This window comes from Mobula birostris, chromosome 5 (genome assembly GCF_030028105.1).
Source record: "Mobula birostris isolate sMobBir1 chromosome 5, sMobBir1.hap1, whole genome shotgun sequence".
In the NCBI taxonomy this organism is placed as follows: Eukaryota; Metazoa; Chordata; class Chondrichthyes; order Myliobatiformes; family Myliobatidae; genus Mobula; species Mobula birostris.
In genome coordinates, this window is record NC_092374.1 from 197,472,465 (window position 1) to 197,544,553 (window position 72,089).

At 44.2% G+C, this 72,089-nt stretch overlaps 5 non-coding genes and 5 pseudogenes across 5 annotated transcripts; 5 read left to right on the forward strand and 5 right to left on the reverse strand.

Annotated features, from left to right (window-relative positions):
- Positions 1 to 4,464: 4,464 nt before the first annotated feature.
- On the forward strand, positions 4,465 to 4,628 carry LOC140198545 (U1 spliceosomal RNA). The gene has a single exon (XR_011886198.1). It is a non-coding gene; the product is annotated as a U1 spliceosomal RNA (small nuclear RNA).
- Positions 4,629 to 6,560: 1,932 nt separating this feature from the next.
- Positions 6,561 to 7,959, reverse strand: LOC140197435 (heat shock 70 kDa protein 1-like; annotated as a pseudogene).
- A 12,852-nt stretch (positions 7,960 to 20,811) lies between these two features.
- LOC140198500 (U1 spliceosomal RNA) lies at positions 20,812 to 20,975 on the forward strand. Its single transcript, XR_011886168.1, has one exon. It is a non-coding gene; the product is annotated as a U1 spliceosomal RNA (small nuclear RNA).
- A 1,933-nt stretch (positions 20,976 to 22,908) lies between these two features.
- LOC140197436 (heat shock 70 kDa protein 1B-like) lies at positions 22,909 to 24,644 on the reverse strand (annotated as a pseudogene).
- A 12,514-nt stretch (positions 24,645 to 37,158) lies between these two features.
- On the forward strand, positions 37,159 to 37,322 carry LOC140198501 (U1 spliceosomal RNA). Its single transcript, XR_011886169.1, has one exon. It is a non-coding gene; the product is annotated as a U1 spliceosomal RNA (small nuclear RNA).
- Positions 37,323 to 39,255: 1,933 nt separating this feature from the next.
- LOC140197437 (heat shock 70 kDa protein 1B-like) lies at positions 39,256 to 40,991 on the reverse strand (annotated as a pseudogene).
- A 12,516-nt stretch (positions 40,992 to 53,507) lies between these two features.
- LOC140198502 (U1 spliceosomal RNA) lies at positions 53,508 to 53,671 on the forward strand. Its single transcript, XR_011886170.1, has one exon. It is a non-coding gene; the product is annotated as a U1 spliceosomal RNA (small nuclear RNA).
- Positions 53,672 to 55,615: 1,944 nt separating this feature from the next.
- Positions 55,616 to 57,347, reverse strand: LOC140197438 (heat shock 70 kDa protein 1B-like; annotated as a pseudogene).
- Positions 57,348 to 69,860: 12,513 nt separating this feature from the next.
- Positions 69,861 to 70,024, forward strand: LOC140198503 (U1 spliceosomal RNA). Its single transcript, XR_011886171.1, has one exon. It is a non-coding gene; the product is annotated as a U1 spliceosomal RNA (small nuclear RNA).
- Positions 70,025 to 71,968: 1,944 nt separating this feature from the next.
- The window catches only part of LOC140197439 (heat shock 70 kDa protein 1B-like), a 1,732-nt pseudogene continuing 1,611 nt past the window's right edge, over positions 71,969 to 72,089 (reverse strand).

Genomic DNA, 72,089 nt, shown 5'->3' on the forward strand with positions numbered 1-72,089 from the left:
GGGCCTCAGGCAGCTCCCTGCATTTCCTCAATGAAAACACTGACACCGTGCGGTCGGGTTCGACAACGACCAGTCACTGCAAAACCAATCGTGGCGCACATTTCCTATTTTAGCAAACATGCAGATTAAGGTCTGGGAATTCCCAGCAATAAGCTACAGCAGCTAATCAAATAATCTGCTAAGGAGCTATTTTATTGATGTCCTACGTGATGAGGCAAAACTCCCTGTAGACTTGCTTAAAGTTGTAATGGAATAAACATGATAACATAATATTAGTACATATATTAATATCACATTTCTGCATATACCCAACTTGGTTTACAGATTACACAAAATCACTAAACAAAGTATTACATACACCCTTGGAGGTCGACCGTGGGGGGGAGATATGGGGTTGCGGGGGGCGCAGGGGCGGCGCTAAAGTGATGCTAGCTGGGGCTATAGCCCCAGCAGAAATTGCAATAGCACCACCAAGAAATTAAAACTGCAGCTGCTTTGCTTTCTCTGTATAGTTTTGAATACAGCTTGTTTCTCCAGTTGATCTAGTGAAACAGTGCCCCCAATTACCATAGCAACCACACAGCAATGAAGTTATAAACTGTCAGATCCACTCTACACTTCTGCTTATTCGTTCGTTGTCAATGTCTTGCCGTTGCTGTCCTCAGATCAGTTAAGCTGATCTAAGATCACTTAAGGTGACGTCAGTGGCTCTCACTCACGCGAGAGATTGATAGTATACATCCAGGTGCAGATCTATGGTCTCACGAGACTAACGGATGCCCCCCACACACGCATTGTGCTTTTACAAGCGAGCATGGGCCTGGCACGTGCATTATTTTGGCTGGCGTGAAAAACAGATCGATTTTTAGTCAGAAAACGTCCTCATCCAGAGGAATCAGTGGTGTCTCAGCCTGAGCCTGTCTTAATTGAAAGTGACATGCAGAAAGAAGTAAGTGGGGATGAGGACGACAGCAGTTCATTGAAGGAGTGTGAGGGCGAAGTAGAGGAAGAAGAAATGGAGCGGGATTCGGAAGAGGACGTGGATGTAGCTGCTCTTAGTGCGAGTGGGAATACTGTTAGCGATGTTAGCCAACACCCTGAGGAAGGACCCTGTCGGCTAGCATTGAAAAAGTACCCTTCGCTGCATGCAACAGTTTGGCAATTAGCAGAGGAGTTTTCTTTGTGGCTGGTTTGACTGTACTCCTGGCTGGAATATTCAATCTCAAAAGATGCTACATTCTGCTTCGCATGCAGGCATTTCCTGTGTGGAGGACATGGGTTCCATTCTGAGTCTATCTTCACTGTCACCGGTTACAGCAATTGGCGGAAAGCTACAACAGCTTTCAAAACCCACCATGTAAGTGCAGCGCATAAGTTTGCTATGGAGGCATGGGCTGAATTCAGATTGAGAAACAAGACGGTTCAAGATTGGGAAATATGCTTGATAAAGGACATGCAAAGACTGTCCAAGAAAATTGTGAGTATATGAGAGCAGTGGTTGTGTCTCTACGCTATACTGCGTGCCAAGGCATTGCCCAGCGAGGACACCGGGAGAATGATGGATCTGGCAATAGGGGAAACTTTGTTGAGTTTCTCAGTGTAATTGAGAAGTTTGATAAGACTGTAGCTAAAAAAAATAGAGGACAATCCTGGAAATGCAAAATCCACCCATCACGATATCCAAAATGAAATTATGTGTATTATGGCAGATACGGTCAGATGTCAATAAGTGCAGAAATCAAGGAGGCTGGATATTTTGCCATCATGGTGGATGAAAGTAAAGACTTGAGCAAAAAGGAGCAAATATCAGTGGTGGTGCGGTATTTGAATAACGAAACAGTGCGTGAAGAATTCTTGCACTTCACCTCAGCAGAAAGGTTGGGTGCAGAGTCGCTTCTTAAAAGCATTGAACAGACACGCGCCCAGTGTGTTATTGATAAGAACACCTACATAGGTCAGTGTTATGACAGTGATGTCCGGGTGCAATAACGGGGTACAAGAGAGGTTCAGGAAAGAGGTCCCGCAGGCATTATATATACACTGCCATGCTCACAGACTTAACCTTGTTTTAGTGGATGTTGTGAGCAATGTACCACAAGCGGGTGAGTTTTTTGAAACTGTGCAGCTGCTTTACAACTTATTTTCAACTCTGTTGCCCATGATCTTTTCATGAAGAGACAGAGAGAACTGGAATCAACTGCACAGCCCGTGGAGTTGAAGAAATTGTCAGACAAACGCTGGGCATGGCAGTATACAGCTTTGTGGGCTATAAGGAAATCACTCCCTGCCATTCTAGCTACACTACAGGATATTACGGGTCAACCAAATTCACGAAGGAAAACGGAGGTCAGAGCTGTAAATGGACTGATTGACGAGCAGTTTGCTTTACTTCTCACTCTATTTGAGGATTTATTCCGAGTCACCAAGTTCATGTCAGCCCAGCTACGATCTCCCAGTTAGGAGCTTTCATCCGCTGTGGACTTGGCTCAGTCTATCATCGATGCACTCTCAGCAAAATGGGGAGAGGAATCATGGAGTGAAATTCAGGCAAGAGCTAGGGACCTGTGCGTCAAGGCCGGTATACAGAGCAGACCACATGAAAGGAGACAGGCCCAGCCACCTCGCCGCCTACATGATTTTTGTTGTTGAGGCCCAAACCGAACGCACACCTGTCACATCCTCTGATGACCTTCGCGAGCACTGTTTCTATCCTGTTATGGACAGACTTCTGACTGAAATGCAAAGACAGTTCTTAATTGTGACTGGTGGTGTTCTGACTGGAGTCTCAGCATTGAGTCCCAAACACAAGTTCTTCCTCGTGAAGAATTGTCTTTGGCCAATTGCCGAATACTATGCAGTGACTGAAGTGAACCTGACTGCAGAGCTACATCAGGTTCAGCGTCTGCTGGAAACAAAACAAAAGCAAAGGCAGACAGTGAATGACACAGTGGAATTTCTAGCTCTAATGAGACCCTACCGCGATGCTTTTATAGATTTATACAAACTGACCTGCATATCACTGACTCTTCCTGTTACATCTGCCTCATGCGAACGGAGTTTCTCTTGCCTCAGACGCGTCAAAAACTACTTAAGGAATAGCAGCGTTGATGCTGGGAACAGCAACTTGGCTCTATTGGCCATAAACAGCCGGAGGACCAAAGCACTTGACATCCAGAAAATCGTTGATGCTTTCGCCACCAATCACAACAACAGACAGATTGTACTTCTCTGAAAACATTAATGGTGAGTGCAGTTGATTTTTTAAAAATTTGGGCCAAGGTTAATTCCAATTATTATTATTATTTTCTACCCCATAGTCCTTATGTTTCCTGCAAATCCTAAAATACTACATTGACTGCTATTAAGCCTACTGGTTTTCCTTAGACTTCCAAGCGTGATTCTGTTGATTTTTGTTTTAAATTCAATAGCCGAATTAGTTGAGGTATTGCATGGTCAGAGTACGATTTGTCCAACTCCTGGTAAAGCCTTGCTTCTGTTATTTGCCTGTTTTCACTTTCATAACAGTGTATCTTTTGGCATTGCTGTCTATGTAATGCGAATATCAGTGGGTTCATTTTGTGTTTTTCAGTTGAAAAACACGCATTTGACGCTGATTGCGGGATTGGTGCGTGATTCACGTTGTCCGCTGTTGCTCGGATGCTCTGTTTGTTTTTTTTGTTTGTGCTCCGTGTAGCCCAGGTTGTCTCCGATGCCGTTGACACTGTAACAGTTCACTTCTATATTAGATCTATCAATTGCTGTTGCTTGTGAATATACAGAGGCATTTATAGTAGGCACATAATGCTTGAAACTGACTTTTTAACGCCACGCGTCTGGCCTTGCGAATACATATTACCATACAGTGCATCCCTCAGCACCATCACTGAATAAATCAGACTCTCCGTAGCACCAGCAAGCAAAAAGCTCTGGCGCCGCCACTGTGGGGCGGCGGAGGGGGTGAGCGTTTTTTGCAGGGTGGGATGTCTGTGCACAGGCATTTTGAGCCGAAAGATCCGTTCGTGTGCTGTCCTGTGTTCAGTCTCCCATCATAAGTGAAAAGCTGACCCCCCTGCGACATCCTGGCTAATCTCCCCTGCAGCCTTTCTAGAGCAATCCCGGTCTGCGGGGTCGTCTGTTCATTCACCCTGTGGGCCTCAGGCAGCTCCCTGCATTTCCTCAAGGAAAACACTGACACCGTGCGGTCAGGTTCGGCAACGACCAGTCGCTGCAAAGCCAATCGTGGCGCACATTTCCTTTTTTAGAAAACATGCAGATTAAGGTCTGGGATTTGTCACCAGTAAACTACAGCAGTTAATCAAATAATCTAGATTTGTGGCATTTATGCTAACAGTATTTTAGGAGGAGCACGTGGAATAGTAGGAAATAGATCTTTAGAACATTTGTTTGCCTGAATATTGAGGGGTGTGGGTTAAGCATGCACGTGGATGGCAGAGAAGAAAAAGCATACTTACCTGGCAGGGGAGAGACCGTGATCATTAAGGCGGTTCTCCCAGGACGAGGCTATCCCATTGCACTTCGGGTGTGCTGACGCCTGCGATGTCCCCAAATGCGGGATACTCGACTGCAAAATTTGTGGTAGTGGGGGACTGCGTTCGCGCTCTCCCCTGATTTCTAATCTAAAGACAGAGATTCCCCTGTTAAGAGTTTTCTGCAAGTTGTGTACAGTCTTCCCGTACTCAGTGCGTGTATTGACGACCGATGGTTCACTTCGTACGTCTCGCTGCTTCCAGACCCACTCCCTTGTAAGGTTACAAAAATACTGGGGGCCCTGCTGATGGGTCTCGGCGGCGACTTACCTTCTCCCATCCGTTTTCTCCAAACAAAATACACTTGAGAAAATTATTTACGACAAACCATTCAATAACTCTGAATTCATGACTATTTCATTCTGTACAGTTTTCAAATTTTACTCACTCACGTGGCACTCTGCTACTTCATCTTCTATAACACAACCGTAGTTGAGGGGTATATTCCGCGCCACCCAACCACTCCCACTCGCAGTGGAGAAGAACCCGAAAGAAACATTCATCGGATATTTTTTCCAACTTTCAGACCCAAGGCGATATTTCCTCCCTTAATATCCACATCCAGGAATCATAATCTCAAGATTACAACTCCTTCGGGACAGAGTTGAAAACTCCAGATCAAGGGTCTGTCTAATCCGAAACGTCGACTGTCCGTTTCCCTCTGCAGATGATGACTTCAGCCGGCACTTAACGTATGTTGGTGCCGATCATAGCATCTTTTGTCCCTTGGAGTATTTTTTCCACCCCGTATTCAATCCTCCATGTTCGATTGTAGAGGGCAGAGGAAGTTCACTATTTAAGGAAGATAGTTTTAAATGCCACAGGCGCCAATCAACACGGCGTTAATGCAGGAATGTCTCACTGTGGTAAAATAGTTTAACTTGGTCCTCGGGCCAAGAGATAAAGTCCATGAGCAGGATACTTGTTGCCAGTGGATTTGATGAGTTTCTGCTTACAGTCTGCTGTTGGTCCACTGTTCATTTCCCAACATAGATACTGCCTGACTTTCAAGGAGGAGGTACAGGAGCCAGAAGACACACACCCAACTTTTCAGGAACAACTTCTTCATCCCTGCCATCAGAATTCTGACCTCAAGCCTACTAACTCACAATATTTTGCCGCCATTCTGCAATAATTATTTCATTTATTTTATATGTATTTCTTATCGTATTTTATACAAAGTTTTAAAAATTATAATGTATTGCAATGTTCTGCTGCCACAAAACAAAAAATTCACAACATATATCGGTGGTATAAATAAAGTGTATCTAGAGTTGGTGGTATCACTCCAGTGCCTTGAAGACCTGCTGCAGGTTGTCCTTGGCTGATAAAGTTCCTTTACATCCTGACGTGATACAATGTTGGTGATGCACAGAAACGCCAACAATTGTGTGGAATGCAGCTGGGAAATGGCCCTTCCACCCAACTTGTCCAAGCCCCACACAGCATCCTCCCGGCTAGTCCCAGTTGCCCGCAACCTGTCAATCACCTCCCCTCCATGTACCTGTCCAAACCCACACCTCAAAACTCAGCCTGCTGCCAATACCAATCGTCATTCCCAGCATATGGGATTCTCTCCCAAGGCATCGAATTAAGCTGTTTTTGGGGACATTGCAGGAGCTACTGGCGAAGGGCAACATCACTAGATCTGTCAACTTTGGGGACTGGTCACCTTCTTGAAGAACCAAAAGCCTTCTGGGAAAGTAATGCCAAACTGCACCTGTGAGAGTGTGGAAGTGTTGACAAAAGAGATCCAGAAAGAAGGTGTGCTGGAAATTAGATATCCCTGGGAAAGGGAGGAAGAGGAGGGAACATTTATTGAGATACAGTGATACAACAAAATGGCAAGTTTTCTTTCTCTGATGATGAAATATAATTACACCCAATTTTTAAAAAATTTAAAGATTTATTAAAAACATGTTACAAGATAACTAAAACTGTACAAAGTTTACATTCCAAAACAGATGACATTAAAAAAAAATAAAGCAACCCAATACAGAAAACCAGATCAAAGGAATTGAATAGACCCAGTTACCAGTGTTTACAATTAGTACATCACAGCCAGATTCAGGACATTGACATGACCCCGTGGTGTTACAGTGAAGACTATTCCCAAGTGCCAACATCAGCATCAGACCCACTGAAGTGTCGAGAGAGCTCAAACCGTGCAAGCCCCAGACAGTCACATTTACAGTCTTTTAATCCACCTCCTCAATAGCTGGTCCGGCAGAACTGGCAGTCCCAGCCTGTGCCCTGCACGATTCCCCTGTGGCTGCTCCTTGGTACAGTTTAGCAATGATGGGATTGCTGAGTTCTTCCAGCTCTTTCTGCTTGTGCTCAAACTCCTCCTTCTCTGCCATCTGATTCTTCTCCAGCCAGGATATTGTCTGGTTCCACAGGACAATGACTTTTCTCTTGTCCTCAGCACTGATCTTTCCGGCCATCTTCTCATCCTCCACAGAGCCCTTCATGTTGAAGCCAGGAAGTTCTTGGCTGCAATCTTCTGCCGCTGCATTTCATCCTCATTCTTGTACTTCTCTGCATCTTGCACCATCCTGTCAATTTCCACCTTACTCAGCCTGCCCTTGTCGTTGGTGATGGTGATCTTGTTTGTTTTCCCGGTGCTCTTGTCAACAGCAGAGACACTGAGAATGCCATTGGCGTCAATATCGAAGGTCACCTCAATCTGGGGTACGCCACGAAGAGCGGGAGGGATGCCACTCAACTCAAACTTGCCCAGAAGGTTGTTGTCCTTGGTCATGGCTCTCTCGCCTTCAAACACCTGAATAAGGACACCAGGCTGGTTATCAGAGTAGGTGCTGAAGATCTGGGTCTGCTTGGTGAGGATGGTGGTGTTACGCTTGATAAGGGTGGTCATGACTCCACCTGCCGTCTCCAGCCCCAATGACAGAGCAGCAACATCTAGGAGTAGCAGATCCTGAACATTCTCCGACTTGTCGCCCATCAGAATGGCCGCCTGGACAGCTGCTCCATAGGCCACGGCCTCATCGGGGTTGATGCTCTTGTTTAGCTCCCTACCGTTGAAGAAATCTTGCAGCAGCTTCTGGATCTTGGGGATTCGGGTGGAGCCGCCGACCAGGACAATTTCATGGATCTGGGATTTGTCCGGCTTGGCATCTCTCAGGGCTTTCTCCACTGGCTCCAGAGTGCCCCTGAACAGGTCAGAGTTCAGCTCCTCAAAGCGAGCCCTTGTGATAGAGGTGTAGAAATCAACACCCTCAAACAGAGAGTCAATCTCAATACTGGCTTGGGTGCTGGAAGACAGCGTTCTCTTTGCTCTGTCACAGGCTGTCCGCAGCCTCCTCACCGCTCTCTTGTTCTGGCTGATGTCTTTCTTGTATTTCAGCTTGAACTCCTCACTGAAATGATTGACCATGCGGTTGTCAAAGTCTTCTCCTCCCAGGTGGGTATCACCAGCTGTTGATTTCACTTCAAAGATACCGTCATCGATGGAGAGAATGGACACATCGAAGGTGCCACCACCCAGGTCAAAGATGAGAACATTACGCTCCCCTTTGCCTTTCTTGTCCAGACCATAGGCAATGGCAGCTGCTGTTGGCTCATTGATGACACGCAGGACATTGAGACCAGCTATCACACCAGCATCTTTGGTTGCCTGGCGTTGGGAGTCATTGAAGTAAGCAGGAACAGTGATGACAGCATTGGTGACTCTGCTGCCAAGGTAAGCCTCAGCAATTTCCTTCATCTTGGTCAGCACCATGGAGGAGATTTCCTCTGGGTAAAAGGTTATCCGTAACGCAGCGATGTTAGTGTTGTCAGATTCTCCCAGACTCTGCACCAGATCTACCTCGCCACCTCCAGAATTTTCGCAAAGTCCCAGCGGCTTGCGGGCTCTCAGCGATACTCCCCGTGTAGTGTCGGTTATGAAACAAACATCAAGTGTGTATGTGGTGTGGGGATAATATTGTTTTTCAGATTTATGTAACGACAATTTACGATGGAAATCATTTATTTTATTTGTTAATGGGATTGAAATTAACCCGATGACTTTTTAGTGACTTTCTATCGAGGTTGACAGCGCTGAACTCCGCCTCACCTCTGACCGGGAGCCTTTCTCTTTCTTTAGCCGTGGATTGGCCAGAATACAGCATGATATTGTAAGATTGAGTGGCGATCTTAGATATTTGGCGACAGTGCGGAAAGTAATTAATTAAGGTAAAACCAGCATGAACATTTAAAAAATGGTGTAAAAGCCGGCTGAGATTAATCAGCCAGAGCATTAATTTTATTTTATAACAATTTCATGGCTGTGGTGTCGGAAAGCTTTACTGTTTAATTTGGCTCAATGCTGAGATGTAGTCCTGGAGGATACAGAAGACTTGTGGAGGTTGTGGATGATGTCTGTATTAGTGATATTGCCCTAATATGTTGACCCGCTGCTGGAGGTTCCCTTGGGCCAGAGGTGTAAGGTGCTAGGATCAGCTCCAGATCAGAATCGGGTTTGTCACAGACGGACACTCAGTGACCACTTTACTAGGTACAGCTGTGTGTCTGCTGGTTAATGCAAACAACTAAACAGCCAATCATGTGGCAGCAGCTCAGTGCATAATTGCATGCAGACATGGTCAAGTTGTTGTCCAGACCAAACATTGGATTGAGGAAGAAATGTGATTTTTACTGTGGAATGCCTGTTGGTGCCAGACAGGGTGGTTTGAGTATCTCAGAAACTAATGATCTCTGGGATGTTCGTTCACAATATTCGCTAAGGTTTACAGAGAATGGTGTGTAAAACAAAAACCATGCAGTGAGCAAAAATGCCTCGTTGTTGAGAGTGGTCGGAGGAGAACGGTCAGACTGGTTCTGGACGACAGGAAGGTGACAGTAACTCAAGTAACCATGTGGTACAACAGTGGTGTGCAGAAGAGCGTCTGAATGAACAGCATGGAGAACATTCAAATGGACCTGCTAGAGCACAGACGCACTCTAAGACAATACTTTATTACAGTAAGCATATATATATGCATATTAAACAGTTAAATTACGATAAGTACTACAGTATAAAAGCACAAATTTTAAAAAAAGCAGTGAGGTAGTGTTCATAGCTTGTTGATCAGGACTGTGGGAATGGTGGTGTTAAATATTGATGGTGACAACAAACAGCATCCTGTCCAGGTGGTCTAAGGCCGTGTGAAGAGCGGTTCATTTGAAGTGGAATGGCTTAATGAAACAATTGAAAAAGCTGCACTGAAAGCCTGAGAGTTTGGAACGTTCAGCTATGAGAAATATTTATGTAGAATGCAGAAAATGGTGTTACCTGTGTGGGTTGTCACAGATGCAAGAGTTGCTGGAGAATTTACAAGTGGAAAGAAGTGGAGTGATATTTGGAAACTTGTCTTTTTGAAACGTCATTTAGCAAGCAAATCACATATGGATGGTGTACAAAAGCTTCGGTAAGAAAATCCTTCATTACTCGCTACAGGCCCTACCTGTGTTTTGTGAGGGGGCAGATGAAGGAGAGCGAAAACGATCAAATCCAGAGGAGAGCAAGTTCTTATTGACAGCATTTTGTTGGCTATTGAAATGAATCCCTGCATACATTCAGTTCAACACACTGATGAACAAATGGAAAAGTGTGTCCAAACCCCGGACAGCTGGAGAAGCAAAAATTACGTGTTTGCATTTCTTGACGTTATCAAAGTTCAAAGTAAGATTTCTTCTCAGAGTACATACGTGTCACCACATACAACCCTGAGATTCTTATTCTGTGGGCATACTTAGCAAATCTATAGAACAGTAACTGTGAACTGTAAACATCCAGAACTGTAAACAGTAAACAAGCTGTGCAAATATAAATAAATAGCAATAAGTAACGAGCATGAAATAACATAAGAAATAGGAGCAGGAGAAGGCCATCCGGCCCATCGAGCCTTCCCCGCCATTCAATAAGATCATGGCTGATCTGTCTGTAAGCTCAGCTCCATCTGCTTGCCTTTCCCCATATCCCTTAATTCCCTTACTATGCAAAAACCTATCGAACTGTTTCCTAAAAATATTTAGTGAAGAAGCCTCAACTGCTTCCCTGGGCTGAGAATTCCACAGATTTACCACTCTCTGGGAAAAACAGTTTTTCCTCATCTCCGTCCTAAATCTTCTCCCCTGAATCTTGAGGCAATGTCCCCCAGTTCTAGTCTCACCTGCCGATGGAAACAAGTTTTCTACTTCTACCTTATCTATCCCTTTCAAACTTTTGTATGTTTCTATAAGATCCCCTCTCATTCTTCTGAACTCCAGAGAGTATAGTCCCAGGTGACTCAATCTGTCCTCACAGGTTAACCCCTTCATCCCTGGAATCAGCCTGGTGACTCTCTTCTGCACTGCCACCAAACCAGTATATCCTTCCTCAAGTATAGAGACCAGAACTTCACACAGTACTGCAGGTGTGGCCTCACCAGTACCCTGTATAATTGCAGCATGACTTCCCTGCTCTTGAATTCAATCCCTCTAGCAATGCAGGCCAATATTCCATTCGCCTTCTTACTAACCTACCGTACTTGCAAGCCAACTTTTTGCGATTCATGAACAAGCACTCCCAAGTCCCTCTGCACAACAGCATGCTGCAATCTTTCACCATTTAAATAATAATCTACTCTTCTATTATTCCTTCCAAAGTGGATGACCTTGCATTTACCAACATTGTATTCCATCTGCCAGACCTTGGCCCACTCACTTAACCTATCTATATCCCTCTGCAGACTCTCCATATCCTCTGTACAATTTGCTTTTCCACTCAGTTTAGTGTCATCAGCATATTTTGCTACACTACACTCAGTCCCCTCTTCCAAATTATCAATGTAAATGGTAAACAGTTGCGGGCCCTGTGACATCCCACTCACCACAGGCTGCTAACCGGGGAAGCACCCATTTATGCCGACTCTCTGCCTTCTATCGGTTAACCAATCCACTATCCATGCCAATACACTTCCTCTGACACCATGCATCCGACTTATTTATAAGTCTCTTCTGCAGCACCTTATCGAACGCCCTCTGGAAATCCAAGTATATGACATTCACCTGTTCCCCTCTATCCACTGCACTCATTGTGAAAATATAACAGAGTCCTTAAATGAGTGTAGATATCCCCTTCTGTTGAAGAACCTGATGGCTGGGGGGTAGTAACTGTTCATGAATCTGGTGGTGTGAATCCTGAGGCACTTTTACCTCCACCTGATGGCAGCAGCAAGAAAAGAGCATGGCCTGGGAGGTTTCTGGGTGTTTTCTCAATCTTCAACTAAAAGATGCACTTTTAAAGGAATTGCAAACACTTCTGGAAATGAAGCTGTTGCTTTCAGACCAGTGAATAAAGTGAGATGCTGTCTAGACACGTTACACTGCAGGCAATCATAAACATGTATGAGGCATTGATTGTATATTTTGAGGACGATATTTCAGAAGAAATATTGTCACAAAAAGTTGATAAGCAGTGAATAAAAATAGCTTTAGAGCTGTTAAATGATGTCTTTGAAGAAGAGGCTGCACTGTTGAAGACTCTGCAAAGGAGTGTCTTAAGGACAATTGATGCACTTCATTTTGCACGAGGCAAAATTAACAAGATAAGAAAGAAGTATCTGGGAGACAAAGAGTCTTGGAGTGAGGAAGTTAAATTTTTCTGAGCTACAGTTGTGACAGTAGCTACAAATTCTCTGTTGACCTTGATAAACTATCTCTGTGTTCATTTAGAAGAGAGGTTTCCTGAGGGCGAGGTACAAGAACGGGAGGCTTTTGATTTTTCTGTGCGTGCAGAATGTGACCTCCATTTTGGCAAAGTCCAGGTGAGTGCCGTGTGTGGAAAATATCCTGATTTCCTTGCTGAAAATGCTGTCACAGTTAAGCAGTACAATGACTTCGTATTATCTGTACAAGAAAAAATTAAATCCAAACCGATTACCAGCTCTTCTGAAATGGTGACATTTGCAACTCAAAATGAAGAGTTTTGTGAGCTTGCAAAGCTGACGGACATTGGCGGAACCTTTCTTACATCTAGCGCTGCTCGTGAAAGAGGTTTTACCGTCACGAATCAGATCAAAAACAAACTGAGGAACCGTTTAAGTGAGAGTCATTTGGATATGCCAATGAGAATTCTCTGCTGGAAGGCGGATTTATTCGTCTGGTCAAAGACTGGGTAGATGCCAAAGACAGCAGGGAGAAAACTGACGAAGCAACTTTGATACGTTCATTATCTTGTTCACGATTATGTCTCTTATGTAATTAAGCTACCAATTCAGTGCTGTATGCAATGATTTCCAAATAAAACACCAATCTGGATATTTTGTCAACCATTTTAGACAACTTTAATAACGTGGAACGATTGATACTGTTGCTTGCAGTCGTATTGTTCATGAGAATGAAGACTCATTTATGTTAATTTTTTTTCTTTTAAACAATGAACAACAAACTGCATACACTTATTATCCTTAGAATAACTTCAGCTTAACTTCCACCTTAAAATTCAGTGTGCACATGTTGTCGTTGTGCAGTACAAATTTTTTGCTCACACTGGTCATTACAAATTAGGGGGAACTTTGAGTTGAGGTGCTGAACGAAATGGTCCCCCAATTCAAATGTTAAATGTTGTGACAGTCCCTGTCTCCACGGTGTCAGAGGATCTGCCCTGGACCTTTCGTAAAACTCTCAGTGCAAAGGAAGCTTCTACTTCCTTCGGATTCTGCAGAGATTTGGCATGTCGTCAGAAACCTTTACAAACATCTATAGATGTGTAGTGGAAAGTTTATTGACTGGCTACATTAGCGCCTGATATGGGAACACCAATGCCTTTGAACAGAAAATCAGAATCAGGTTCATTATCACAGGTATGTATTGTGAAATTTGTTAATTTAGCAGCAGCAGTTCAATGCAATACATAATATGGAAAACAAATACATAAGTTGATCAATTACAGTAAGTCTATATATGTGCACTTAATAGATTAAAACCATTGCAAAACAGAAATATATATATATATATATATATATATATATATGAATGAGGTAGTGTTCATGGGTTCAATGACCAGTCAGAACTCAGATTGTAGTGGGGAAGAAGCTGTTCCTGAAATGCTGAGTGTGTATCTTTATGCCTCTCTACCTCCTTCCCAACAGTAACCATGAGAAGAGGGTATGCCCTGGGTGATGGGGGTCGTTAATAATGGACTTTACCTTTCTGAGGCACCACTCCTTGAAGATGTCTTGATGTCAGACAGTGATATAGCCTGTCAGAATGCTGTCCACGGTCCATCTATAGAAGTTTTTGACTGTTTTAGGTGACAAACCAAATCCCTTCAAACTTCTAGTCCTGAAAATATCATACAAAGGTATCTCACTTTAAGGACTCTTTATCTTGTTATTTCATGCTCTCATTATTTATTGCAAAAGATAAACAGATATATAGATTTGCATTTGCACAGTTTGCTGTCTTGTATGCTCCACTTGATCGTTCATTGATCCTGCTTACAGTTACTATTTTATAGATTTGCTGAGTATCTCGGGGGGTCTATGTGGTGACTTGTATGTACTCTGATAATAAATCTTACTTTGAACTTTCAAATGCACCACCCTCTCAGACAACAAGTTTCCAGATTCCAACCACCCCCTGTGGGATGAAGTTCACTCTCAGGCCCCACTAACCCTCGTTCCTAAACTCTGGTTTGAACTCGACTGTCCACTGGGTAAACAATGACCTTGTCCACGCTACCTGGGCCCCTCTCTCCCATTTATGATCACCATTACCCTCCCAAAGAAAACAGATCTAACCTGACCCGTCACTGGATTTCTCTCAGTTGTCGGGAAATGGAGGCAAAACCCAACATCTTGAAAATTGAAGAGAAACACTTATAGAAGACGTTAAGTGATTTCCTCCGAACAGAAATATCAAATATTTGCATTTTTATGATGAGAGAGTTAGTTTAAAGGAGATTTTCTTTCACACAGAGGCTGGTGGTTTTCCCCGGAACGAGCTGCTTCTCATGGTGGTGGAAGCAGATCCGGTGCAGTTTAAGAGCGTTTTAAATAAGAACATGACCGGGTATGAAGAGATAGGGATCGTGTGGAGGAGAAGGGATTTAATTTAATTTGGCATAACGTTTTGTACGCAGACATCCCACCTCTCCCGGAAGTTCCGGGAGTCTCCCGCATATTGATTGCGGCTCCCTGACGCCCAAAATTATATACAATATCCAGGAAATCGATTTTTTTGAGAGGGAGAGAGAGTGTTGCAAGGACGTGGCTGGGGGCGAACGCAAGTACAGGACACAGATGCTGAGGCAGAGTCGTTAGGCATAGCACCACTGCGAATGGGGAGCCGATATCCGGGAGACGATGCAAAGCTCAGAACTAACAGTTCTCAGGAATAGGAAACAAGGTCTACTCTCACAAGGGTTGACTAACGAACTGGTGGCTTCTTGCTGTGGTCACAGGGTTTTTATCTTGCCGTTTCTGATGGGAAGCAGGTGCGTGTAGTTAGTGGAACCTGGGAATGATTGGAATCTAAATGAGGTGATTGAGGCCCAATTCTTGAGGCAAATGGCAAGATAGGGGTTTGCCAGAAGGGACCATGACAGGCAGAGGGAGAGTGAGCATCCTGATTGGTCTCCTCGTGCTAAGAGTGGTCCCCAACCACCGAGGAAACGATATGATTTGGCGATATGAGTCAGCTGCACCTTCCCTCATTCCCTGTCACGCCCACTGTTGAACTTGAATGCATGCGAGGTCATTACCCACGCGTCATCCATGTCAGCGTGGGAAGAAGATCAACTCCTCGAGCTTGCAAATGATGGTGGGCTGAAAAGTTGCAATGATTTTATATGTTCATACGAGGAAAATATGCGCTGTGTGTTTAGTATCCAACCGTTACTTAAAATATTATGATGCTATTGACTTATAATTGACTTATCACTATATTCATGCGACAAAAATATGCGCTGTGTGTTTAATATTAAATTCATTAGATAAGCCCTTTCAGAAACAAAATTCAGAGTGGATTAGCCACTTATAGGTGACATATAGTTGACTTATCACTTATATTCCGGTCGTGATTAACACACACCTTCCCCAGCACCCCCGTCCGCAAGAATATTGTCAATATTAAACTGGTCCACGGTGCAAAAAAGGTTGGGGACCCCTGCTAAGTAGACCTATCAGTTTTCTCTGTGGGTGGGCTTTACAGTCGACCTCAAAAATAATGACAGTGTTGCTCGCTGCACTGTTTGCAACAGTGACTTTTCTATTGCCCAGGGTGGGTTAAAATGTAAAAGACAAGTTCAGGTGAGTTTAACAGGTGTCATTCGTTCATTAGCATAGCTAACATTCTTTAAACTAACTGGCTGGCTGCTAAGGAGCTACTCTATTGATGTCCTACGTGATGAGGCCAAGCTCCCTATAGACTTACTTAAAATTGTAATAGAATAAACATGATAACATAAGTACATATATCAATGTCACATTTCTGCATACACCCAACTTGTTTAACAGATTAGACAAAATCACTAAACAAAGTATTACATACACCCTTGGAGGTCACCGGAGAGCGGTGGGGGGGGGGGATATGGGGTTGCGGGGGGCGGGGTGCTTTTGCAGGGTGGGATGTCTGTGCACAGGCATTTTGAGCCGAAAGATCAGCTCCTGTGCTGTCCTGTGTTCAGTCTCCTTTCATAACTGAAAAGCTGACCCCCCCCCCAGCAACATCCTGGCTAATCTCCCCTTCACCCTTTCCAGCGCAATCCCGGTCTGCGGGGCCGGGGACGGGGCCGCCTGTTCATTCACCCTGTGGGCCTCAGGCAGCTCCCTGCATTTCCTCAATGAAAACACTGACACCGTGCGGTCGGGTTCGACAACGACCAGTCACTGCAAAACCAATCGTGGCGCACATTTCCTATTTTAGCAAACATGCAGATTAAGGTCTGGGAATTCCCAGCAATAAACTACAGCAGCTAATCAAATAATCTGCTAAGGAGCTATTTTATTGATGTCCTACGTGATGAGGCAAAACTCCCTGTAGACTTGCTTAAAGTTGTAATGGAATAAACATGATAACATAATATTAGTACATATATTAATGTCACATTTCTGCATATACCCAACTTGGTTTACAGATTACACAAAATCACTAAACAAAGTATTACATACACCCTTGGAGGTCGACCGTGGGGGGGAGATATGGGGTTGCGGGGGGCGCAGGGGCGGCGCTAAAGTGATGCTAGCTGGGGCTATAGCCCCAGCAGAAATTGCAATAGCACCACCAAGAAATTAAAACTGCAGCTGCTTTGCTTTCTCTGTATAGTTTTGAATACAGCTTGTTTCTCCAGTTGATCTAGTGAAACAGTGCCCCCAATTACCATAGCAACCACACAGCAATGAAGTTATAAACTGTCAGATCCACTCTACGCTTCTGCTTATTCGTTCGTTGTCAATGTCTTGCCGTTGCTGTCCTCAGATCAGTTAAGCTGATCTAAGATCACTTAAGGTGACGTCAGTGGCTCTCACTCACGCGAGAGATTGATAGTATACATCCAGGTGCAGATCTATGGTCTCACAAGACTAACGGATGCCCCCCACACACGCATTGTGCTTTTACAAGCGAGCATGGGCCTGGCACGTGCATTATTTTGGCTGGCGTGAAAAACAGATCGATTTTTAGTCAGAAAACGTCCTCATCCAGAGGAATCAGTGGTGTCTCAGCCTGAGCCTGTCTTAATTGAAAGTGACATGCAGAAAGAAGTAAGTGGGGATGAGGACGACAGCAGTTCATTGAAGGAGTGTGAGGGCGAAGTAGAGGAAGAAGAAATGGAGCGGGATTCGGAAGAGGACGTGGATGTAGCTGCTCTTAGTGCGAGTGGGAATACTGTTAGCGATGTTAGCCAACACCCTGAGGAAGGACCCTGTCGGCTAGCATTGAAAAAGTACCCTTCGCTGCATGCAACAGTTTGGCAATTAGCAGAGGAGTTTTCTTTGTGGCTGGTTTGACTGTACTCCTGGCTGGAATATTCAATCTCAAAAGATGCTACATTCTGCTTCGCATGCAGGCATTTCCTGTGTGGAGGACATGGGTTCCATTCTGAGTCTATCTTCACTGTCACCGGTTACAGCAACTGGCGGAAAGCTACAACAGCTTTCAAAACCCACCATGTAAGTGCAGCGCATAAGTTTGCTATGGAGGCATGGGCTGAATTCAGATTGAGAAACAAGACGGTTCAAGATTGGGAAATATGCTTGATAAAGGACATGCAAAGACTGTCCAAGAAAATTGTGAGTATATGAGAGCAGTGGTTGTGTCTCTACGCTATACTGCGTGCCAAGGCATTGCCCAGCGAGGACACCGGGAGAATGATGGATCTGGCAATAGGGGAAACTTTGTTGAGTTTCTCAGTGTAATTGAGAAGTTTGATAAGACTGTAGCTAAAAAAAATAGAGGACAATCCTGGAAATGCAAAATCCACCCATCACGATATCCAAAATGAAATTATGTGTATTATGGCAGATACGGTCAGATGTCAATAAGTGCAGAAATCAAGGAGGCTGGATATTTTGCCATCATGGTGGATGAAAGTAAAGACTTGAGCAAAAAGGAGCAAATATCAGTGGTGGTGCGGTATTTGAATAACGAAACAGTGCGTGAAGAATTCTTGCACTTCACCTCAGCAGAAAGGTTGGGTGCAGAGTCGCTTCTTAAAAGCATTGAACAGACACGCGCCCAGTGTGTTATTGATAAGAACACCTACATAGGTCAGTGCTATGACAGTGATGTCCGGGTGCAATAACGGGGTACAAGAGAGGTTCAGGAAAGAGGTCCCGCAGGCATTATATATACACTGCCATGCTCACAGACTTAACCTTGTTTTAGTGGATGTTGTGAGCAATGTACCACAAGCGGGTGAGTTTTTTGAAACTGTGCAGCTGCTTTACAACTTATTTTCAACTCTGTTGCCCATGATCTTTTCATGAAGAGACAGAGAGAACTGGAATCAACTGCACAGCCCGTGGAGTTGAAGAAATTGTCAGACAAACGCTGGGCATGGCAGTATACAGCTTTGTGGGCTATAAGGAAATCACTCCCTGCCATTCTAGCTACACTACAGGATATTACGGGTCAACCAAATTCACGAAGGAAAACGGAGGTCAGAGCTGTAAATGGACTGATTGACGAGCAGTTTGCTTTACTTCTCACTCTATTTGAGGATTTATTCCGAGTCACCAAGTTCATGTCAGCCCAGCTACGATCTCCCAGTTTGGAGCTTTCATCCGCTGTGGACTTGGCTCAGTCTATCATCGATGCACTCTCAGCAAAATGGGGAGAGGAATCATGGAGTGAAATTCAGGCAAGAGCTAGGGACCTGTGCGTCAAGGCCGGTATACAGAGCAGACCACATGAAAGGAGACAGGCCCAGCCACCTCGCCGCCTACATGATTTTTGTTGTTGAGGCCCAAACCGAACGCACACCTGTCACATCCTCTGATGACCTTCGCGAGCACTGTTTCTATCCTGTTATGGACAGACTTCTGACTGAAATGCAAAGACAGTTCTTAATTGTGACTGGTGGTGTTCTGACTGGAGTCTCAGCATTGAGTCCCAAACACAAGTTCTTCCTCGTGAAGAATTGTCTTTGGCCAATTGCCGAATACTATGCAGTGACTGAAGTGAACCTGACTGCAGAGCTACATCAGGTTCAGCGTCTGCTGGAAACAAAACAAAAGCAAAGGCAGACAGTGAATGACACAGTGGAATTTCTAGCTCTAATGAGACCCTACCGCGATGCTTTTATAGATTTATACAAACTGACCTGCATATCACTGACTCTTCCTGTTACATCTGCCTCATGCGAACGGAGTTTCTCTTGCCTCAGACGCGTCAAAAACTACTTAAGGAATAGCAGCGTTGATGCTGGGAACAGCAACTTGGCTCTATTGGCCATAAACAGCCGGAGGACCAAAGCACTTGACATCCAGAAAATCGTTGATGCTTTCGCCACCAATCACAACAACAGACAGATTGTACTTCTCTGAAAACATTAATGGTGAGTGCAGTTGATTTTTTAAAAATTTGGGCCAAGGTTAATTCCGATTATTATTATTATTTTCTACCCCATAGTCCTTATGTTTCCTGCAAATCCTAAAATACTACATTGACTGCTATTAAGCCTACTGGTTTTCCTTAGACTTCCAAGCGTGATTCTGTTGATTTTTGTTTTAAATTCAATAGCCGAATTAGTTGAGGTATTGCATGGTCAGAGTACGATTTGTCCAACTCCTGGTAAAGCCTTGCTTCTGTTGTTTGCCTGTTTTCACTTTCATAACAGTGTATCTTTTGGCATTGCTGTCTATGTAATGCGAATATCAGTGGGTTCATTTTGTGTTTTTCAGTTGAAAAACACGCATTTGACGCTGATTGCGGGATTGGTGCGTGATTCACGTTGTCCGCTGTTGCTCGGATGCTCTGTTTGTTTTTTTTGTTTGTGCTCCGTGTAGCCCAGGTTGTCTCCGATGCCGTTGACACTGTAACAGTTCACTTCTATATTAGATCTATCAATTGCTGTTGCTTGTGAATATACAGAGGCATTTATAGTAGGCACATAATGCTTGAAACTGACTTTTTAACGCCACGCGTCTGGCCTTGCGAATACATATTACCATACAGTGCATCCCTCAGCACCATCACTGAATAAATCAGACTCTCCGTAGCACCAGCAAGCAAAAAGCTCTGGCGCCGCCACTGTGGGGCGGCGGAGGGGGTGAGCGTTTTTTGCAGGGTGGGATGTCTGTGCACAGGCATTTTGAGCCGAAAGATCCGTTCGTGTGCTGTCCTGTGTTCAGTCTCCCATCATAAGTGAAAAGCTGACCCCCCTGCGACATCCTGGCTAATCTCCCCTGCAGCCTTTCTAGAGCAATCCCGGTCTGCGGGGTCGTCTGTTCATTCACCCTGTGGGCCTCAGGCAGCTCCCTGCATTTCCTCAAGGAAAACACTGACACCGTGCGGTCAGGTTCGGCAACGACCAGTCGCTGCAAAGCCAATCGTGGCGCACATTTCCTTTTTTAGAAAACATGCAGATTAAGGTCTGGGATTTGTCACCAGTAAACTACAGCAGTTAATCAAATAATCTAGATTTGTGGCATTTATGCTAACAGTATTTTAGGAGGAGCACGTGGAATAGTAGGAAATAGATCTTTAGAACATTTGTTTGCCTGAATATTGAGGGGTGTGGGTTAAGCATGCACGTGGATGGCAGAGAAGAAAAAGCATACTTACCTGGCAGGGGAGAGACCGTGATCATTAAGGCGGTTCTCCCAGGACGAGGCTATCCCATTGCACTTCGGGTGTGCTGACGCCTGCGATGTCCCCAAATGCGGGATACTCGACTGCAAAATTTGTGGTAGTGGGGGACTGCGTTCGCGCTCTCCCCTGATTTCTAATCTAAAGACAGAGATTCCCCTGTTAAGAGTTTTCTGCAAGTTGTGTACAGTCTTCCAGTACTCAGTGCGTGTATTGACGACCGATGGTTCACTTCGTACGTCTCGCTGCTTCCAGACCCACTCCCTTGTAAGGTTACAAAAATACTGGGGGCCCTGCTGATGGGTCTCGGCGGCGACTTACCTTCTCCCATCCGTTTTCTCCAAACAAAATACACTTGAGAAAATTATTTACGACAAACCATTCAATAACTCTGAATTCATGACTATTTCATTCTGTACAGTTTTCAAATTTTACTCACTCACGTGGCACTCTGCTACTTCATCTTCTATAACACAACTGTAGTTGAGGGGTATATTCCGCGCCACCCAACCACTCCCACTCGCAGCGGAGAAGAACCCGAAAGAAACATTCATCGGATATTTTTTCCAACTTTCAGACCCAAGGCGATATTTCCTCCCTTAATATCCACATCCAGGAATCATAATCTCAAGATTACAACTCCTTCGGGACAGAGTTGAAAACTCCAGATCAAGGGTCTGTCTAATCCGAAACGTCGACTGTCCGTTTCCCTCTGCAGATGATGACTTCAGCCGGCACTTAACGTATGTTGGTGCCGATCATAGCATCTTTTGTCCCTTGGAGTATTTTTTCCACCCCGTATTCAATCCTCCATGTTCGATTGTAGAGGGCAGAGGAAGTTCACTATTTAAGGAAGATAGTTTTAAATGCCACAGGCGCCAATCAACACGGCGTTAATGCAGGAATATCTCACTGTGGTAAAATAGTTTAACTTGGTCCTCGGGCCAAGAGATAAAGTCCATGAGCAGGGTACTTGTTGCCAGTGGATTTGATGAGTTTCTGCTTACAGTCTGCTGTTGGTCCACTGTTCATTTCCCAACATAGATACTGCCTGACTTTCAAGGAGGAGGTACAGGAGCCAGAAGACACACACCCAACTTTTCAGGAACAACTTCTTCATCCCTGCCATCAGAATTCTGACCTCAAGCCTACTAACTCACAATATTTTGCCGCCATTCTGCAATAATTATTTCATTTATTTTATATGTATTTCTTATCGTATTTTATACAAAGTTTTAAAAATTATAATGTATTGCAATGTTCTGCTGCCACAAAACAAAAAATTCACAACATATATCGGTGGTATAAATAAAGTGTATCTAGAGTTGGTGGTATCACTCCAGTGCCTTGAAGACCTGCTGCAGGTTGTCCTTGGCTGATAAAGTTCCTTTACATCCTGACGTGATACAATGTTGGTGATGCACAGAAACGCCAACAATTGTGTGGAATGCAGCTGGGAAATGGCCCTTCCACCCAACTTGTCCAAGCCCCACACAGCATCCTCCCGGCTAGTCCCAGTTGCCCGCAACCTGTCAATCACCTCCCCTCCATGTACCTGTCCAAACCCACACCTCAAAACTCAGCCTGCTGCCAATACCAATCGTCATTCCCAGCATATGGGATTCTCTCCCAAGGCATCGAATTAAGCTGTTTTTGGGGACATTGCAGGAGCTACTGGCGAAGGGCAACATCACTAGATCTGTCAACTTTGGGGACTGGTCACCTTCTTGAAGAACCAAAAGCCTTCTGGGAAAGTAATGCCAAACTGCACCTGTGAGAGTGTGGAAGTGTTGACAAAAGAGATCCAGAAAGAAGGTGTGCTGGAAATTAGATATCCCTGGGAAAGGGAGGAAGAGGAGGGAACATTTATTGAGATACAGTGATACAACAAAATGGCAAGTTTTCTTTCTCTGATGATGAAATATAATTACACCCAATTTTTAAAAAATTTAAAGATTTATTAAAAACATGTTACAAGATAACTAAAACTGTACAAAGTTTACATTCCAAAACAGATGACATTAAAAAAAAATAAAGCAACCCAATACAGAAAACCAGATCAAAGGAATTGAATAGACCCAGTTACCAGTGTTTACAATTAGTACATCACAGCCAGATTCAGGACATTGACATGACCCCGTGGTGTTACAGTGAAGACTATTCCCAAGTGCCAACATCAGCATCAGACCCACTGAAGTGTCGAGAGAGCTCAAACCGTGCAAGCCCCAGACAGTCACATTTACAGTCTTTTAATCCACCTCCTCAATAGCTGGTCCGGCAGAACTGGCAGTCCCAGCCTGTGCCCTGCACGATTCCCCTGTGGCTGCTCCTTGGTACAGTTTAGCAATGATGGGATTGCTGAGTTCTTCCAGCTCTTTCTGCTTGTGCTCAAACTCCTCCTTCTCTGCCATCTGATTCTTCTCCAGCCAGGATATTGTCTGGTTCCACAGGACAATGACTTTTCTCTTGTCCTCAGCACTGATCTTTCCGGCCATCTTCTCATCCTCCACAGAGCCCTTCATGTTGAAGCCAGGAAGTTCTTGGCTGCAATCTTCTGCCGCTGCATTTCATCCTCATTCTTGTACTTCTCTGCATCTTGCACCATCCTGTCAATTTCCACCTTACTCAGCCTGCCCTTGTCGTTGGTGATGGTGATCTTGTTTGTTTTCCCGGTGCTCTTGTCAACAGCAGAGACACTGAGAATGCCATTGGCGTCAATATCGAAGGTCACCTCAATCTGGGGTACGCCACGAAGAGCGGGAGGGATGCCACTCAACTCAAACTTGCCCAGAAGGTTGTTGTCCTTGGTCATGGCTCTCTCGCCTTCAAACACCTGAATAAAGACACCAGGCTGGTTATCAGAGTAGGTGCTGAAGATCTGGGTCTGCTTGGTGAGGATGGTGGTGTTACGCTTGATAAGGGTGGTCATGACTCCACCTGCCGTCTCCAGCCCCAATGACAGAGCAGCAACATCTAGGAGTAGCAGATCCTGAACATTCTCCGACTTGTCGCCCATCAGAATGGCCGCCTGGACAGCTGCTCCATAGGCCACGGCCTCATCGGGGTTGATGCTCTTGTTTAGCTCCCTACCGTTGAAGAAATCTTGCAGCAGCTTCTGGATCTTGGGGATTCGGGTGGAGCCGCCGACCAGGACAATTTCATGGATCTGGGATTTGTCCGGCTTGGCATCTCTCAGGGCTTTCTCCACTGGCTCCAGAGTGCCCCTGAACAGGTCAGAGTTCAGCTCCTCAAAGCGAGCCCTTGTGATAGAGGTGTAGAAATCAACACCCTCAAACAGAGAGTCAATCTCAATACTGGCTTGGGTGCTGGAAGACAGCGTTCTCTTTGCTCTGTCACAGGCTGTCCGCAGCCTCCTCACCGCTCTCTTGTTCTGGCTGATGTCTTTCTTGTATTTCAGCTTGAACTCCTCACTGAAATGATTGACCATGCGGTTGTCAAAGTCTTCTCCTCCCAGGTGGGTATCACCAGCTGTTGATTTCACTTCAAAGATACCGTCATCGATGGAGAGAATGGACACATCGAAGGTGCCACCACCCAGGTCAAAGATGAGAACATTACGCTCCCCTTTGCCTTTCTTGTCCAGACCATAGGCAATGGCAGCTGCTGTTGGCTCATTGATGACACGCAGGACATTGAGACCAGCTATCACACCAGCATCTTTGGTTGCCTGGCGTTGGGAGTCATTGAAGTAAGCAGGAACAGTGATGACAGCATTGGTGACTCTGCAGCCAAGGTAAGCCTCAGCAATTTCCTTCATCTTGGTCAGCACCATGGAGGAGATTTCCTCTGGGTAAAAGGTTATCCGTAACGCAGCGATGTTAGTGTTGTCAGATTCTCCCAGACTCTGCACCAGATCTACCTCGCCACCTCCAGAATTTTCGCAAAGTCCCAGCGGCTTGCGGGCTCTCAGCGATACTCCCCGTGTAGTGTCGGTTATGAAACAAACATCAAGTGTGTATGTGGTGTGGGGATAATATTGTTTTTCAGATTTATGTAACGACAATTTACGATGGAAATCATTTATTTTATTTGTTAATGGGATTGAAATTAACCCGATGACTTTTTAGTGACTTTCTATCGAGGTTGACAGCGCTGAACTCCGCCTCACCTCTGACCGGGAGCCTTTCTCTTTCTTTAGCCGTGGATTGGCCAGAATACAGCATGATATTGTAAGATTGAGTGGCGATCTTAGATATTTGGCGACAGTGCGGAAAGTAATTAATTAAGGTAAAACCAGCATGAACATTTAAAAAATGGTGTAAAAGCCGGCTGAGATTAATCAGCCAGAGCATTAATTTTATTTTATAACAATTTCATGGCTGTGGTGTCGGAAAGCTTTACTGTTTAATTTGGCTCAATGCTGAGATGTAGTCCTGGAGGATACAGAAGACTTGTGGAGGTTGTGGATGATGTCTGTATTAGTGATATTGCCCTAATATGTTGACCCGCTGCTGGAGGTTCCCTTGGGCCAGAGGTGTAAGGTGCTAGGATCAGCTCCAGATCAGAATCGGGTTTGTCACAGACGGACACTCAGTGACCACTTTACTAGGTACAGCTGTGTGTCTGCTGGTTAATGCAAACAACTAAACAGCCAATCATGTGGCAGCAGCTCAGTGCATAATTGCATGCAGACATGGTCAAGTTGTTGTCCAGACCAAACATTGGATTGAGGAAGAAATGTGATTTTTACTGTGGAATGCCTGTTGGTGCCAGACAGGGTGGTTTGAGTATCTCAGAAACTAATGATCTCTGGGATGTTCGTTCACAATATTCGCTAAGGTTTACAGAGAATGGTGTGTAAAACAAAAACCATGCAGTGAGCAAAAATGCCTCGTTGTTGAGAGTGGTCGGAGGAGAACGGTCAGACTGGTTCTGGACGACAGGAAGGTGACAGTAACTCAAGTAACCATGTGGTACAACAGTGGTGTGCAGAAGAGCGTCTGAATGAACAGCATGGAGAACATTCAAATGGACCTGCTAGAGCACAGACGCACTCTAAGACAATACTTTATTACAGTAAGCATATATATATGCATATTAAACAGTTAAATTACGATAAGTACTACAGTATAAAAGCACAAATTTTAAAAAAAGCAGTGAGGTAGTGTTCATAGCTTGTTGATCAGGACTGTGGGAATGGTGGTGTTAAATATTGATGGTGACAACAAACAGCATCCTGTCCAGGTGGTCTAAGGCCGTGTGAAGAGCGGGTTCATTTGAAGTGGAATGGCTTAATGAAACAATTGAAAAAGCTGCACTGAAAGCCTGAGAGTTTGGAACGTTCAGCTATGAGAAATATTTATGTAGAATGCAGAAAATGGTGTTACCTGTGTGGGTTGTCACAGATGCAAGAGTTGCTGGAGAATTTACAAGTGGAAAGAAGTGGAGTGATATTTGGAAACTTGTCTTTTTGAAACGTCATTTAGCAAGCAAATCACATATGGATGGTGTACAAAAGCTTCGGTAAGAAAATCCTTCATTACTCGCTACAGGCCCTACCTGTGTTTTGTGAGGGGGCAGATGAAGGAGAGCGAAAACGATCAAATCCAGAGGAGAGCAAGTTCTTATTGACAGCATTTTGTTGGCTATTGAAATGAATCCCTGCATACATTCAGTTCAACACACTGATGAACAAATGGAAAAGTGTGTCCAAACCCCGGACAGCTGGAGAAGCAAAAATTACGTGTTTGCATTTCTTGACGTTATCAAAGTTCAAAGTAAGATTTCTTCTCAGAGTACATACGTGTCACCACATACAACCCTGAGATTCTTATTCTGTGGGCATACTTAGCAAATCTATAGAACAGTAACTGTGAACTGTAAACATCCAGAACTGTAAACAGTAAACAAGCTGTGCAAATATAAATAAATAGCAATAAGTAACGAGCATGAAATAACATAAGAAATAGGAGCAGGAGAAGGCCATCCGGCCCATCGAGCCTTCCCCGCCATTCAATAAGATCATGGCTGATCTGTCTGTAAGCTCAGCTCCATCTGCTTGCCTTTCCCCATATCCCTTAATTCCCTTACTATGCAAAAACCTATCGAACTGTTTCCTAAAAATATTTAGTGAAGAAGCCTCAACTGCTTCCCTGGGCTGAGAATTCCACAGATTTACCACTCTCTGGGAAAAACAGTTTTTCCTCATCTCCGTCCTAAATCTTCTCCCCTGAATCTTGAGGCAATGTCCCCCAGTTCTAGTCTCACCTGCCGATGGAAACAAGTTTTCTACTTCTACCTTATCTATCCCTTTCAAACTTTTGTATGTTTCTATAAGATCCCCTCTCATTCTTCTGAACTCCAGAGAGTATAGTCCCAGGTGACTCAATCTGTCCTCACAGGTTAACCCCTTCATCCCTGGAATCAGCCTGGTGACTCTCTTCTGCACTGCCACCAAACCAGTATATCCTTCCTCAAGTATAGAGACCAGAACTTCACACAGTACTGCAGGTGTGGCCTCACCAGTACCCTGTATAATTGCAGCATGACTTCCCTGCTCTTGAATTCAATCCCTCTAGCAATGCAGGCCAATATTCCATTCGCCTTCTTACTAACCTACCGTACTTGCAAGCCAACTTTTTGCGATTCATGAACAAGCACTCCCAAGTCCCTCTGCACAACAGCATGCTGCAATCTTTCACCATTTAAATAATAATCTACTCTTCTATTATTCCTTCCAAAGTGGATGACCTTGCATTTACCAACATTGTATTCCATCTGCCAGACCTTGGCCCACTCACTTAACCTATCTATATCCCTCTGCAGACTCTCCATATCCTCTGTACAATTTGCTTTTCCACTCAGTTTAGTGTCATCAGCATATTTTGCTACACTACACTCAGTCCCCTCTTCCAAATTATCAATGTAAATGGTAAACAGTTGCGGGCCCTGTGACATCCCACTCACCACAGGCTGCTAACCGGGGAAGCACCCATTTATGCCGACTCTCTGCCTTCTATCGGTTAACCAATCCACTATCCATGCCAATACACTTCCTCTGACACCATGCATCCGACTTATTTATAAGTCTCTTCTGCAGCACCTTATCGAACGCCCTCTGGAAATCCAAGTATATGACATTCACCTGTTCCCCTCTATCCACTGCACTCATTGTGAAAATATAACAGAGTCCTTAAATGAGTGTAGATATCCCCTTCTGTTGAAGAACCTGATGGCTGGGGGGTAGTAACTGTTCATGAATCTGGTGGTGTGAATCCTGAGGCACTTTTACCTCCACCTGATGGCAGCAGCAAGAAAAGAGCATGGCCTGGGAGGTTTCTGGGTGTTTTCTCAATCTTCAACTAAAAGATGCACTTTTAAAGGAATTGCAAACACTTCTGGAAATGAAGCTGTTGCTTTCAGACCAGTGAATAAAGTGAGATGCTGTCTAGACACGTTACACTGCAGGCAATCATAAACATGTATGAGGCATTGATTGTATATTTTGAGGACGATATTTCAGAAGAAATATTGTCACAAAAAGTTGATAAGCAGTGAATAAAAATAGCTTTAGAGCTGTTAAATGATGTCTTTGAAGAAGAGGCTGCACTGTTGAAGACTCTGCAAAGGAGTGTCTTAAGGACAATTGATGCACTTCATTTTGCACGAGGCAAAATTAACAAGATAAGAAAGAAGTATCTGGGAGACAAAGAGTCTTGGAGTGAGGAAGTTAAATTTTTCTGAGCTACAGTTGTGACAGTAGCTACAAATTCTCTGTTGACCTTGATAAACTATCTCTGTGTTCATTTAGAAGAGAGGTTTCCTGAGGGCGAGGTACAAGAACGGGAGGCTTTTGATTTTTCTGTGCGTGCAGAATGTGACCTCCATTTTGGCAAAGTCCAGGTGAGTGCCGTGTGTGGAAAATATCCTGATTTCCTTGCTGAAAATGCTGTCACAGTTAAGCAGTACAATGACTTCGTATTATCTGTACAAGAAAAAATTAAATCCAAACCGATTACCAGCTCTTCTGAAATGGTGACATTTGCAACTCAAAATGAAGAGTTTTGTGAGCTTGCAAAGCTGACGGACATTGGCGGAACCTTTCTTACATCTAGCGCTGCTCGTGAAAGAGGTTTTACCGTCACGAATCAGATCAAAAACAAACTGAGGAACCGTTTAAGTGAGAGTCATTTGGATATGCCAATGAGAATTCTCTGCTGGAAGGCGGATTTATTCGTCTGGTCAAAGACTGGGTAGATGCCAAAGACAGCAGGGAGAAAACTGACGAAGCAACTTTGATACGTTCATTATCTTGTTCACGATTATGTCTCTTATGTAATTAAGCTACCAATTCAGTGCTGTATGCAATGATTTCCAAATAAAACACCAATCTGGATATTTTGTCAACCATTTTAGACAACTTTAATAACGTGGAACGATTGATACTGTTGCTTGCAGTCGTATTGTTCATGAGAATGAAGACTCATTTATGTTAATTTTTTTTCTTTTAAACAATGAACAACAAACTGCATACACTTATTATCCTTAGAATAACTTCAGCTTAACTTCCACCTTAAAATTCAGTGTGCACATGTTGTCGTTGTGCAGTACAAATTTTTTGCTCACACTGGTCATTACAAATTAGGGGGAACTTTGAGTTGAGGTGCTGAACGAAATGGTCCCCCAATTCAAATGTTAAATGTTGTGACAGTCCCTGTCTCCACGGTGTCAGAGGATCTGCCCTGGACCTTTCGTAAAACTCTCAGTGCAAAGGAAGCTTCTACTTCCTTCGGATTCTGCAGAGATTTGGCATGTCGTCAGAAACCTTTACAAACATCTATAGATGTGTAGTGGAAAGTTTATTGACTGGCTACATTAGCGCCTGATATGGGAACACCAATGCCTTTGAACAGAAAATCAGAATCAGGTTCATTATCACAGGTATGTATTGTGAAATTTGTTAATTTAGCAGCAGCAGTTCAATGCAATACATAATATGGAAAACAAATACATAAGTTGATCAATTACAGTAAGTCTATATATGTGCACTTAATAGATTAAAACCATTGCAAAACAGAAATATATATATATATATATATATATATATATGAATGAGGTAGTGTTCATGGGTTCAATGACCAGTCAGAACTCAGATTGTAGTGGGGAAGAAGCTGTTCCTGAAATGCTGAGTGTGTATCTTTATGCCTCTCTACCTCCTTCCCAACAGTAACCATGAGAAGAGGGTATGCCCTGGGTGATGGGGGTCGTTAATAATGGACTTTACCTTTCTGAGGCACCACTCCTTGAAGATGTCTTGATGTCAGACAGTGATATAGCCTGTCAGAATGCTGTCCACGGTCCATCTATAGAAGTTTTTGACTGTTTTAGGTGACAAACCAAATCCCTTCAAACTTCTAGTCCTGAAAATATCATACAAAGGTATCTCACTTTAAGGACTCTTTATCTTGTTATTTCATGCTCTCATTATTTATTGCAAAAGATAAACAGATATATAGATTTGCATTTGCACAGTTTGCTGTCTTGTATGCTCCACTTGATCGTTCATTGATCCTGCTTACAGTTACTATTTTATAGATTTGCTGAGTATCTCGGGGGGTCTATGTGGTGACTTGTATGTACTCTGATAATAAATCTTACTTTGAACTTTCAAATGCACCACCCTCTCAGACAACAAGTTTCCAGATTCCAACCACCCCCTGTGGGATGAAGTTCACTCTCAGGCCCCACTAACCCTCGTTCCTAAACTCTGGTTTGAACTCGACTGTCCACTGGGTAAACAATGACCTTGTCCACGCTACCTGGGCCCCTCTCTCCCATTTATGATCACCATTACCCTCCCAAAGAAAACAGATCTAACCTGACCCGTCACTGGATTTCTCTCAGTTGTCGGGAAATGGAGGCAAAACCCAACATCTTGAAAATTGAAGAGAAACACTTATAGAAGACGTTAAGTGATTTCCTCCGAACAGAAATATCAAATATTTGCATTTTTATGATGAGAGAGTTAGTTTAAAGGAGATTTTCTTTCACACAGAGGCTGGTGGTTTTCCCCGGAACGAGCTGCTTCTCATGGTGGTGGAAGCAGATCCGGTGCAGTTTAAGAGCGTTTTAAATAAGAACATGACCGGGTATGAAGAGATAGGGATCGTGTGGAGGAGAAGGGATTTAATTTAATTTGGCATAACGTTTTGTACGCAGACATCCCACCTCTCCCGGAAGTTCCGGGAGTCTCCCGCATATTGATTGCGGCTCCCTGACGCCCAAAATTATATACAATATCCAGGAAATCGATTTTTTTGAGAGGGAGAGAGAGTGTTGCAAGGACGTGGCTGGGGGCGAACGCAAGTACAGGACACAGATGCTGAGGCAGAGTCGTTAGGCATAGCACCACTGCGAATGGGGAGCCGATATCCGGGAGACGATGCAAAGCTCAGAACTAACAGTTCTCAGGAATAGGAAACAAGGTCTACTCTCACAAGGGTTGACTAACGAACTGGTGGCTTCTTGCTGTGGTCACAGGGTTTTTATCTTGCCGTTTCTGATGGGAAGCAGGTGCGTGTAGTTAGTGGAACCTGGGAATGATTGGAATCTAAATGAGGTGATTGAGGCCCAATTCTTGAGGCAAATGGCAAGATAGGGGTTTGCCAGAAGGGACCATGACAGGCAGAGGGAGAGTGAGCATCCTGATTGGTCTCCTCGTGCTAAGAGTGGTCCCCAACCACCGAGGAAACGATATGATTTGGCGATATGAGTCAGCTGCACCTTCCCTCATTCCCTGTCACGCCCACTGTTGAACTTGAATGCATGCGAGGTCATTACCCACGCGTCATCCATGTCAGCGTGGGAAGAAGATCAACTCCTCGAGCTTGCAAATGATGGTGGGCTGAAAAGTTGCAATGATTTTATATGTTCATACGAGGAAAATATGCGCTGTGTGTTTAGTATCCAACCGTTACTTAAAATATTATGATGCTATTGACTTATAATTGACTTATCACTATATTCATGCGACAAAAATATGCGCTGTGTGTTTAATATTAAATTCATTAGATAAGCCCTTTCAGAAACAAAATTCAGAGTGGATTAGCCACTTATAGGTGACATATAGTTGACTTATCACTTATATTCCGGTCGTGATTAACACACACCTTCCCCAGCACCCCCGTCCGCAAGAATATTGTCAATATTAAACTGGTCCACGGTGCAAAAAAGGTTGGGGACCCCTGCTAAGTAGACCTATCAGTTTTCTCTGTGGGTGGGCTTTACAGTCGACCTCAAAAATAATGACAGTGTTGCTCGCTGCACTGTTTGCAACAGTGACTTTTCTATTGCCCAGGGTGGGTTAAAATGTAAAAGACAAGTTCAGGTGAGTTTAACAGGTGTCATTCGTTCATTAGCATAGCTAACATTCTTTAAACTAACTGGCTGGCTGCTAAGGAGCTACTCTATTGATGTCCTACGTGATGAGGCCAAGCTCCCTATAGACTTACTTAAAATTGTAATAGAATAAACATGATAACATAAGTACATATATCAATGTCACATTTCTGCATACACCCAACTTGTTTAACAGATTAGACAAAATCACTAAACAAAGTATTACATACACCCTTGGAGGTCACCGGAGAGCGGTGGGGGGGGGGGGATATGGGGTTGCGGGGGGCGGGGTGCTTTTGCAGGGTGGGATGTCTGTGCACAGGCATTTTGAGCCGAAAGATCAGCTCCTGTGCTGTCCTGTGTTCAGTCTCCTTTCATAACTGAAAAGCTGACCCCCCCCCCAGCAACATCCTGGCTAATCTCCCCTTCACCCTTTCCAGCGCAATCCCGGTCTGCGGGGCCGGGGACGGGGCCGCCTGTTCATTCACCCTGTGGGCCTCAGGCAGCTCCCTGCATTTCCTCAATGAAAACACTGACACCGTGCGGTCGGGTTCGACAACGACCAGTCACTGCAAAACCAATCGTGGCGCACATTTCCTATTTTAGCAAACATGCAGATTAAGGTCTGGGAATTCCCAGCAATAAACTACAGCAGCTAATCAAATAATCTGCTAAGGAGCTATTTTATTGATGTCCTACGTGATGAGGCAAAACTCCCTGTAGACTTGCTTAAAGTTGTAATGGAATAAACATGATAACATAATATTAGTACATATATTAATGTCACATTTCTGCATATACCCAACTTGGTTTACAGATTACACAAAATCACTAAACAAAGTATTACATACACCCTTGGAGGTCGACCGTGGGGGGGAGATATGGGGTTGCGGGGGGCGCAGGGGCGGCGCTAAAGTGATGCTAGCTGGGGCTATAGCCCCAGCAGAAATTGCAATAGCACCACCAAGAAATTAAAACTGCAGCTGCTTTGCTTTCTCTGTATAGTTTTGAATACAGCTTGTTTCTCCAGTTGATCTAGTGAAACAGTGCCCCCAATTACCATAGCAACCACACAGCAATGAAGTTATAAACTGTCAGATCCACTCTACGCTTCTGCTTATTCGTTCGTTGTCAATGTCTTGCCGTTGCTGTCCTCAGATCAGTTAAGCTGATCTAAGATCACTTAAGGTGACGTCAGTGGCTCTCACTCACGCGAGAGATTGATAGTATACATCCAGGTGCAGATCTATGGTCTCACAAGACTAACGGATGCCCCCCACACACGCATTGTGCTTTTACAAGCGAGCATGGGCCTGGCACGTGCATTATTTTGGCTGGCGTGAAAAACAGATCGATTTTTAGTCAGAAAACGTCCTCATCCAGAGGAATCAGTGGTGTCTCAGCCTGAGCCTGTCTTAATTGAAAGTGACATGCAGAAAGAAGTAAGTGGGGATGAGGACGACAGCAGTTCATTGAAGGAGTGTGAGGGCGAAGTAGAGGAAGAAGAAATGGAGCGGGATTCGGAAGAGGACGTGGATGTAGCTGCTCTTAGTGCGAGTGGGAATACTGTTAGCGATGTTAGCCAACACCCTGAGGAAGGACCCTGTCGGCTAGCATTGAAAAAGTACCCTTCGCTGCATGCAACAGTTTGGCAATTAGCAGAGGAGTTTTCTTTGTGGCTGGTTTGACTGTACTCCTGGCTGGAATATTCAATCTCAAAAGATGCTACATTCTGCTTCGCATGCAGGCATTTCCTGTGTGGAGGACATGGGTTCCATTCTGAGTCTATCTTCACTGTCACCGGTTACAGCAACTGGCGGAAAGCTACAACAGCTTTCAAAACCCACCATGTAAGTGCAGCGCATAAGTTTGCTATGGAGGCATGGGCTGAATTCAGATTGAGAAACAAGACGGTTCAAGATTGGGAAATATGCTTGATAAAGGACATGCAAAGACTGTCCAAGAAAATTGTGAGTATATGAGAGCAGTGGTTGTGTCTCTACGCTATACTGCGTGCCAAGGCATTGCCCAGCGAGGACACCGGGAGAATGATGGATCTGGCAATAGGGGAAACTTTGTTGAGTTTCTCAGTGTAATTGAGAAGTTTGATAAGACTGTAGCTAAAAAAAATAGAGGACAATCCTGGAAATGCAAAATCCACCCATCACGATATCCAAAATGAAATTATGTGTATTATGGCAGATACGGTCAGATGTCAATAAGTGCAGAAATCAAGGAGGCTGGATATTTTGCCATCATGGTGGATGAAAGTAAAGACTTGAGCAAAAAGGAGCAAATATCAGTGGTGGTGCGGTATTTGAATAACGAAACAGTGCGTGAAGAATTCTTGCACTTCACCTCAGCAGAAAGGTTGGGTGCAGAGTCGCTTCTTAAAAGCATTGAACAGACACGCGCCCAGTGTGTTATTGATAAGAACACCTACATAGGTCAGTGCTATGACAGTGATGTCCGGGTGCAATAACGGGGTACAAGAGAGGTTCAGGAAAGAGGTCCCGCAGGCATTATATATACACTGCCATGCTCACAGACTTAACCTTGTTTTAGTGGATGTTGTGAGCAATGTACCACAAGCGGGTGAGTTTTTTGAAACTGTGCAGCTGCTTTACAACTTATTTTCAACTCTGTTGCCCATGATCTTTTCATGAAGAGACAGAGAGAACTGGAATCAACTGCACAGCCCGTGGAGTTGAAGAAATTGTCAGACAAACGCTGGGCATGGCAGTATACAGCTTTGTGGGCTATAAGGAAATCACTCCCTGCCATTCTAGCTACACTACAGGATATTACGGGTCAACCAAATTCACGAAGGAAAACGGAGGTCAGAGCTGTAAATGGACTGATTGACGAGCAGTTTGCTTTACTTCTCACTCTATTTGAGGATTTATTCCGAGTCACCAAGTTCATGTCAGCCCAGCTACGATCTCCCAGTTTGGAGCTTTCATCCGCTGTGGACTTGGCTCAGTCTATCATCGATGCACTCTCAGCAAAATGGGGAGAGGAATCATGGAGTGAAATTCAGGCAAGAGCTAGGGACCTGTGCGTCAAGGCCGGTATACAGAGCAGACCACATGAAAGGAGACAGGCCCAGCCACCTCGCCGCCTACATGATTTTTGTTGTTGAGGCCCAAACCGAACGCACACCTGTCACATCCTCTGATGACCTTCGCGAGCACTGTTTCTATCCTGTTATGGACAGACTTCTGACTGAAATGCAAAGACAGTTCTTAATTGTGACTGGTGGTGTTCTGACTGGAGTCTCAGCATTGAGTCCCAAACACAAGTTCTTCCTCGTGAAGAATTGTCTTTGGCCAATTGCCGAATACTATGCAGTGACTGAAGTGAACCTGACTGCAGAGCTACATCAGGTTCAGCGTCTGCTGGAAACAAAACAAAAGCAAAGGCAGACAGTGAATGACACAGTGGAATTTCTAGCTCTAATGAGACCCTACCGCGATGCTTTTATAGATTTATACAAACTGACCTGCATATCACTGACTCTTCCTGTTACATCTGCCTCATGCGAACGGAGTTTCTCTTGCCTCAGACGCGTCAAAAACTACTTAAGGAATAGCAGCGTTGATGCTGGGAACAGCAACTTGGCTCTATTGGCCATAAACAGCCGGAGGACCAAAGCACTTGACATCCAGAAAATCGTTGATGCTTTCGCCACCAATCACAACAACAGACAGATTGTACTTCTCTGAAAACATTAATGGTGAGTGCAGTTGATTTTTTAAAAATTTGGGCCAAGGTTAATTCCGATTATTATTATTATTTTCTACCCCATAGTCCTTATGTTTCCTGCAAATCCTAAAATACTACATTGACTGCTATTAAGCCTACTGGTTTTCCTTAGGCTTCCAAGCGTGATTCTGTTGATTTTTGTTTTAAATTCAATAGCCGAATTAGTTGAGGTATTGCATGGTCAGAGTACGATTTGTCCAACTCCTGGTAAAGCCTTGCTTCTGTTGTTTGCCTGTTTTCACTTTCATAACAGTGTATCTTTTGGCATTGCTGTCTATGTAATGCGAATATCAGTGGGTTCATTTTGTGTTTTTCAGTTGAAAAACACGCATTTGACGCTGATTGCGGGATTGGTGCGTGATTCACGTTGTCCGCTGTTGCTCGGATGCTCTGTTTGTTTTTTTTGTTTGTGCTCCGTGTAGCCCAGGTTGTCTCCGATGCCGTTGACACTGTAACAGTTCACTTCTATATTAGATCTATCAATTGCTGTTGCTTGTGAATATACAGAGGCATTTATAGTAGGCACATAATGCTTGAAACTGACTTTTTAACGCCACGCGTCTGGCCTTGCGAATACATATTACCATACAGTGCATCCCTCAGCACCATCACTGAATAAATCAGACTCTCCGTAGCACCAGCAAGCAAAAAGCTCTGGCGCCGCCACTGTGGGGCGGCGGAGGGGGTGAGCGTTTTTTGCAGGGTGGGATGTCTGTGCACAGGCATTTTGAGCCGAAAGATCCGTTCGTGTGCTGTCCTGTGTTCAGTCTCCCATCATAAGTGAAAAGCTGACCCCCCTGCGACATCCTGGCTAATCTCCCCTGCAGCCTTTCTAGAGCAATCCCGGTCTGCGGGGTCGTCTGTTCATTCACCCTGTGGGCCTCAGGCAGCTCCCTGCATTTCCTCAAGGAAAACACTGACACCGTGCGGTCAGGTTCGGCAACGACCAGTCGCTGCAAAGCCAATCGTGGCGCACATTTCCTTTTTTAGAAAACATGCAGATTAAGGTCTGGGATTTGTCACCAGTAAACTACAGCAGTTAATCAAATAATCTAGATTTGTGGCATTTATGCTAACAGTATTTTAGGAGGAGCACGTGGAATAGTAGGAAATAGATCTTTAGAACATTTGTTTGCCTGAATATTGAGGGGTGTGGGTTAAGCATGCACGTGGATGGCAGAGAAGAAAAAGCATACTTACCTGGCAGGGGAGAGACCGTGATCATTAAGGCGGTTCTCCCAGGACGAGGCTATCCCATTGCACTTCGGGTGTGCTGACGCCTGCGATGTCCCCAAATGCGGGATACTCGACTGCAAAATTTGTGGTAGTGGGGGACTGCGTTCGCGCTCTCCCCTGATTTCTAATCTAAAGACAGAGATTCCCCTGTTAAGAGTTTTCTGCAAGTTGTGTACAGTCTTCCAGTACTCAGTGCGTGTATTGACGACCGATGGTTCACTTCGTACGTCTCGCTGCTTCCAGACCCACTCCCTTGTAAGGTTACAAAAATACTGGGGGCCCTGCTGATGGGTCTCGGCGGCGACTTACCTTCTCCCATCCGTTTTCTCCAAACAAAATACACTTGAGAAAATTATTTACGACAAACCATTCAATAACTCTGAATTCATGACTATTTCATTCTGTACAGTTTTCAAATTTTACTCACTCACGTGGCACTCTGCTACTTCATCTTCTATAACACAACTGTAGTTGAGGGGTATATTCCGCGCCACCCAACCACTCCCACTCGCAGCGGAGAAGAACCCGAAAGAAACATTCATCGGATATTTTTTCCAACTTTCAGACCCAAGGCGATATTTCCTCCCTTAATATCCACATCCAGGAATCATAATCTCAAGATTACAACTCCTTCGGGACAGAGTTGAAAACTCCAGATCAAGGGTCTGTCTAATCCGAAACGTCGACTGTCCGTTTCCCTCTGCAGATGATGACTTCAGCCGGCACTTAACGTATGTTGGTGCCGATCATAGCATCTTTTGTCCCTTGGAGTATTTTTTCCACCCCGTATTCAATCCTCCATGTTCGATTGTAGAGGGCAGAGGAAGTTCACTATTTAAGGAAGATAGTTTTAAATGCCACAGGCGCCAATCAACACGGCGTTAATGCAGGAATATCTCACTGTGGTAAAATAGTTTAACTTGGTCCTCGGGCCAAGAGATAAAGTCCATGAGCAGGGTACTTGTTGCCAGTGGATTTGATGAGTTTCTGCTTACAGTCTGCTGTTGGTCCACTGTTCATTTCCCAACATAGATACTGCCTGACTTTCAAGGAGGAGGTACAGGAGCCAGAAGACACACACCCAACTTTTCAGGAACAACTTCTTCATCCCTGCCATCAGAATTCTGACCTCAAGCCTACTAACTCACAATATTTTGCCGCCATTCTGCAATAATTATTTCATTTATTTTATATGTATTTCTTATCGTATTTTATACAAAGTTTTAAAAATTATAATGTATTGCAATGTTCTGCTGCCACAAAACAAAAAATTCACAACATATATCGGTGGTATAAATAAAGTGTATCTAGAGTTGGTGGTATCACTCCAGTGCCTTGAAGACCTGCTGCAGGTTGTCCTTGGCTGATAAAGTTCCTTTACATCCTGACGTGATACAATGTTGGTGATGCACAGAAACGCCAACAATTGTGTGGAATGCAGCTGGGAAATGGCCCTTCCACCCAACTTGTCCAAGCCCCACACAGCATCCTCCCGGCTAGTCCCAGTTGCCCGCAACCTGTCAATCACCTCCCCTCCATGTACCTGTCCAAACCCACACCTCAAAACTCAGCCTGCTGCCAATACCAATCGTCATTCCCAGCATATGGGATTCTCTCCCAAGGCATTGAATTAAGCTGTTTTTGGGGACATTGCAGGAGCTACTGGCGAAGGGCAACATCACTAGATCTGTCAACTTTGGGGACTGGTCACCTTCTTGAAGAACCAAAAGCCTTCTGGGAAAGTAATGCCAAACTGCACCTGTGAGAGTGTGGAAGTGTTGACAAAAGAGATCCAGAAAGAAGGTGTGCTGGAAATTAGATATCCCTGGGAAAGGGAGGAAGAGGAGGGAACATTTATTGAGATACAGTGATACAACAAAATGGCAAGTTTTCTTTCTCTGATGATGAAATATAATTACACCCAATTTTTAAAAAATTTAAAGATTTATTAAAAACATGTTACAAGATAACTAAAACTGTACAAAGTTTACATTCCAAAACAGATGACATTAAAAAAAAATAAAGCAACCCAATACAGAAAACCAGATCAAAGGAATTGAATAGACCCAGTTACCAGTGTTTACAATTAGTACATCACAGCCAGATTCAGGACATTGACATGACCCCGTGGTGTTACAGTGAAGACTATTCCCAAGTGCCAACATCAGCATCAGACCCACTGAAGTGTCGAGAGAGCTCAAACCGTGCAAGCCCCAGACAGTCACATTTACAGTCTTTTAATCCACCTCCTCAATAGCTGGTCCGGCAGAACTGGCAGTCCCAGCCTGTGCCCTGCACGATTCCCCTGTGGCTGCTCCTTGGTACAGTTTAGCAATGATGGGATTGCTGAGTTCTTCCAGCTCTTTCTGCTTGTGCTCAAACTCCTCCTTCTCTGCCATCTGATTCTTCTCCAGCCAGGATATTGTCTGGTTCCACAGGACAATGACTTTTCTCTTGTCCTCAGCACTGATCTTTCCGGCCATCTTCTCATCCTCCACAGAGCCCTTCATGTTGAAGCCAGGAAGTTCTTGGCTGCAATCTTCTGCCGCTGCATTTCATCCTCATTCTTGTACTTCTCTGCATCTTGCACCATCCTGTCAATTTCCACCTTACTCAGCCTGCCCTTGTCGTTGGTGATGGTGATCTTGTTTGTTTTCCCGGTGCTCTTGTCAACAGCAGAGACACTGAGAATGCCATTGGCGTCAATATCGAAGGTCACCTCAATCTGGGGTACGCCACGAAGAGCGGGAGGGATGCCACTCAACTCAAACTTGCCCAGAAGGTTGTTGTCCTTGGTCATGGCTCTCTCGCCTTCAAACACCTGAATAAAGACACCAGGCTGGTTATCAGAGTAGGTGCTGAAGATCTGGGTCTGCTTGGTGAGGATGGTGGTGTTACGCTTGATAAGGGTGGTCATGACTCCACCTGCCGTCTCCAGCCCCAATGACAGAGCAGCAACATCTAGGAGTAGCAGATCCTGAACATTCTCCGACTTGTCGCCCATCAGAATGGCCGCCTGGACAGCTGCTCCATAGGCCACGGCCTCATCGGGGTTGATGCTCTTGTTTAGCTCCCTACCGTTGAAGAAATCTTGCAGCAGCTTCTGGATCTTGGGGATTCGGGTGGAGCCGCCGACCAGGACAATTTCATGGATCTGGGATTTGTCCGGCTTGGCATCTCTCAGGGCTTTCTCCACTGGCTCCAGAGTGCCCCTGAACAGGTCAGAGTTCAGCTCCTCAAAGCGAGCCCTTGTGATAGAGGTGTAGAAATCAACACCCTCAAACAGAGAGTCAATCTCAATACTGGCTTGGGTGCTGGAAGACAGCGTTCTCTTTGCTCTGTCACAGGCTGTCCGCAGCCTCCTCACCGCTCTCTTGTTCTGGCTGATGTCTTTCTTGTATTTCAGCTTGAACTCCTCACTGAAATGATTGACCATGCGGTTGTCAAAGTCTTCTCCTCCCAGGTGGGTATCACCAGCTGTTGATTTCACTTCAAAGATACCGTCATCGATGGAGAGAATGGACACATCGAAGGTGCCACCACCCAGGTCAAAGATGAGAACATTACGCTCCCCTTTGCCTTTCTTGTCCAGACCATAGGCAATGGCAGCTGCTGTTGGCTCATTGATGACACGCAGGACATTGAGACCAGCTATCACACCAGCATCTTTGGTTGCCTGGCGTTGGGAGTCATTGAAGTAAGCAGGAACAGTGATGACAGCATTGGTGACTCTGCAGCCAAGGTAAGCCTCAGCAATTTCCTTCATCTTGGTCAGCACCATGGAGGAGATTTCCTCTGGGTAAAAGGTTATCCGTAACGCAGCGATGTTAGTGTTGTCAGATTCTCCCAGACTCTGCACCAGATCTACCTCGCCACCTCCAGAATTTTCGCAAAGTCCCAGCGGCTTGCGGGCTCTCAGCGATACTCCCCGTGTAGTGTCGGTTATGAAACAAACATCAAGTGTGTATGTGGTGTGGGGATAATATTGTTTTTCAGATTTATGTAACGACAATTTACGATGGAAATCATTTATTTTATTTGTTAATGGGATTGAAATTAACCCGATGACTTTTTAGTGACTTTCTATCGAGGTTGACAGCGCTGAACTCCGCCTCACCTCTGACCGGGAGCCTTTCTCTTTCTTTAGCCGTGGATTGGCCAGAATACAGCATGATATTGTAAGATTGAGTGGCGATCTTAGATATTTGGCGACAGTGCGGAAAGTAATTAATTAAGGTAAAACCAGCATGAACATTTAAAAAATGGTGTAAAAGCCGGCTGAGATTAATCAGCCAGAGCATTAATTTTATTTTATAACAATTTCATGGCTGTGGTGTCGGAAAGCTTTACTGTTTAATTTGGCTCAATGCTGAGATGTAGTCCTGGAGGATACAGAAGACTTGTGGAGGTTGTGGATGATGTCTGTATTAGTGATATTGCCCTAATATGTTGACCCGCTGCTGGAGGTTCCCTTGGGCCAGAGGTGTAAGGTGCTAGGATCAGCTCCAGATCAGAATCGGGTTTGTCACAGACGGACACTCAGTGACCACTTTACTAGGTACAGCTGTGTGTCTGCTGGTTAATGCAAACAACTAAACAGCCAATCATGTGGCAGCAGCTCAGTGCATAATTGCATGCAGACATGGTCAAGTTGTTGTCCAGACCAAACATTGGATTGAGGAAGAAATGTGATTTTTACTGTGGAATGCCTGTTGGTGCCAGACAGGGTGGTTTGAGTATCTCAGAAACTAATGATCTCTGGGATGTTCGTTCACAATATTCGCTAAGGTTTACAGAGAATGGTGTGTAAAACAAAAACCATGCAGTGAGCAAAAATGCCTCGTTGTTGAGAGTGGTCGGAGGAGAACGGTCAGACTGGTTCTGGACGACAGGAAGGTGACAGTAACTCAAGTAACCATGTGGTACAACAGTGGTGTGCAGAAGAGCGTCTGAATGAACAGCATGGAGAACATTCAAATGGACCTGCTAGAGCACAGACGCACTCTAAGACAATACTTTATTACAGTAAGCATATATATATGCATATTAAACAGTTAAATTACGATAAGTACTACAGTATAAAAGCACAAATTTTAAAAAAAGCAGTGAGGTAGTGTTCATAGCTTGTTGATCAGGACTGTGGGAATGGTGGTGTTAAATATTGATGGTGACAACAAACAGCATCCTGTCCAGGTGGTCTAAGGCCGTGTGAAGAGCGGGTTCATTTGAAGTGGAATGGCTTAATGAAACAATTGAAAAAGCTGCACTGAAAGCCTGAGAGTTTGGAACGTTCAGCTATGAGAAATATTTATGTAGAATGCAGAAAATGGTGTTACCTGTGTGGGTTGTCACAGATGCAAGAGTTGCTGGAGAATTTACAAGTGGAAAGAAGTGGAGTGATATTTGGAAACTTGTCTTTTTGAAACGTCATTTAGCAAGCAAATCACATATGGATGGTGTACAAAAGCTTCGGTAAGAAAATCCTTCATTACTCGCTACAGGCCCTACCTGTGTTTTGTGAGGGGGCAGATGAAGGAGAGCGAAAACGATCAAATCCAGAGGAGAGCAAGTTCTTATTGACAGCATTTTGTTGGCTATTGAAATGAATCCCTGCATACATTCAGTTCAACACACTGATGAACAAATGGAAAAGTGTGTCCAAACCCCGGACAGCTGGAGAAGCAAAAATTACGTGTTTGCATTTCTTGACGTTATCAAAGTTCAAAGTAAGATTTCTTCTCAGAGTACATACGTGTCACCACATACAACCCTGAGATTCTTATTCTGTGGGCATACTTAGCAAATCTATAGAACAGTAACTGTGAACTGTAAACATCCAGAACTGTAAACAGTAAACAAGCTGTGCAAATATAAATAAATAGCAATAAGTAACGAGCATGAAATAACATAAGAAATAGGAGCAGGAGAAGGCCATCCGGCCCATCGAGCCTTCCCCGCCATTCAATAAGATCATGGCTGATCTGTCTGTAAGCTCAGCTCCATCTGCTTGCCTTTCCCCATATCCCTTAATTCCCTTACTATGCAAAAACCTATCGAACTGTTTCCTAAAAATATTTAGTGAAGAAGCCTCAACTGCTTCCCTGGGCTGAGAATTCCACAGATTTACCACTCTCTGGGAAAAACAGTTTTTCCTCATCTCCGTCCTAAATCTTCTCCCCTGAATCTTGAGGCAATGTCCCCCAGTTCTAGTCTCACCTGCCGATGGAAACAAGTTTTCTACTTCTACCTTATCTATCCCTTTCAAACTTTTGTATGTTTCTATAAGATCCCCTCTCATTCTTCTGAACTCCAGAGAGTATAGTCCCAGGTGACTCAATCTGTCCTCACAGGTTAACCCCTTCATCCCTGGAATCAGCCTGGTGACTCTCTTCTGCACTGCCACCAAACCAGTATATCCTTCCTCAAGTATAGAGACCAGAACTTCACACAGTACTGCAGGTGTGGCCTCACCAGTACCCTGTATAATTGCAGCATGACTTCCCTGCTCTTGAATTCAATCCCTCTAGCAATGCAGGCCAATATTCCATTCGCCTTCTTACTAACCTACCGTACTTGCAAGCCAACTTTTTGCGATTCATGAACAAGCACTCCCAAGTCCCTCTGCACAACAGCATGCTGCAATCTTTCACCATTTAAATAATAATCTACTCTTCTATTATTCCTTCCAAAGTGGATGACCTTGCATTTACCAACATTGTATTCCATCTGCCAGACCTTGGCCCACTCACTTAACCTATCTATATCCCTCTGCAGACTCTCCATATCCTCTGTACAATTTGCTTTTCCACTCAGTTTAGTGTCATCAGCATATTTTGCTACACTACACTCAGTCCCCTCTTCCAAATTATCAATGTAAATGGTAAACAGTTGCGGGCCCTGTGACATCCCACTCACCACAGGCTGCTAACCGGGGAAGCACCCATTTATGCCGACTCTCTGCCTTCTATCGGTTAACCAATCCACTATCCATGCCAATACACTTCCTCTGACACCATGCATCCGACTTATTTATAAGTCTCTTCTGCAGCACCTTATCGAACGCCCTCTGGAAATCCAAGTATATGACATTCACCTGTTCCCCTCTATCCACTGCACTCATTGTGAAAATATAACAGAGTCCTTAAATGAGTGTAGATATCCCCTTCTGTTGAAGAACCTGATGGCTGGGGGGTAGTAACTGTTCATGAATCTGGTGGTGTGAATCCTGAGGCACTTTTACCTCCACCTGATGGCAGCAGCAAGAAAAGAGCATGGCCTGGGAGGTTTCTGGGTGTTTTCTCAATCTTCAACTAAAAGATGCACTTTTAAAGGAATTGCAAACACTTCTGGAAATGAAGCTGTTGCTTTCAGACCAGTGAATAAAGTGAGATGCTGTCTAGACACGTTACACTGCAGGCAATCATAAACATGTATGAGGCATTGATTGTATATTTTGAGGACGATATTTCAGAAGAAATATTGTCACAAAAAGTTGATAAGCAGTGAATAAAAATAGCTTTAGAGCTGTTAAATGATGTCTTTGAAGAAGAGGCTGCACTGTTGAAGACTCTGCAAAGGAGTGTCTTAAGGACAATTGATGCACTTCATTTTGCACGAGGCAAAATTAACAAGATAAGAAAGAAGTATCTGGGAGACAAAGAGTCTTGGAGTGAGGAAGTTAAATTTTTCTGAGCTACAGTTGTGACAGTAGCTACAAATTCTCTGTTGACCTTGATAAACTATCTCTGTGTTCATTTAGAAGAGAGGTTTCCTGAGGGCGAGGTACAAGAACGGGAGGCTTTTGATTTTTCTGTGCGTGCAGAATGTGACCTCCATTTTGGCAAAGTCCAGGTGAGTGCCGTGTGTGGAAAATATCCTGATTTCCTTGCTGAAAATGCTGTCACAGTTAAGCAGTACAATGACTTCGTATTATCTGTACAAGAAAAAATTAAATCCAAACCGATTACCAGCTCTTCTGAAATGGTGACATTTGCAACTCAAAATGAAGAGTTTTGTGAGCTTGCAAAGCTGACGGACATTGGCGGAACCTTTCTTACATCTAGCGCTGCTCGTGAAAGAGGTTTTACCGTCACGAATCAGATCAAAAACAAACTGAGGAACCGTTTAAGTGAGAGTCATTTGGATATGCCAATGAGAATTCTCTGCTGGAAGGCGGATTTATTCGTCTGGTCAAAGACTGGGTAGATGCCAAAGACAGCAGGGAGAAAACTGACGAAGCAACTTTGATACGTTCATTATCTTGTTCACGATTATGTCTCTTATGTAATTAAGCTACCAATTCAGTGCTGTATGCAATGATTTCCAAATAAAACACCAATCTGGATATTTTGTCAACCATTTTAGACAACTTTAATAACGTGGAACGATTGATACTGTTGCTTGCAGTCGTATTGTTCATGAGAATGAAGACTCATTTATGTTAATTTTTTTTCTTTTAAACAATGAACAACAAACTGCATACACTTATTATCCTTAGAATAACTTCAGCTTAACTTCCACCTTAAAATTCAGTGTGCACATGTTGTCGTTGTGCAGTACAAATTTTTTGCTCACACTGGTCATTACAAATTAGGGGGAACTTTGAGTTGAGGTGCTGAACGAAATGGTCCCCCAATTCAAATGTTAAATGTTGTGACAGTCCCTGTCTCCACGGTGTCAGAGGATCTGCCCTGGACCTTTCGTAAAACTCTCAGTGCAAAGGAAGCTTCTACTTCCTTCGGATTCTGCAGAGATTTGGCATGTCGTCAGAAACCTTTACAAACATCTATAGATGTGTAGTGGAAAGTTTATTGACTGGCTACATTAGCGCCTGATATGGGAACACCAATGCCTTTGAACAGAAAATCAGAATCAGGTTCATTATCACAGGTATGTATTGTGAAATTTGTTAATTTAGCAGCAGCAGTTCAATGCAATACATAATATGGAAAACAAATACATAAGTTGATCAATTACAGTAAGTCTATATATGTGCACTTAATAGATTAAAACCATTGCAAAACAGAAATATATATATATATATATATATATATATATATGAATGAGGTAGTGTTCATGGGTTCAATGACCAGTCAGAACTCAGATTGTAGTGGGGAAGAAGCTGTTCCTGAAATGCTGAGTGTGTATCTTTATGCCTCTCTACCTCCTTCCCAACAGTAACCATGAGAAGAGGGTATGCCCTGGGTGATGGGGGTCGTTAATAATGGACTTTACCTTTCTGAGGCACCACTCCTTGAAGATGTCTTGATGTCAGACAGTGATATAGCCTGTCAGAATGCTGTCCACGGTCCATCTATAGAAGTTTTTGACTGTTTTAGGTGACAAACCAAATCCCTTCAAACTTCTAGTCCTGAAAATATCATACAAAGGTATCTCACTTTAAGGACTCTTTATCTTGTTATTTCATGCTCTCATTATTTATTGCAAAAGATAAACAGATATATAGATTTGCATTTGCACAGTTTGCTGTCTTGTATGCTCCACTTGATCGTTCATTGATCCTGCTTACAGTTACTATTTTATAGATTTGCTGAGTATCTCGGGGGGTCTATGTGGTGACTTGTATGTACTCTGATAATAAATCTTACTTTGAACTTTCAAATGCACCACCCTCTCAGACAACAAGTTTCCAGATTCCAACCACCCCCTGTGGGATGAAGTTCACTCTCAGGCCCCACTAACCCTCGTTCCTAAACTCTGGTTTGAACTCGACTGTCCACTGGGTAAACAATGACCTTGTCCACGCTACCTGGGCCCCTCTCTCCCATTTATGATCACCATTACCCTCCCAAAGAAAACAGATCTAACCTGACCCGTCACTGGATTTCTCTCAGTTGTCGGGAAATGGAGGCAAAACCCAACATCTTGAAAATTGAAGAGAAACACTTATAGAAGACGTTAAGTGATTTCCTCCGAACAGAAATATCAAATATTTGCATTTTTATGATGAGAGAGTTAGTTTAAAGGAGATTTTCTTTCACACAGAGGCTGGTGGTTTTCCCCGGAACGAGCTGCTTCTCATGGTGGTGGAAGCAGATCCGGTGCAGTTTAAGAGCGTTTTAAATAAGAACATGACCGGGTATGAAGAGATAGGGATCGTGTGGAGGAGAAGGGATTTAATTTAATTTGGCATAACGTTTTGTACGCAGACATCCCACCTCTCCCGGAAGTTCCGGGAGTCTCCCGCATATTGATTGCGGCTCCCTGACGCCCAAAATTATATACAATATCCAGGAAATCGATTTTTTTGAGAGGGAGAGAGAGTGTTGCAAGGACGTGGCTGGGGGCGAACGCAAGTACAGGACACAGATGCTGAGGCAGAGTCGTTAGGCATAGCACCACTGCGAATGGGGAGCCGATATCCGGGAGACGATGCAAAGCTCAGAACTAACAGTTCTCAGGAATAGGAAACAAGGTCTACTCTCACAAGGGTTGACTAACGAACTGGTGGCTTCTTGCTGTGGTCACAGGGTTTTTATCTTGCCGTTTCTGATGGGAAGCAGGTGCGTGTAGTTAGTGGAACCTGGGAATGATTGGAATCTAAATGAGGTGATTGAGGCCCAATTCTTGAGGCAAATGGCAAGATAGGGGTTTGCCAGAAGGGACCATGACAGGCAGAGGGAGAGTGAGCATCCTGATTGGTCTCCTCGTGCTAAGAGTGGTCCCCAACCACCGAGGAAACGATATGATTTGGCGATATGAGTCAGCTGCACCTTCCCTCATTCCCTGTCACGCCCACTGTTGAACTTGAATGCATGCGAGGTCATTACCCACGCGTCATCCATGTCAGCGTGGGAAGAAGATCAACTCCTCGAGCTTGCAAATGATGGTGGGCTGAAAAGTTGCAATGATTTTATATGTTCATACGAGGAAAATATGCGCTGTGTGTTTAGTATCCAACCGTTACTTAAAATATTATGATGCTATTGACTTATAATTGACTTATCACTATATTCATGCGACAAAAATATGCGCTGTGTGTTTAATATTAAATTCATTAGATAAGCCCTTTCAGAAACAAAATTCAGAGTGGATTAGCCACTTATAGGTGACATATAGTTGACTTATCACTTATATTCCGGTCGTGATTAACACACACCTTCCCCAGCACCCCCGTCCGCAAGAATATTGTCAATATTAAACTGGTCCACGGTGCAAAAAAGGTTGGGGACCCCTGCTAAGTAGACCTATCAGTTTTCTCTGTGGGTGGGCTTTACAGTCGACCTCAAAAATAATGACAGTGTTGCTCGCTGCACTGTTTGCAACAGTGACTTTTCTATTGCCCAGGGTGGGTTAAAATGTAAAAGACAAGTTCAGGTGAGTTTAACAGGTGTCATTCGTTCATTAGCATAGCTAACATTCTTTAAACTAACTGGCTGGCTGCTAAGGAGCTACTCTATTGATGTCCTACGTGATGAGGCCAAGCTCCCTATAGACTTACTTAAAATTGTAATAGAATAAACATGATAACATAAGTACATATATCAATGTCACATTTCTGCATACACCCAACTTGTTTAACAGATTAGACAAAATCACTAAACAAAGTATTACATACACCCTTGGAGGTCACCGGAGAGCGGTGGGGGGGGGGGGATATGGGGTTGCGGGGGGCGGGGTGCTTTTGCAGGGTGGGATGTCTGTGCACAGGCATTTTGAGCCGAAAGATCAGCTCCTGTGCTGTCCTGTGTTCAGTCTCCTTTCATAACTGAAAAGCTGACCCCCCCCCCAGCAACATCCTGGCTAATCTCCCCTTCACCCTTTCCAGCGCAATCCCGGTCTGCGGGGCCGGGGACGGGGCCGCCTGTTCATTCACCCTGTGGGCCTCAGGCAGCTCCCTGCATTTCCTCAATGAAAACACTGACACCGTGCGGTCGGGTTCGACAACGACCAGTCACTGCAAAACCAATCGTGGCGCACATTTCCTATTTTAGCAAACATGCAGATTAAGGTCTGGGAATTCCCAGCAATAAACTACAGCAGCTAATCAAATAATCTGCTAAGGAGCTATTTTATTGATGTCCTACGTGATGAGGCAAAACTCCCTGTAGACTTGCTTAAAGTTGTAATGGAATAAACATGATAACATAATATTAGTACATATATTAATGTCACATTTCTGCATATACCCAACTTGGTTTACAGATTACACAAAATCACTAAACAAAGTATTACATACACCCTTGGAGGTCGACCGTGGGGGGGAGATATGGGGTTGCGGGGGGCACAGGGGCGGCGCTAAAGTGATGCTAGCTGGGGCTATAGCCCCAGCAGAAATTGCAATAGCACCACCAAGAAATTAAAACTGCAGCTGCTTTGCTTTCTCTGTATAGTTTTGAATACAGCTTGTTTCTCCAGTTGATCTAGTGAAACAGTGCCCCCAATTACCATAGCAACCACACAGCAATGAAGTTATAAACTGTCAGATCCACTCTACACTTCTGCTTATTCGTTCGTTGTCAATGTCTTGCCGTTGCTGTCCTCAGATCAGTTAAGCTGATCTAAGATCACTTAAGGTGACGTCAGTGGCTCTCACTCACGCGAGAGATTGATAGTATACATCCAGGTGCAGATCTATGGTCTCACGAGACTAACGGATGCCCCCCACACACGCATTGTGCTTTTACAAGCGAGCATGGGCCTGGCACGTGCATTATTTTGGCTGGCGTGAAAAACAGATCGATTTTTAGTCAGAAAACGTCCTCATCCAGAGGAATCAGTGGTGTCTCAGCCTGAGCCTGTCTTAATTGAAAGTGACATGCAGAAAGAAGTAAGTGGGGATGAGGACGACAGCAGTTCATTGAAGGAGTGTGAGGGCGAAGTAGAGGAAGAAGAAATGGAGCGGGATTCGGAAGAGGACGTGGATGTAGCTGCTCTTAGTGCGAGTGGGAATACTGTTAGCGATGTTAGCCAACACCCTGAGGAAGGACCCTGTCGGCTAGCATTGAAAAAGTACCCTTCGCTGCATGCAACAGTTTGGCAATTAGCAGAGGAGTTTTCTTTGTGGCTGGTTTGACTGTACTCCTGGCTGGAATATTCAATCTCAAAAGATGCTACATTCTGCTTCGCATGCAGGCATTTCCTGTGTGGAGGACATGGGTTCCATTCTGAGTCTATCTTCACTGTCACCGGTTACAGCAACTGGCGGAAAGCTACAACAGCTTTCAAAACCCACCATGTAAGTGCAGCGCATAAGTTTGCTATGGAGGCATGGGCTGAATTCAGATTGAGAAACAAGACGGTTCAAGATTGGGAAATATGCTTGATAAAGGACATGCAAAGACTGTCCAAGAAAATTGTGAGTATATGAGAGCAGTGGTTGTGTCTCTACGCTATACTGCGTGCCAAGGCATTGCCCAGCGAGGACACCGGGAGAATGATGGATCTGGCAATAGGGGAAACTTTGTTGAGTTTCTCAGTGTAATTGAGAAGTTTGATAAGACTGTAGCTAAAAAAAATAGAGGACAATCCTGGAAATGCAAAATCCACCCATCACGATATCCAAAATGAAATTATGTGTATTATGGCAGATACGGTCAGATGTCAATAAGTGCAGAAATCAAGGAGGCTGGATATTTTGCCATCATGGTGGATGAAAGTAAAGACTTGAGCAAAAAGGAGCAAATATCAGTGGTGGTGCGGTATTTGAATAACGAAACAGTGCGTGAAGAATTCTTGCACTTCACCTCAGCAGAAAGGTTGGGTGCAGAGTCGCTTCTTAAAAGCATTGAACAGACACGCGCCCAGTGTGTTATTGATAAGAACACCTACATAGGTCAGTGCTATGACAGTGATGTCCGGGTGCAATAACGGGGTACAAGAGAGGTTCAGGAAAGAGGTCCCGCAGGCATTATATATACACTGCCATGCTCACAGACTTAACCTTGTTTTAGTGGATGTTGTGAGCAATGTACCACAAGCGGGTGAGTTTTTTGAAACTGTGCAGCTGCTTTACAACTTATTTTCAACTCTGTTGCCCATGATCTTTTCATGAAGAGACAGAGAGAACTGGAATCAACTGCACAGCCCGTGGAGTTGAAGAAATTGTCAGACAAACGCTGGGCATGGCAGTATACAGCTTTGTGGGCTATAAGGAAATCACTCCCTGCCATTCTAGCTACACTACAGGATATTACGGGTCAACCAAATTCACGAAGGAAAACGGAGGTCAGAGCTGTAAATGGACTGATTGACGAGCAGTTTGCTTTACTTCTCACTCTATTTGAGGATTTATTCCGAGTCACCAAGTTCATGTCAGCCCAGCTACGATCTCCCAGTTTGGAGCTTTCATCCGCTGTGGACTTGGCTCAGTCTATCATCGATGCACTCTCAGCAAAATGGGGAGAGGAATCATGGAGTGAAATTCAGGCAAGAGCTAGGGACCTGTGCGTCAAGGCCGGTATACAGAGCAGACCACATGAAAGGAGACAGGCCCAGCCACCTCGCCGCCTACATGATTTTTGTTGTTGAGGCCCAAACCGAACGCACACCTGTCACATCCTCTGATGACCTTCGCGAGCACTGTTTCTATCCTGTTATGGACAGACTTCTGACTGAAATGCAAAGACAGTTCTTAATTGTGACTGGTGGTGTTCTGACTGGAGTCTCAGCATTGAGTCCCAAACACAAGTTCTTCCTCGTGAAGAATTGTCTTTGGCCAATTGCCGAATACTATGCAGTGACTGAAGTGAACCTGACTGCAGAGCTACATCAGGTTCAGCGTCTGCTGGAAACAAAACAAAAGCAAAGGCAGACAGTGAATGACACAGTGGAATTTCTAGCTCTAATGAGACCCTACCGCGATGCTTTTATAGATTTATACAAACTGACCTGCATATCACTGACTCTTCCTGTTACATCTGCCTCATGCGAACGGAGTTTCTCTTGCCTCAGACGCGTCAAAAACTACTTAAGGAATAGCAGCGTTGATGCTGGGAACAGCAACTTGGCTCTATTGGCCATAAACAGCCGGAGGACCAAAGCACTTGACATCCAGAAAATCGTTGATGCTTTCGCCACCAATCACAACAACAGACAGATTGTACTTCTCTGAAAACATTAATGGTGAGTGCAGTTGATTTTTTAAAAATTTGGGCCAAGGTTAATTCCGATTATTATTATTATTTTCTACCCCATAGTCCTTATGTTTCCTGCAAATCCTAAAATACTACATTGACTGCTATTAAGCCTACTGGTTTTCCTTAGGCTTCCAAGCGTGATTCTGTTGATTTTTGTTTTAAATTCAATAGCCGAATTAGTTGAGGTATTGCATGGTCAGAGTACGATTTGTCCAACTCCTGGTAAAGCCTTGCTTCTGTTGTTTGCCTGTTTTCACTTTCATAACAGTGTATCTTTTGGCATTGCTGTCTATGTAATGCGAATATCAGTGGGTTCATTTTGTGTTTTTCAGTTGAAAAACACGCATTTGACGCTGATTGCGGGATTGGTGCGTGATTCACGTTGTCCGCTGTTGCTCGGATGCTCTGTTTGTTTTTTTTGTTTGTGCTCCGTGTAGCCCAGGTTGTCTCCGATGCCGTTGACACTGTAACAGTTCACTTCTATATTAGATCTATCAATTGCTGTTGCTTGTGAATATACAGAGGCATTTATAGTAGGCACATAATGCTTGAAACTGACTTTTTAACGCCACGCGTCTGGCCTTGCGAATACATATTACCATACAGTGCATCCCTCAGCACCATCACTGAATAAATCAGACTCTCCGTAGCACCAGCAAGCAAAAAGCTCTGGCGCCGCCACTGTGGGGCGGCGGAGGGGGTGAGCGTTTTTTGCAGGGTGGGATGTCTGTGCACAGGCATTTTGAGCCGAAAGATCCGTTCGTGTGCTGTCCTGTGTTCAGTCTCCCATCATAAGTGAAAAGCTGACCCCCCTGCGACATCCTGGCTAATCTCCCCTGCAGCCTTTCTAGAGCAATCCCGGTCTGCGGGGTCGTCTGTTCATTCACCCTGTGGGCCTCAGGCAGCTCCCTGCATTTCCTCAAGGAAAACACTGACACCGTGCGGTCAGGTTCGGCAACGACCAGTCGCTGCAAAGCCAATCGTGGCGCACATTTCCTTTTTTAGAAAACATGCAGATTAAGGTCTGGGATTTGTCACCAGTAAACTACAGCAGTTAATCAAATAATCTAGATTTGTGGCATTTATGCTAACAGTATTTTAGGAGGAGCACGTGGAATAGTAGGAAATAGATCTTTAGAACATTTGTTTGCCTGAATATTGAGGGGTGTGGGTTAAGCATGCACGTGGATGGCAGAGAAGAAAAAGCATACTTACCTGGCAGGGGAGAGACCGTGATCATTAAGGCGGTTCTCCCAGGACGAGGCTATCCCATTGCACTTCGGGTGTGCTGACGCCTGCGATGTCCCCAAATGCGGGATACTCGACTGCAAAATTTGTGGTAGTGGGGGACTGCGTTCGCGCTCTCCCCTGATTTCTAATCTAAAGACAGAGATTCCCCTGTTAAGAGTTTTCTGCAAGTTGTGTACAGTCTTCCAGTACTCAGTGCGTGTATTGACGACCGATGGTTCACTTCGTACGTCTCGCTGCTTCCAGACCCACTCCCTTGTAAGGTTACAAAAATACTGGGGGCCCTGCTGATGGGTCTCGGCGGCGACTTACCTTCTCCCATCCGTTTTCTCCAAACAAAATACACTTGAGAAAATTATTTACGACAAACCATTCAATAACTCTGAATTCATGACTATTTCATTCTGTACAGTTTTCAAATTTTACTCACTCACGTGGCACTCTGCTACTTCATCTTCTATAACACAACTGTAGTTGAGGGGTATATTCCGCGCCACCCAACCACTCCCACTCGCAGCGGAGAAGAACCCGAAAGAAACATTCATCGGATATTTTTTCCAACTTTCAGACCCAAGGCGATATTTCCTCCCTTAATATCCACATCCAGGAATCATAATCTCAAGATTACAACTCCTTCGGGACAGAGTTGAAAACTCCAGATCAAGGGTCTGTCTAATCCGAAACGTCGACTGTCCGTTTCCCTCTGCAGATGATGACTTCAGCCGGCACTTAACGTATGTTGGTGCCGATCATAGCATCTTTTGTCCCTTGGAGTATTTTTTCCACCCCGTATTCAATCCTCCATGTTCGATTGTAGAGGGCAGAGGAAGTTCACTATTTAAGGAAGATAGTTTTAAATGCCACAGGCGCCAATCAACACGGCGTTAATGCAGGAATATCTCACTGTGGTAAAATAGTTTAACTTGGTCCTCGGGCCAAGAGATAAAGTCCATGAGCAGGGTACTTGTTGCCAGTGGATTTGATGAGTTTCTGCTTACAGTCTGCTGTTGGTCCACTGTTCATTTCCCAACATAGATACTGCCTGACTTTCAAGGAGGAGGTACAGGAGCCAGAAGACACACACCCAACTTTTCAGGAACAACTTCTTCATCCCTGCCATCAGAATTCTGACCTCAAGCCTACTAACTCACAATATTTTGCCGCCATTCTGCAATAATTATTTCATTTATTTTATATGTATTTCTTATCGTATTTTATACAAAGTTTTAAAAATTATAATGTATTGCAATGTTCTGCTGCCACAAAACAAAAAATTCACAACATATATCGGTGGTATAAATAAAGTGTATCTAGAGTTGGTGGTATCACTCCAGTGCCTTGAAGACCTGCTGCAGGTTGTCCTTGGCTGATAAAGTTCCTTTACATCCTGACGTGATACAATGTTGGTGATGCACAGAAACGCCAACAATTGTGTGGAATGCAGCTGGGAAATGGCCCTTCCACCCAACTTGTCCAAGCCCCACACAGCATCCTCCCGGCTAGTCCCAGTTGCCCGCAACCTGTCAATCACCTCCCCTCCATGTACCTGTCCAAACCCACACCTCAAAACTCAGCCTGCTGCCAATACCAATCGTCATTCCCAGCATATGGGATTCTCTCCCAAGGCATCGAATTAAGCTGTTTTTGGGGACATTGCAGGAGCTACTGGCGAAGGGCAACATCACTAGATCTGTCAACTTTGGGGACTGGTCACCTTCTTGAAGAACCAAAAGCCTTCTGGGAAAGTAATGCCAAACTGCACCTGTGAGAGTGTGGAAGTGTTGACAAAAGAGATCCAGAAAGAAGGTGTGCTGGAAATTAGAAGGAAGATATCCCTGGGAAAGGGAGGAAGAGGAGGGAACATTTATTGAGATACAGTGATACAACAAAATGGCAAGTTTTCTTTCTCTGATGATGAAATATAATTACACCCAATTTTTAAAAAATTTAAAGATTTATTAAAAACATGTTACAAGATAACTAAAACTGTACAAAGTTTACATTCCAAAACAGATGACATTAAAAAAAAATAAAGCAACCCAATACAGAAAACCAGATCAAAGGAATTGAATAGACCCAGTTACCAGTGTTTACAATTAGTACATCACAGCCAGATTCAGGACATTGACATGACCCCGTGGTGTTACAGTGAAGACTATTCCCAAGTGCCAACATCAGCATCAGACCCACTGAAGTGTCGAGAGAGCTCAAACCGTGCAAGCCCCAGACAGTCACATTTACAGTCCTTTAATCCACCTCCTCAATAGCTGGTCCGGCAGAACTGGCAGTCCCAGCCTGTGCCCTGCACGATTCCCCTGTGGCTGCTCCTTGGTACAGTTTAGCAATGATGGGATTGCTGAGTTCTTCCAGCTCTTTCTGCTTGTGCTCAAACTCCTCCTTCTCTGCCATCTGATTCTTCTCCAGCCAGGATATTGTCTGGTTCCACAGGACAATGACTTTTCTCTTGTCCTCAGCACTGATCTTTCCGGCCATCTTCTCATCCTCCACAGAGCCCTTCATGTTGAAGCCAGGAAGTTCTTGGCTGCAATCTTCTGCCGCTGCATTTCATCCTCATTCTTGTACTTCTCTGCATCTTGCACCATCCTGTCAATTTCCACCTTACTCAGCCTGCCCTTGTCGTTGGTGATGGTGATCTTGTTTGTTTTCCCGGTGCTCTTGTCAACAGCAGAGACACTGAGAATGCCATTGGCGTCAATATCGAAGGTCACCTCAATCTGGGGTACGCCACGAAGAGCGGGAGGGATGCCACTCAACTCAAACTTGCCCAGAAGGTTGTTGTCCTTGGTCATGGCTCTCTCGCCTTCAAACACCTGAATAAGGACACCAGGCTGGTTATCAGAGTAGGTGCTGAAGATCTGGGTCTGCTTGGTGAGGATGGTGGTGTTACGCTTGATAAGGGTGGTCATGACTCCACCTGCCGTCTCCAGCCCCAATGACAGAGCAGCAACATCTAGGAGTAGCAGATCCTGAACATTCTCCGACTTGTCGCCCATCAGAATGGCCGCCTGGACAGCTGCTCCATAGGCCACGGCCTCATCGGGGTTGATGCTCTTGTTTAGCTCCCTACCGTTGAAGAAATCTTGCAGCAGCTTCTGGATCTTGGGGATTCGGGTGGAGCCGCCGACCAGGACAATTTCATGGATCTGGGATTTGTCCGGCTTGGCATCTCTCAGGGCTTTCTCCACTGGCTCCAGAGTGCCCCTGAACAGGTCAGAGTTCAGCTCCTCAAAGCGAGCCCTTGTGATAGAGGTGTAGAAATCAACACCCTCAAACAGAGAGTCAATCTCAATACTGGCTTGGGTGCTGGAAGACAGCGTTCTCTTTGCTCTGTCACAGGCTGTCCGCAGCCTCCTCACCGCTCTCTTGTTCTGGCTGATGTCTTTCTTGTATTTCAGCTTGAACTCCTCACTGAAATGATTGACCATGCGGTTGTCAAAGTCTTCTCCTCCCAGGTGGGTATCACCAGCTGTTGATTTCACTTCAAAGATACCGTCATCGATGGAGAGAATGGACACATCGAAGGTGCCACCACCCAGGTCAAAGATGAGAACATTACGCTCCCCTTTGCCTTTCTTGTCCAGACCATAGGCAATGGCAGCTGCTGTTGGCTCATTGATGACACGCAGGACATTGAGACCAGCTATCACACCAGCATCTTTGGTTGCCTGGCGTTGGGAGTCATTGAAGTAAGCAGGAACAGTGATGACAGCATTGGTGACTCTGCAGCCAAGGTAAGCCTCAGCAATTTCCTTCATCTTGGTCAGCACCATGGAGGAGATTTCCTCTGGGTAAAAGGTTATCCGTAACGCAGCGATGTTAGTGTTGTCAGATTCTCCCAGACTCTGCACCAGATCTACCTCGCCACCTCCAGAATTTTCGCAAAGTCCCAGCGGCTTGCGGGCTCTCAGCGATACTCCCCGTGTAGTGTCGGTTATGAAACAAACATCAAGTGTGTATGTGGTGTGGGGATAATATTGTTTTTCAGATTTATGTAACGACAATTTACGATGGAAATCATTTATTTTATTTGTTAATGGGATTGAAATTAACCCGATGACTTTTTAGTGACTTTCTATCGAGGTTGACAGCGCTGAACTCCGCCTCACCTCTGACCGGGAGCCTTTCTCTTTCTTTAGCCGTGGATTGGCCAGAATACAGCATGATATTGTAAGATTGAGTGGCGATCTTAGATATTTGGCGACAGTGCGGAAAGTAATTAATTAAGGTAAAACCAGCATGAACATTTAAAAAATGGTGTAAAAGCCGGCTGAGATTAATCAGCCAGAGCATTAATTTTATTTTATAACAATTTCATGGCTGTGGTGTCGGAAAGCTTTACTGTTTAATTTGGCTCAATGCTGAGATGTAGTCCTGGAGGATACAGAAGACTTGTGGAGGTTGTGGATGATGTCTGTATTAGTGATATTGCCCTAATATGTTGACCCGCTGCTGGAGGTTCCCTTGGGCCAGAGGTGTAAGGTGCTAGGATCAGCTCCAGATCAGAATCGGGTTTGTCACAGACGGACACTCAGTGACCACTTTACTAGGTACAGCTGTGTGTCTGCTGGTTAATGCAAACAACTAAACAGCCAATCATGTGGCAGCAGCTCAGTGCATAATTGCATGCAGACATGGTCAAGTTGTTGTCCAGACCAAACATTGGATTGAGGAAGAAATGTGATTTTTACTGTGGAATGCCTGTTGGTGCCAGACAGGGTGGTTTGAGTATCTCAGAAACTAATGATCTCTGGGATGTTCGTTCACAATATTCGCTAAGGTTTACAGAGAATGGTGTGTAAAACAAAAACCATGCAGTGAGCAAAAATGCCTCGTTGTTGAGAGTGGTCGGAGGAGAACGGTCAGACTGGTTCTGGACGACAGGAAGGTGACAGTAACTCAAGTAACCATGTGGTACAACAGTGGTGTGCAGAAGAGCGTCTGAATGAACAGCATGGAGAACATTCAAATGGACCTGCTAGAGCACAGACGCACTCTAAGACAATACTTTATTACAGTAAGCATATATATATGCATATTAAACAGTTAAATTACGATAAGTACTACAGTATAAAAGCACAAATTTTAAAAAAAGCAGTGAGGTAGTGTTCATAGCTTGTTGATCAGGACTGTGGGAATGGTGGTGTTAAATATTGATGGTGACAACAAACAGCATCCTGTCCAGGTGGTCTAAGGCCGTGTGAAGAGCGGGTTCATTTGAAGTGGAATGGCTTAATGAAACAATTGAAAAAGCTGCACTGAAAGCCTGAGAGTTTGGAACGTTCAGCTATGAGAAATATTTATGTAGAATGCAGAAAATGGTGTTACCTGTGTGGGTTGTCACAGATGCAAGAGTTGCTGGAGAATTTACAAGTGGAAAGAAGTGGAGTGATATTTGGAAACTTGTCTTTTTGAAACGTCATTTAGCAAGCAAATCACATATGGATGGTGTACAAAAGCTTCGGTAAGAAAATCCTTCATTACTCGCTACAGGCCCTACCTGTGTTTTGTGAGGGGGCAGATGAAGGAGAGCGAAAACGATCAAATCCAGAGGAGAGCAAGTTCTTATTGACAGCATTTTGTTGGCTATTGAAATGAATCCCTGCATACATTCAGTTCAACACACTGATGAACAAATGGAAAAGTGTGTCCAAACCCCGGACAGCTGGAGAAGCAAAAATTACGTGTTTGCATTTCTTGACGTTATCAAAGTTCAAAGTAAGATTTCTTCTCAGAGTACATACGTGTCACCACATACAACCCTGAGATTCTTATTCTGTGGGCATACTTAGCAAATCTATAGAACAGTAACTGTGAACTGTAAACATCCAGAACTGTAAACAGTAAACAAGCTGTGCAAATATAAATAAATAGCAATAAGTAACGAGCATGAAATAACATAAGAAATAGGAGCAGGAGAAGGCCATCCGGCCCATCGAGCCTTCCCCGCCATTCAATAAGATCATGGCTGATCTGTCTGTAAGCTCAGCTCCATCTGCTTGCCTTTCCCCATATCCCTTAATTCCCTTACTATGCAAAAACCTATCGAACTGTTTCCTAAAAATATTTAGTGAAGAAGCCTCAACTGCTTCCCTGGGCTGAGAATTCCACAGATTTACCACTCTCTGGGAAAAACAGTTTTTCCTCATCTCCGTCCTAAATCTTCTCCCCTGAATCTTGAGGCAATGTCCCCCAGTTCTAGTCTCACCTGCCGATGGAAACAAGTTTTCTACTTCTACCTTATCTATCCCTTTCAAACTTTTGTATGTTTCTATAAGATCCCCTCTCATTCTTCTGAACTCCAGAGAGTATAGTCCCAGGTGACTCAATCTGTCCTCACAGGTTAACCCCTTCATCCCTGGAATCAGCCTGGTGACTCTCTTCTGCACTGCCACCAAACCAGTATATCCTTCCTCAAGTATAGAGACCAGAACTTCACACAGTACTGCAGGTGTGGCCTCACCAGTACCCTGTATAATTGCAGCATGACTTCCCTGCTCTTGAATTCAATCCCTCTAGCAATGCAGGCCAATATTCCATTCGCCTTCTTACTAACCTACCGTACTTGCAAGCCAACTTTTTGCGATTCATGAACAAGCACTCCCAAGTCCCTCTGCACAACAGCATGCTGCAATCTTTCACCATTTAAATAATAATCTACTCTTCTATTATTCCTTCCAAAGTGGATGACCTTGCATTTACCAACATTGTATTCCATCTGCCAGACCTTGGCCCACTCACTTAACCTATCTATATCCCTCTGCAGACTCTCCATATCCTCTGTACAATTTGCTTTTCCACTCAGTTTAGTGTCATCAGCATATTTTGCTACACTACACTCAGTCCCCTCTTCCAAATTATCAATGTAAATGGTAAACAGTTGCGGGCCCTGTGACATCCCACTCACCACAGGCTGCTAACCGGGGAAGCACCCATTTATGCCGACTCTCTGCCTTCTATCGGTTAACCAATCCACTATCCATGCCAATACACTTCCTCTGACACCATGCATCCGACTTATTTATAAGTCTCTTCTGCAGCACCTTATCGAACGCCCTCTGGAAATCCAAGTATATGACATTCACCTGTTCCCCTCTATCCACTGCACTCATTGTGAAAATATAACAGAGTCCTTAAATGAGTGTAGATATCCCCTTCTGTTGAAGAACCTGATGGCTGGGGGGTAGTAACTGTTCATGAATCTGGTGGTGTGAATCCTGAGGCACTTTTACCTCCACCTGATGGCAGCAGCAAGAAAAGAGCATGGCCTGGGAGGTTTCTGGGTGTTTTCTCAATCTTCAACTAAAAGATGCACTTTTAAAGGAATTGCAAACACTTCTGGAAATGAAGCTGTTGCTTTCAGACCAGTGAATAAAGTGAGATGCTGTCTAGACACGTTACACTGCAGGCAATCATAAACATGTATGAGGCATTGATTGTATATTTTGAGGACGATATTTCAGAAGAAATATTGTCACAAAAAGTTGATAAGCAGTGAATAAAAATAGCTTTAGAGCTGTTAAATGATGTCTTTGAAGAAGAGGCTGCACTGTTGAAGACTCTGCAAAGGAGTGTCTTAAGGACAATTGATGCACTTCATTTTGCACGAGGCAAAATTAACAAGATAAGAAAGAAGTATCTGGGAGACAAAGAGTCTTGGAGTGAGGAAGTTAAATTTTTCTGAGCTACAGTTGTGACAGTAGCTACAAATTCTCTGTTGACCTTGATAAACTATCTCTGTGTTCATTTAGAAGAGAGGTTTCCTGAGGGCGAGGTACAAGAACGGGAGGCTTTTGATTTTTCTGTGCGTGCAGAATGTGACCTCCATTTTGGCAAAGTCCAGGTGAGTGCCGTGTGTGGAAAATATCCTGATTTCCTTGCTGAAAATGCTGTCACAGTTAAGCAGTACAATGACTTCGTATTATCTGTACAAGAAAAAATTAAATCCAAACCGATTACCAGCTCTTCTGAAATGGTGACATTTGCAACTCAAAATGAAGAGTTTTGTGAGCTTGCAAAGCTGACGGACATTGGCGGAACCTTTCTTACATCTAGCGCTGCTCGTGAAAGAGGTTTTACCGTCACGAATCAGATCAAAAACAAACTGAGGAACCGTTTAAGTGAGAGTCATTTGGATATGCCAATGAGAATTCTCTGCTGGAAGGCGGATTTATTCGTCTGGTCAAAGACTGGGTAGATGCCAAAGACAGCAGGGAGAAAACTGACGAAGCAACTTTGATACGTTCATTATCTTGTTCACGATTATGTCTCTTATGTAATTAAGCTACCAATTCAGTGCTGTATGCAATGATTTCCAAATAAAACACCAATCTGGATATTTTGTCAACCATTTTAGACAACTTTAATAACGTGGAACGATTGATACTGTTGCTTGCAGTCGTATTGTTCATGAGAATGAAGACTCATTTATGTTAATTTTTTTTCTTTTAAACAATGAACAACAAACTGCATACACTTATTATCCTTAGAATAACTTCAGCTTAACTTCCACCTTAAAATTCAGTGTGCACATGTTGTCGTTGTGCAGTACAAATTTTTTGCTCACACTGGTCATTACAAATTAGGGGGAACTTTGAGTTGAGGTGCTGAACGAAATGGTCCCCCAATTCAAATGTTAAATGTTGTGACAGTCCCTGTCTCCACGGTGTCAGAGGATCTGCCCTGGACCTTTCGTAAAACTCTCAGTGCAAAGGAAGCTTCTACTTCCTTCGGATTCTGCAGAGATTTGGCATGTCGTCAGAAACCTTTACAAACATCTATAGATGTGTAGTGGAAAGTTTATTGACTGGCTACATTAGCGCCTGATATGGGAACACCAATGCCTTTGAACAGAAAATCAGAATCAGGTTCATTATCACAGGTATGTATTGTGAAATTTGTTAATTTAGCAGCAGCAGTTCAATGCAATACATAATATGGAAAACAAATACATAAGTTGATCAATTACAGTAAGTCTATATATGTGCACTTAATAGATTAAAACCATTGCAAAACAGAAATATATATATATATATATATATATATATATGAATGAGGTAGTGTTCATGGGTTCAATGACCAGTCAGAACTCAGATTGTAGTGGGGAAGAAGCTGTTCCTGAAATGCTGAGTGTGTATCTTTATGCCTCTCTACCTCCTTCCCAACAGTAACCATGAGAAGAGGGTATGCCCTGGGTGATGGGGGTCGTTAATAATGGACTTTACCTTTCTGAGGCACCACTCCTTGAAGATGTCTTGATGTCAGACAGTGATATAGCCTGTCAGAATGCTGTCCACGGTCCATCTATAGAAGTTTTTGACTGTTTTAGGTGACAAACCAAATCCCTTCAAACTTCTAGTCCTGAAAATATCATACAAAGGTATCTCACTTTAAGGACTCTTTATCTTGTTATTTCATGCTCTCATTATTTATTGCAAAAGATAAACAGATATATAGATTTGCATTTGCACAGTTTGCTGTCTTGTATGCTCCACTTGATCGTTCATTGATCCTGCTTACAGTTACTATTTTATAGATTTGCTGAGTATCTCGGGGGGTCTATGTGGTGACTTGTATGTACTCTGATAATAAATCTTACTTTGAACTTTCAAATGCACCACCCTCTCAGACAACAAGTTTCCAGATTCCAACCACCCCCTGTGGGATGAAGTTCACTCTCAGGCCCCACTAACCCTCGTTCCTAAACTCTGGTTTGAACTCGACTGTCCACTGGGTAAACAATGACCTTGTCCACGCTACCTGGGCCCCTCTCTCCCATTTATGATCACCATTACCCTCCCAAAGAAAACAGATCTAACCTGACCCGTCACTGGATTTCTCTCAGTTGTCGGGAAATGGAGGCAAAACCCAACATCTTGAAAATTGAAGAGAAACACTTATAGAAGACGTTAAGTGATTTCCTCCGAACAGAAATATCAAATATTTGCATTTTTATGATGAGAGAGTTAGTTTAAAGGAGATTTTCTTTCACACAGAGGCTGGTGGTTTTCCCCGGAACGAGCTGCTTCTCATGGTGGTGGAAGCAGATCCGGTGCAGTTTAAGAGCGTTTTAAATAAGAACATGACCGGGTATGAAGAGATAGGGATCGTGTGGAGGAGAAGGGATTTAATTTAATTTGGCATAACGTTTTGTACGCAGACATCCCACCTCTCCCGGAAGTTCCGGGAGTCTCCCGCATATTGATTGCGGCTCCCTGACGCCCAAAATTATATACAATATCCAGGAAATCGATTTTTTTGAGAGGGAGAGAGAGTGTTGCAAGGACGTGGCTGGGGGCGAACGCAAGTACAGGACACAGATGCTGAGGCAGAGTCGTTAGGCATAGCACCACTGCGAATGGGGAGCCGATATCCGGGAGACGATGCAAAGCTCAGAACTAACAGTTCTCAGGAATAGGAAACAAGGTCTACTCTCACAAGGGTTGACTAACGAACTGGTGGCTTCTTGCTGTGGTCACAGGGTTTTTATCTTGCCGTTTCTGATGGGAAGCAGGTGCGTGTAGTTAGTGGAACCTGGGAATGATTGGAATCTAAATGAGGTGATTGAGGCCCAATTCTTGAGGCAAATGGCAAGATAGGGGTTTGCCAGAAGGGACCATGACAGGCAGAGGGAGAGTGAGCATCCTGATTGGTCTCCTCGTGCTAAGAGTGGTCCCCAACCACCGAGGAAACGATATGATTTGGCGATATGAGTCAGCTGCACCTTCCCTCATTCCCTGTCACGCCCACTGTTGAACTTGAATGCATGCGAGGTCATTACCCACGCGTCATCCATGTCAGCGTGGGAAGAAGATCAACTCCTCGAGCTTGCAAATGATGGTGGGCTGAAAAGTTGCAATGATTTTATATGTTCATACGAGGAAAATATGCGCTGTGTGTTTAGTATCCAACCGTTACTTAAAATATTATGATGCTATTGACTTATAATTGACTTATCACTATATTCATGCGACAAAAATATGCGCTGTGTGTTTAATATTAAATTCATTAGATAAGCCCTTTCAGAAACAAAATTCAGAGTGGATTAGCCACTTATAGGTGACATATAGTTGACTTATCACTTATATTCCGGTCGTGATTAACACACACCTTCCCCAGCACCCCCGTCCGCAAGAATATTGTCAATATTAAACTGGTCCACGGTGCAAAAAAGGTTGGGGACCCCTGCTAAGTAGACCTATCAGTTTTCTCTGTGGGTGGGCTTTACAGTCGACCTCAAAAATAATGACAGTGTTGCTCGCTGCACTGTTTGCAACAGTGACTTTTCTATTGCCCAGGGTGGGTTAAAATGTAAAAGACAAGTTCAGGTGAGTTTAACAGGTGTCATTCGTTCATTAGCATAGCTAACATTCTTTAAACTAACTGGCTGGCTGCTAAGGAGCTACTCTATTGATGTCCTACGTGATGAGGCCAAGCTCCCTATAGACTTACTTAAAATTGTAATAGAATAAACATGATAACATAAGTACATATATCAATGTCACATTTCTGCATACACCCAACTTGTTTAACAGATTAGACAAAATCACTAAACAAAGTATTACATACACCCTTGGAGGTCACCGGAGAGCGGTGGGGGGGGGGGATATGGGGTTGCGGGGGGCGGGGTGCTTTTGCAGGGTGGGATGTCTGTGCACAGGCATTTTGAGCCGAAAGATCAGCTCCTGTGCTGTCCTGTGTTCAGTCTCCTTTCATAACTGAAAAGCTGACCCCCCCCCCAGCAACATCCTGGCTAATCTCCCCTTCACCCTTTCCAGCGCAATCCCGGTCTGCGGGGCCGGGGACGGGGCCGCCTGTTCATTCACCCTGTGGGCCTCAGGCAGCTCCCTGCATTTCCTCAATGAAAACACTGACACCGTGCGGTCGGGTTCGACAACGACCAGTCACTGCAAAACCAATCGTGGCGCACATTTCCTATTTTAGCAAACATGCAGATTAAGGTCTGGGAATTCCCAGCAATAAACTACAGCAGCTAATCAAATAATCTGCTAAGGAGCTATTTTATTGATGTCCTACGTGATGAGGCAAAACTCCCTGTAGACTTGCTTAAAGTTGTAATGGAATAAACATGATAACATAATATTAGTACATATATTAATGTCACATTTCTGCATATACCCAACTTGGTTTACAGATTACACAAAATCACTAAACAAAGTATTACATACACCCTTGGAGGTCGACCGTGGGGGGGAGATATGGGGTTGCGGGGGGCGCAGGGGCGGCGCTAAAGTGATGCTAGCTGGGGCTATAGCCCCAGCAGAAATTGCAATAGCACCACCAAGAAATTAAAACTGCAGCTGCTTTGCTTTCTCTGTATAGTTTTGAATACAGCTTGTTTCTCCAGTTGATCTAGTGAAACAGTGCCCCCAATTACCATAGCAACCACACAGCAATGAAGTTATAAACTGTCAGATCCACTCTACACTTCTGCTTATTCGTTCGTTGTCAATGTCTTGCCGTTGCTGTCCTCAGATCAGTTAAGCTGATCTAAGATCACTTAAGGTGACGTCAGTGGCTCTCACTCACGCGAGAGATTGATAGTATACATCCAGGTGCAGATCTATGGTCTCACGAGACTAACGGATGCCCCCCACACACGCATTGTGCTTTTACAAGCGAGCATGGGCCTGGCACGTGCATTATTTTGGCTGGCGTGAAAAACAGATCGATTTTTAGTCAGAAAACGTCCTCATCCAGAGGAATCAGTGGTGTCTCAGCCTGAGCCTGTCTTAATTGAAAGTGACATGCAGAAAGAAGTAAGTGGGGATGAGGACGACAGCAGTTCATTGAAGGAGTGTGAGGGCGAAGTAGAGGAAGAAGAAATGGAGCGGGATTCGGAAGAGGACGTGGATGTAGCTGCTCTTAGTGCGAGTGGGAATACTGTTAGCGATGTTAGCCAACACCCTGAGGAAGGACCCTGTCGGCTAGCATTGAAAAAGTACCCTTCGCTGCATGCAACAGTTTGGCAATTAGCAGAGGAGTTTTCTTTGTGGCTGGTTTGACTGTACTCCTGGCTGGAATATTCAATCTCAAAAGATGCTACATTCTGCTTCGCATGCAGGCATTTCCTGTGTGGAGGACATGGGTTCCATTCTGAGTCTATCTTCACTGTCACCGGTTACAGCAACTGGCGGAAAGCTACAACAGCTTTCAAAACCCACCATGTAAGTGCAGCGCATAAGTTTGCTATGGAGGCATGGGCTGAATTCAGATTGAGAAACAAGACGGTTCAAGATTGGGAAATATGCTTGATAAAGGACATGCAAAGACTGTCCAAGAAAATTGTGAGTATATGAGAGCAGTGGTTGTGTCTCTACGCTATACTGCGTGCCAAGGCATTGCCCAGCGAGGACACCGGGAGAATGATGGATCTGGCAATAGGGGAAACTTTGTTGAGTTTCTCAGTGTAATTGAGAAGTTTGATAAGACTGTAGCTAAAAAAAATAGAGGACAATCCTGGAAATGCAAAATCCACCCATCACGATATCCAAAATGAAATTATGTGTATTATGGCAGATACGGTCAGATGTCAATAAGTGCAGAAATCAAGGAGGCTGGATATTTTGCCATCATGGTGGATGAAAGTAAAGACTTGAGCAAAAAGGAGCAAATATCAGTGGTGGTGCGGTATTTGAATAACGAAACAGTGCGTGAAGAATTCTTGCACTTCACCTCAGCAGAAAGGTTGGGTGCAGAGTCGCTTCTTAAAAGCATTGAACAGACACGCGCCCAGTGTGTTATTGATAAGAACACCTACATAGGTCAGTGCTATGACAGTGATGTCCGGGTGCAATAACGGGGTACAAGAGAGGTTCAGGAAAGAGGTCCCGCAGGCATTATATATACACTGCCATGCTCACAGACTTAACCTTGTTTTAGTGGATGTTGTGAGCAATGTACCACAAGCGGGTGAGTTTTTTGAAACTGTGCAGCTGCTTTACAACTTATTTTCAACTCTGTTGCCCATGATCTTTTCATGAAGAGACAGAGAGAACTGGAATCAACTGCACAGCCCGTGGAGTTGAAGAAATTGTCAGACAAACGCTGGGCATGGCAGTATACAGCTTTGTGGGCTATAAGGAAATCACTCCCTGCCATTCTAGCTACACTACAGGATATTACGGGTCAACCAAATTCACGAAGGAAAACGGAGGTCAGAGCTGTAAATGGACTGATTGACGAGCAGTTTGCTTTACTTCTCACTCTATTTGAGGATTTATTCCGAGTCACCAAGTTCATGTCAGCCCAGCTACGATCTCCCAGTTTGGAGCTTTCATCCGCTGTGGACTTGGCTCAGTCTATCATCGATGCACTCTCAGCAAAATGGGGAGAGGAATCATGGAGTGAAATTCAGGCAAGAGCTAGGGACCTGTGCGTCAAGGCCGGTATACAGAGCAGACCACATGAAAGGAGACAGGCCCAGCCACCTCGCCGCCTACATGATTTTTGTTGTTGAGGCCCAAACCGAACGCACACCTGTCACATCCTCTGATGACCTTCGCGAGCACTGTTTCTATCCTGTTATGGACAGACTTCTGACTGAAATGCAAAGACAGTTCTTAATTGTGACTGGTGGTGTTCTGACTGGAGTCTCAGCATTGAGTCCCAAACACAAGTTCTTCCTCGTGAAGAATTGTCTTTGGCCAATTGCCGAATACTATGCAGTGACTGAAGTGAACCTGACTGCAGAGCTACATCAGGTTCAGCGTCTGCTGGAAACAAAACAAAAGCAAAGGCAGACAGTGAATGACACAGTGGAATTTCTAGCTCTAATGAGACCCTACCGCGATGCTTTTATAGATTTATACAAACTGACCTGCATATCACTGACTCTTCCTGTTACATCTGCCTCATGCGAACGGAGTTTCTCTTGCCTCAGACGCGTCAAAAACTACTTAAGGAATAGCAGCGTTGATGCTGGGAACAGCAACTTGGCTCTATTGGCCATAAACAGCCGGAGGACCAAAGCACTTGACATCCAGAAAATCGTTGATGCTTTCGCCACCAATCACAACAACAGACAGATTGTACTTCTCTGAAAACATTAATGGTGAGTGCAGTTGATTTTTTAAAAATTTGGGCCAAGGTTAATTCCGATTATTATTATTATTTTCTACCCCATAGTCCTTATGTTTCCTGCAAATCCTAAAATACTACATTGACTGCTATTAAGCCTACTGGTTTTCCTTAGGCTTCCAAGCGTGATTCTGTTGATTTTTGTTTTAAATTCAATAGCCGAATTAGTTGAGGTATTGCATGGTCAGAGTACGATTTGTCCAACTCCTGGTAAAGCCTTGCTTCTGTTGTTTGCCTGTTTTCACTTTCATAACAGTGTATCTTTTGGCATTGCTGTCTATGTAATGCGAATATCAGTGGGTTCATTTTGTGTTTTTCAGTTGAAAAACACGCATTTGACGCTGATTGCGGGATTGGTGCGTGATTCACGTTGTCCGCTGTTGCTCGGATGCTCTGTTTGTTTTTTTTGTTTGTGCTCCGTGTAGCCCAGGTTGTCTCCGATGCCGTTGACACTGTAACAGTTCACTTCTATATTAGATCTATCAATTGCTGTTGCTTGTGAATATACAGAGGCATTTATAGTAGGCACATAATGCTTGAAACTGACTTTTTAACGCCACGCGTCTGGCCTTGCGAATACATATTACCATACAGTGCATCCCTCAGCACCATCACTGAATAAATCAGACTCTCCGTAGCACCAGCAAGCAAAAAGCTCTGGCGCCGCCACTGTGGGGCGGCGGAGGGGGTGAGCGTTTTTTGCAGGGTGGGATGTCTGTGCACAGGCATTTTGAGCCGAAAGATCCGTTCGTGTGCTGTCCTGTGTTCAGTCTCCCATCATAAGTGAAAAGCTGACCCCCCTGCGACATCCTGGCTAATCTCCCCTGCAGCCTTTCTAGAGCAATCCCGGTCTGCGGGGTCGTCTGTTCATTCACCCTGTGGGCCTCAGGCAGCTCCCTGCATTTCCTCAAGGAAAACACTGACACCGTGCGGTCAGGTTCGGCAACGACCAGTCGCTGCAAAGCCAATCGTGGCGCACATTTCCTTTTTTAGAAAACATGCAGATTAAGGTCTGGGATTTGTCACCAGTAAACTACAGCAGTTAATCAAATAATCTAGATTTGTGGCATTTATGCTAACAGTATTTTAGGAGGAGCACGTGGAATAGTAGGAAATAGATCTTTAGAACATTTGTTTGCCTGAATATTGAGGGGTGTGGGTTAAGCATGCACGTGGATGGCAGAGAAGAAAAAGCATACTTACCTGGCAGGGGAGAGACCGTGATCATTAAGGCGGTTCTCCCAGGACGAGGCTATCCCATTGCACTTCGGGTGTGCTGACGCCTGCGATGTCCCCAAATGCGGGATACTCGACTGCAAAATTTGTGGTAGTGGGGGACTGCGTTCGCGCTCTCCCCTGATTTCTAATCTAAAGACAGAGATTCCCCTGTTAAGAGTTTTCTGCAAGTTGTGTACAGTCTTCCAGTACTCAGTGCGTGTATTGACGACCGATGGTTCACTTCGTACGTCTCGCTGCTTCCAGACCCACTCCCTTGTAAGGTTACAAAAATACTGGGGGCCCTGCTGATGGGTCTCGGCGGCGACTTACCTTCTCCCATCCGTTTTCTCCAAACAAAATACACTTGAGAAAATTATTTACGACAAACCATTCAATAACTCTGAATTCATGACTATTTCATTCTGTACAGTTTTCAAATTTTACTCACTCACGTGGCACTCTGCTACTTCATCTTCTATAACACAACTGTAGTTGAGGGGTATATTCCGCGCCACCCAACCACTCCCACTCGCAGCGGAGAAGAACCCGAAAGAAACATTCATCGGATATTTTTTCCAACTTTCAGACCCAAGGCGATATTTCCTCCCTTAATATCCACATCCAGGAATCATAATCTCAAGATTACAACTCCTTCGGGACAGAGTTGAAAACTCCAGATCAAGGGTCTGTCTAATCCGAAACGTCGACTGTCCGTTTCCCTCTGCAGATGATGACTTCAGCCGGCACTTAACGTATGTTGGTGCCGATCATAGCATCTTTTGTCCCTTGGAGTATTTTTTCCACCCCGTATTCAATCCTCCATGTTCGATTGTAGAGGGCAGAGGAAGTTCACTATTTAAGGAAGATAGTTTTAAATGCCACAGGCGCCAATCAACACGGCGTTAATGCAGGAATATCTCACTGTGGTAAAATAGTTTAACTTGGTCCTCGGGCCAAGAGATAAAGTCCATGAGCAGGGTACTTGTTGCCAGTGGATTTGATGAGTTTCTGCTTACAGTCTGCTGTTGGTCCACTGTTCATTTCCCAACATAGATACTGCCTGACTTTCAAGGAGGAGGTACAGGAGCCAGAAGACACACACCCAACTTTTCAGGAACAACTTCTTCATCCCTGCCATCAGAATTCTGACCTCAAGCCTACTAACTCACAATATTTTGCCGCCATTCTGCAATAATTATTTCATTTATTTTATATGTATTTCTTATCGTATTTTATACAAAGTTTTAAAAATTATAATGTATTGCAATGTTCTGCTGCCACAAAACAAAAAATTCACAACATATATCGGTGGTATAAATAAAGTGTATCTAGAGTTGGTGGTATCACTCCAGTGCCTTGAAGACCTGCTGCAGGTTGTCCTTGGCTGATAAAGTTCCTTTACATCCTGACGTGATACAATGTTGGTGATGCACAGAAACGCCAACAATTGTGTGGAATGCAGCTGGGAAATGGCCCTTCCACCCAACTTGTCCAAGCCCCACACAGCATCCTCCCGGCTAGTCCCAGTTGCCCGCAACCTGTCAATCACCTCCCCTCCATGTACCTGTCCAAACCCACACCTCAAAACTCAGCCTGCTGCCAATACCAATCGTCATTCCCAGCATATGGGATTCTCTCCCAAGGCATCGAATTAAGCTGTTTTTGGGGACATTGCAGGAGCTACTGGCGAAGGGCAACATCACTAGATCTGTCAACTTTGGGGACTGGTCACCTTCTTGAAGAACCAAAAGCCTTCTGGGAAAGTAATGCCAAACTGCACCTGTGAGAGTGTGGAAGTGTTGACAAAAGAGATCCAGAAAGAAGGTGTGCTGGAAATTAGAAGGAAGATATCCCTGGGAAAGGGAGGAAGAGGAGGGAACATTTATTGAGATACAGTGATACAACAAAATGGCAAGTTTTCTTTCTCTGATGATGAAATATAATTACACCCAATTTTTAAAAAATTTAAAGATTTATTAAAAACATGTTACAAGATAACTAAAACTGTACAAAGTTTACATTCCAAAACAGATGACATTAAAAAAAAATAAAGCAACCCAATACAGAAAACCAGATCAAAGGAATTGAATAGACCCAGTTACCAGTGTTTACAATTAGTACATCACAGCCAGATTCAGGACATTGACATGACCCCGTGGTGTTACAGTGAAGACTATTCCCAAGTGCCAACATCAGCATCAGACCC